At 34.7% G+C, this 70489-nt stretch overlaps 10 protein-coding genes across 13 annotated transcripts; 1 reads left to right on the top strand and 9 right to left on the bottom strand.

Annotated features, from left to right (window-relative positions):
- The first annotated feature begins 10622 nt into the window (after window positions 1–10622).
- Window positions 10623–11977, top strand: LOC116113089. Its single transcript, XM_031399244.1, has 2 exons — window positions 10623–11795; window positions 11888–11977. Exons 1-2 carry the CDS (start codon window positions 10623–10625, stop codon window positions 11975–11977), a joined length of 1263 nt encoding a protein of 420 aa, XP_031255104.1.
- Window positions 11978–13807: 1830 nt separating this feature from the next.
- LOC116113139 (ATP-dependent DNA helicase DDM1) lies at window positions 13808–21213 on the bottom strand. The gene is made up of 16 exons (XM_031399291.1): window positions 21123–21213; window positions 20828–20907; window positions 20077–20346; window positions 19899–19982; window positions 19416–19762; window positions 19134–19323; window positions 18845–19020; window positions 17516–17585; window positions 17243–17432; window positions 16398–16493; window positions 16220–16314; window positions 16020–16139; window positions 15084–15203; window positions 14857–14955; window positions 14655–14765; window positions 13808–14331 (listed from the first exon to the last, which is right to left on the bottom strand). Exons 2-16 carry the CDS (start codon window positions 20897–20899, stop codon window positions 14092–14094), a joined length of 2280 nt encoding a protein of 759 aa, XP_031255151.1. The 5' UTR covers window positions 20900–20907; window positions 21123–21213; the 3' UTR covers window positions 13808–14091.
- A 1876-nt stretch (window positions 21214–23089) lies between these two features.
- LOC116113010 (sulfite exporter TauE/SafE family protein 3-like) lies at window positions 23090–28164 on the bottom strand. The gene is made up of 12 exons (XM_031399141.1): window positions 27766–28164; window positions 27416–27575; window positions 26848–27048; window positions 26687–26751; window positions 26558–26597; window positions 26057–26118; window positions 25878–25964; window positions 25650–25700; window positions 24416–24637; window positions 23820–23913; window positions 23559–23699; window positions 23090–23439 (listed from the first exon to the last, which is right to left on the bottom strand). Exons 1-12 carry the CDS (start codon window positions 27994–27996, stop codon window positions 23357–23359), a joined length of 1437 nt encoding a protein of 478 aa, XP_031255001.1. The 5' UTR covers window positions 27997–28164; the 3' UTR covers window positions 23090–23356.
- An 8288-nt stretch (window positions 28165–36452) lies between these two features.
- LOC116113034 (U1 small nuclear ribonucleoprotein 70 kDa) lies at window positions 36453–41834 on the bottom strand. The gene is given in 11 exon segments (XM_031399170.1): window positions 36453–37383; window positions 37678–37749; window positions 37960–38122; window positions 38212–38293; window positions 39609–39671; window positions 39762–39826; window positions 39932–40007; window positions 40670–40704; window positions 40707–40748; window positions 40865–40979; window positions 41579–41834. Coding segments are annotated over 11 exon segments (1440 nt in total). The 5' UTR covers window positions 41678–41834; the 3' UTR covers window positions 36453–36755.
- A 1016-nt stretch (window positions 41835–42850) lies between these two features.
- On the bottom strand, window positions 42851–46779 carry LOC116113072 (proline-rich receptor-like protein kinase PERK4). Its single transcript, XM_031399227.1, has 10 exons — window positions 46720–46779; window positions 45695–46440; window positions 45052–45591; window positions 44661–44747; window positions 44506–44576; window positions 44289–44365; window positions 43692–43833; window positions 43439–43600; window positions 43173–43347; window positions 42851–42973 (listed from the first exon to the last, which is right to left on the bottom strand). Exons 2-10 carry the CDS (start codon window positions 46365–46367, stop codon window positions 42906–42908), a joined length of 1995 nt encoding a protein of 664 aa, XP_031255087.1. The 5' UTR covers window positions 46368–46440; window positions 46720–46779; the 3' UTR covers window positions 42851–42905.
- A 680-nt stretch (window positions 46780–47459) lies between these two features.
- LOC116113063 (F-box protein At5g49610-like) lies at window positions 47460–50306 on the bottom strand. Of its 2 annotated transcripts, none has more exons than XM_031399218.1 (2): window positions 50119–50234; window positions 47460–49007 (listed from the first exon to the last, which is right to left on the bottom strand). In XM_031399218.1, the coding sequence occupies exon 2, from the start codon at window positions 48994–48996 to the stop codon at window positions 47857–47859; it is 1140 nt and encodes a 379-aa protein (XP_031255078.1). In that variant the 5' UTR covers window positions 48997–49007; window positions 50119–50234; the 3' UTR covers window positions 47460–47856. The 2 variants fall into 2 exon arrangements, 1 of the variants encoding a protein (XP_031255078.1); XR_004125373.1 differs by lacking the exon at window positions 47460–49007 and adding an exon at window positions 49418–49491 and having other exon boundaries at window positions 50119–50306.
- Window positions 50307–52889: 2583 nt separating this feature from the next.
- Window positions 52890–55379, bottom strand: LOC116113049 (F-box protein At5g49610-like). Of its 2 annotated transcripts, none has more exons than XM_031399193.1 (2): window positions 55217–55379; window positions 52890–54152 (listed from the first exon to the last, which is right to left on the bottom strand). In XM_031399193.1, the coding sequence occupies exon 2, from the start codon at window positions 54144–54146 to the stop codon at window positions 53076–53078; it is 1071 nt and encodes a 356-aa protein (XP_031255053.1). In that variant the 5' UTR covers window positions 54147–54152; window positions 55217–55379; the 3' UTR covers window positions 52890–53075. The 2 variants fall into 2 exon arrangements, with proteins under 2 accessions (XP_031255053.1, XP_031255052.1); XM_031399192.1 differs by having other exon boundaries at window positions 52890–54158; window positions 55217–55378.
- Window positions 55380–56075: 696 nt separating this feature from the next.
- On the bottom strand, window positions 56076–56673 carry LOC116113088. Its single transcript, XM_031399243.1, has one exon. The coding sequence runs from the start codon at window positions 56671–56673 to the stop codon at window positions 56104–56106; it is 570 nt and encodes a 189-aa protein (XP_031255103.1). The 3' UTR covers window positions 56076–56103.
- Window positions 56674–57341: 668 nt separating this feature from the next.
- LOC116113023 (acidic leucine-rich nuclear phosphoprotein 32-related protein) lies at window positions 57342–61996 on the bottom strand. The gene is made up of 2 exons (XM_031399158.1): window positions 60387–61996; window positions 57342–58746 (listed from the first exon to the last, which is right to left on the bottom strand). Exons 1-2 carry the CDS (start codon window positions 61530–61532, stop codon window positions 58492–58494), a joined length of 1401 nt encoding a protein of 466 aa, XP_031255018.1. The 5' UTR covers window positions 61533–61996; the 3' UTR covers window positions 57342–58491.
- A 1184-nt stretch (window positions 61997–63180) lies between these two features.
- Window positions 63181–67784, bottom strand: LOC116113078 (plant-specific TFIIB-related protein 1). Of its 2 annotated transcripts, none has more exons than XM_031399232.1 (4): window positions 67024–67784; window positions 66775–66933; window positions 65493–66305; window positions 63181–63656 (listed from the first exon to the last, which is right to left on the bottom strand). In XM_031399232.1, the coding sequence occupies exons 1-3, from the start codon at window positions 67609–67611 to the stop codon at window positions 65520–65522; spliced, it is 1533 nt and encodes a 510-aa protein (XP_031255092.1). In that variant the 5' UTR covers window positions 67612–67784; the 3' UTR covers window positions 63181–63656; window positions 65493–65519. The 2 variants fall into 2 exon arrangements, with proteins under 2 accessions (XP_031255092.1, XP_031255094.1); XM_031399234.1 differs by lacking the exon at window positions 63181–63656 and adding an exon at window positions 64013–65014.
- Between the last annotated feature and the right edge of the window lie 2705 nt (window positions 67785–70489).

Raw genomic sequence — 70489 nt, 5'->3', positions numbered from 1 at the left:
CCAAGCGAATGATGTTTGATTAAGAGTGGCAAAATGGGAAAAATTGACCAGAGGTACCAACTTAGGATTTTCCCAAACTTCGAGTGGGATTATATCGTTTGCTCTTTAATGTTATGTGGATTCTGTGTGACGTTGATGTAGCATGTCATGTGGCATGCCCATTAGTTTGTACAAATAAAGTTTGTAAGTAGGTCTAATTATTTATCCCATGTTCATTTAAGGTTTTTGTCATCTAATTATTACTCCCTCCGTTTCAATATAAATGACGTTTTAAGTTTCTACACAACTTTTAATGAAACAATTTCATCTCTTTCCAATTTGACTTTTTCCTCTGATTTTGCAGGTGGCACACTAGTAAATTATTTAAACAATTTAATATATATTGTCATTTTCTCTCTCCTATTATTGACTTACTTCCATTTCTTTTATTCTGTTCGTCTTCGTCACTTACTATTCTTTTACTATGTTAGTCACTCATTTCCATTTCTTTTATTTTGTTTGTCCCTCACCATGACTATCTTTTTTTATTAACTTTCATCTCTCTGATTCTGTTCGTCACTCACCATGGCCGAACAATGTAATAGTAGAGGTGTGCTTGAGGAAATTGATTTGAATGTTCTTCCAACATTAGAAGCTATGAATGAAGTTGATGATATAACCCAGAAAGTTAATACACATGTGAGTTGAAAAAACCTCACAAATGAACAAAGGCACAAAATAGTGGCGACAATGCAATTAAATGCTATCAAAGCAAGGAAGAAATACCTGCCACTCAACCGTCTTCCGAACTGCTAGATTGAGTAATGCCGGAGTCGCAGCATCAAGGTCTGACAAAATTGTACAAGGGCAGCCACTTCATGTTTGAGAATCTCAATAACCTAAACAAAAATGCAACTTTATCTTTAAAAAGAAAAAGAAAAAAGGAAAGGTTACAGAGTACACAAGAGATCATAGCATACATGCTTTTAATTGAAAGGTGTTTCCTTCCTTTTTGCAGATTCTACAACCTTAGTAGAGATAGAAAGGAGATGAGGGGCGAAATAGAGAAAGAGAGAAAAGGGACGTCGGTGACAGAAAATGTGGAAGAGAGGAGATAAGGAAGAGATAGCAAAAAAGAGAGAGGAGATGTGCGTCATAGAAAAAAGTGGAGAGAGAAGATGGAGGCAGAGTAGAGAAAGAAGATGTGGGTGATGGAAAATGTGGAAGAGAGGAGATGAGGGGAAGAGATAAGATAAAGACAGAGAGAGAAGATGTGGGTCATGGAAAAAAGTGAAGAATGGAGATGTGGGTTAGAGACAAAACAATGTCATTTAATTTGAAAAAAATTTACACCCTCGAAACAACATTTATAAAAAAAAAACAGAGGGAGTATATTTTACACACTTATCTAAGTAAATTATTTTAACCTTAGTCAATTCCAACGGAGTACTAATGTCAATGCAAAAATTGTTATCTTAAATATTTGGACTTACTAATACCCCTATAATTTTCGAAATTGATTTAGTTAGTCCTTATGTTATTCAAATTATCAAACTATGCCCCTTGATGTTAGTTTTTTTTCGTTAAAACTAATTTTGACCGGTTATGACTTATGAAATGACCAAATTACCCCAAAATATAAGTTACTTTGAAATTAAAAAAAAAAAAGTAAACGACATTTTCCCACCCAAGGTTTGGCGAATCTTCAAGTTCGCATCTTTGGTTTCATAAATTGCTGATTTTCACCCTTAAATTAACGCCGTTACTTTTTCTCAAAATAACCCCTACATCTCAAATTTCTCTCAAATAACCCCCATAGGATCCCAGCTAAGCCAAGAATTCGGCCTGATTCTAGCACCATCGGACCTCCTCGACATCACCATCACCATCAGCATCTCCTTATCCACCTCAACAAAACCCTAACTTTTCCACTCGATTGCTGTAAGTAAACGATCTCATATACGCAGCGGAAACAAAACAAAAATAATATAGAGATCGTTTACATGAGCCAAGATCAAGGGTATAATTTTACAATTCATATTAAAATAAAATCTGCAGAAAAATAAATTTGAGTTTAAAGAAAACAAACGTACGTTGGAGGCTCCTCCAAATTTGTCAATGAATGTTTTGCTACCGATCCAAATGTAGGATCGAACCCACGTAGTCCACACAAAGACAATCTCAAAAGAACCAAAGCGGGATTTGCAAGATCCTCTTTGGCTTCAAGATTAAGAAGAAAGCAAATAAATTGAATTGATTTTTAGGCAATATTGTTTCTGCCGTGGGAGTGTATTGAGAGGGGCTGTGTGTGTGTTTTTCTTTTAAAAGAGAAATCAAATTAATTGAATAATCATACACTTTTCTTTTTATAGTAAAATAATCAAGTTGCCCTAATCTTATACGGAATAGGCTTGGGCTCCAACCCAAACGCCCCATGTTGCCAAACACTCTCAATTTAATATTTTTATTTTTTCCATCATTATCTCAATTAAAATCAATTAATATATATTTAAATATATATTAACATTTAACAATAATGATAACGTATTTAAATATGTGCGAACACACATTTAAACGTAATTTCATTTATTTAATTTTTCTAACAAATTAAATAGAGGCTACGACCTCAGTAAATTTAATTGTACTGTGAAATTACCAAAATACAATTTCACCTTAAAAGACGAAAACACCATTCTTTCTTCTTGGATCTTAAATTGTCTTCTATGTGTATGACCCACAGGCTCCTCATCATATCGGCAGTGTATAGTATCGCAATTAACACCAATTAATCGTCTCACTTACATAGACCAAGATTGGCCCCTAGCAAGGCATCATGGTCACCCAATAGATTCAGATTCAGCAAAGTAGCTACCTGTCAACGATATGGTTACTGTGCAATTCGATCATTTCATTATACATTATCTCAACGAGACGAAGGCATAGAAATAGTGTCAACCTTCGGTTACTTTCGATATTATATATTCAGTTTCTGGACCAATGACCCGTATTATAAACTGGATAGAGCAATAACTCAATCCCACTGTGGCAACAGTTTTAGTGTCATTGTCATGTATTGAATTACGCCGTGAGATAACTTTCTCCCATACCCGAGAGTGATGAATCCTCTGTCAATCCACTATAGTCTTGATACACTCCCTGATGCAGCCAATCACGACTGTATTGACAGCTCTGAAAAGAATTATGTTAGGCTAGTGTCAAACTACACCAATCGGTGCACAAGGCGCTCCGGTGATATCAAGTTTAAGGATCACATGCACCACCATTCATTAGAGGATTTGTTCCATAGATACTGGGTTACCATCCATATGGAATCCTTTGGTGGGTTAGTCCAGTGAACTTGCTGCGATGTAATCGCCTACAGCAAGCACCCATGTATTGCACCAGGTTGTCACCAAACAACCTTGACAAGTGAGATTAGTCACTGCCTTTCGACATGGTCATTCAACATTATGATAGCCTTACTGTATTATCTGTGCCCTTACTTCAGAATAATACTGGGGCTACGGACGTTTGTAGAATGGCCACCATATGTGCTCATAGGGTTCTCACTATCAAGATTTAAAACACTTGATACCCTCGTCACGGTTCTACCATTCTAATGACATATATCAATACATATTGCAATAATAATGATTTACGCGATATAGAATAAAATTGCCTTTTATTGATTAATGAACATTATTACAAAGAGTCAATTCCACAATAATTGATTGGCTCTAGGGCACCTACTCCAACAATTGCATCTCGGCGAGGTGCCGGAATTTGGCTGGAAAGGAGCTAAAAAAATGCAAAAACCTATGGGAGAGGCGACGACAATCGGTGGGCAATTGCAGTCGGAAATGTTGGGGCCTTGGGGGTTTTGGCGAGGGCAAACCGACAATGCTATTGGTGGTCTTGGGGGTGGTTTTCGGTGTCGGGACTTGACGAAATTTGGATGAAATGCTGATTGAGACTAAAAGCGACGGTCGACAATTAGAGGGTTCAATTAGGCGGGGAGGTTAGGGGTTTTGATGTGGGGGTTGAGGGGATTGTAATGATGGTGTTAGGAGGGGTCGATTGTGCCGGAAACAGGCCGGAATGGCTTGAAATCACCGGTGGGGTGAATTAGAGAAGTGAAAGATTATTTTGAAATTTTCATATTTGAAATGACCATCTTACCCTTTTAACTATTAGATTAAACAGTTATCTGTTAATTTAAAGGTGAGAATCTACAATTTATGAAATCAGGGGTGGGAACTTGCAGATTCGCCAAATCTTGGGTGGGAAAATGTCGTTTACTCTTAAAAAAAATATCTGAAGTTGTCAGTAAAAATTTAACTTAACATAAAAAATTCAATAAATGTATATAAAACATAAGAAAATTTAAAACAATTAAAGAAAAAAAAGTATAAATTTAAGAAATTCTAAAAAACTGGTAGATTTTCGATTTTTTTTCTTATTTTTCTTATTTTTCTTATTTTTATTTTTTGAAGTATTTAATAGATTTTTAAGGTTTTTTTTTAAGATTTTTTCTTTATATTTTAGGATTTTCTTTTGAATTTTTAGAAAACTTGTTTTTAAGGGCAATACTATCATTTAGTAGTCAAAATGGATCAAAAGTTGGTTTTAACGGAAAAAACTAACGACAGAGGAGGTAGTTCGATAATTCGGATAATATAGGGAGTAATTTAAATTTTGAAAACTATGAAAACTGTAAGGGTGCTGGAGGTATTAGCCCTAGATATTTTAAGGACATTCCAAAATACATAAAATGGTTTGAAATTATTGATTGAATCTCTTGATTTCCTTTTTTAAATATGATTGAATCTCTTGTCTTTTTAATGGTATGTTTGATTCATAATCCAAAAATAATTTTCAAAAATTAAAATACAATTCAAGTTTTTGAATTCTATCTTAATACTTTTAACATTTAAAAATATATTTGATATGATATTTAAAACCTAATAGAAAAATGTGAACTTTTAATAGTTTTCTAATTTTATATTAATTTCCAAGATTGTATCTAAATATTTTATCTCATTTCCATCAAAGACAGTTTCATAAGATTTTTTATATTACTTGTTTTCAAAAATCAGATCTAAATTCTATATCAAAGTATTAAACGTACCACTCTTTTATTTTTTAAGTAACTATTGTGATACAACTTTTTAACGCAAATTTTTGCTTCTTAATTCAAGATAATTTAATGGCTTAAAAGTCACTTATCCCTAACTACTTTTAATTTCTCTTTTTCAACTATAGAATTCTCTTAAATCAATGAATAAAATTTTGTGTTAAAGTAGTCAACACACACACACACACATATATATAATTGAATCTCTCTTCTATTTGTGAGATAGAATAATATTACACTAACAAAATTCTCTCACAAATTTTCTCTCTCAATCCTAACGTGACAGCTCGTAATTGATCAGTTCACAACAAATCCCACATAAGTCTCACTAATTAATTACGAACTGATCAATTACAAACTACCACGTCAGGATTGTGAGAAAAAGTTAATGAAAAAAATTGTTAGTGTAGTTTTACTCCTTCGAGATATCATTTTAAAGATCCATTGAAAATGAAGGAAAGACTTGAAAAACTGACACTTTACATCCCATAACTACAAAAACTACTAAGAACTAGGAGTGAGCGGTTCCGGATACTCTGTACTTTCCAGGGGAACCGGAACTGCACAGTGCAGGTTCCCAAAAAAAGGAACCGGAACCGCACAGTGCAGGTTCTTCAATTCAAGAAATCGGAACCTAAAATGCAGGTTCCGATTCCTTTTCCGGGTACCCTATAAAAAATCAATTACCCCCTATTAGTTTAAAAAATGACAAAAATACTTTAAAAGTTTACAAATACACGCCTAACAAATTTTGATTATTCATTCGTTTGTGTCCAATGTAACTCATAACCTGTAATCTCTAGGCAACACTTGAATTTAATCAATTCATCACAATTCAATAAAATTCGTCAATGAAAACCAAAACACAAACAATTATTCATCACAATTCACATCAAATAACTTTACCAAAATCATTCAAACATTACATTATAATTATTAAATTATAATGTAATGTTATAATTAGTTAAGTGATCATACTATAATATAATGTTATAAATACTTATAATTATTTAAGTAGTTATTTAACAATAATGTAATGTTATAATCAATTAAATTTCTAATAATTTAATTAATTACTTATGTTTAATGTTTATAATATAATGTAATGTTATAATTAATTAAGTGACCATACTACAATGTAAATTGTAATGTTATAATTAATTAAGTAATATACTATTTAATTATAATGTAATATTATAATTAATTAAATTGTTAATCATTTAATTAAGTATTGTAATATTGTTTATAATAGAATGTTATAATTAATTAAGTAATCATACAATAAATTTATGATGTAATGTTATAATTAATAAAATTCTAATCATTTAATTAATTATTGTGTAAATTAGTAAATTACTAATTTTATAGTATAATGTCATAATCACTTAAGTAATCATTTAATATTTTAATTATATAATATTATATTAATTATATGATCATACTACAATAGTAAAATGTAATGTTAATATGCTATAATGAATAAGTAATCATACTATAAATCTATAATTTAATATTATAATTAATTAAATTTCTAATTATTTAATTATTTAATTAATATACTAATGTTTATAATGAAATGTTATAATTGATTAAGAAATCATATTATAAATATATAAGGTAATGTTATAATTAATTAAATTTTTAATGGTTTAATTAAGTAATGTAATAATATAGTAAATTATTAATATTTATAATATAATGTTATAAATTCATAACTAATTGTGTAATCATTTAACTATGTAATGTTATAATTAAGTAAGTGATCATAATATAATGTAATATAATAATATTATAATTTAATTGAGTAATTATTTAACTATAATGTAATGCTTAATTAATGTTTATAATGAAATGTTTATAAGGTAATGTTATAATTAATTAAATTTCTTATCATTTAATTAAGTATTGTGCTAATGTTTATGTAGTAAATTAGTAATTACTAATGTTTAAAACATAATATCATAACTCATAATCAATTAAGTAATCATTTAATTATGTAATGTTATATTAATTATATGATCATACTATAATAGTATAATGTAATGTTATAATGAATTAAGTAATCATACTATAAGTCTTTAATATAATATTATAATTAATTTGTTTATATTATAATATTATAATTAATTAAGTAATCATTTAATTATAATGTAATGTTACAATTAATTAAGTAATCGTACTATAAATTTATAATGTAATGTTATAATTAATTAAATTTCTAATCATTTAATTAAGTATTATGCTAATGTTTATGTAGTAAATTAGTAATTACTAATATTTATAATATAATGTCATAATCAATTAAGTAATCATTTAATTATGTAATGTTATAATTAATTATATAATCATACTATAATGTAATGTTATAGTGAATTAACTATTAAGTAATCATACTATAAATTTTTAATGTAATATTATAATTAATTAAATTTTTAATCATTTAATTAAGTTTGTATTAATGTTTATAATAAAATGTTATAATTGACTAAGTAATTATACTATAAATCTATAATGTAATGCTATAATTAATTAAATTTCTAATTATTTAATTAAGTAATATACTAAATGTTATAACTTATAAGTCAATTAATTAAGTAGTAATCAATTAATGTAATGCTATAATTAATTATACTATAAATCAATTAAGTAATGTTATAAAATTATAATTAATTAAGTAATCATTTAACTATAATGTAATGTTATAAACTTATAATTGATTAAGTATGATATTTAACTAGTAATTAAATTTATTAATGTTTATCAATCTATCATATATAATTAATTAATTGCTAATTTACTATAGATATACTTAGAACTTGATAATTGAAGTAAATAACTAAATATATTATTACTCAATCAAATATACTATTTTATTCAAAAATAGTTCTTTTAATAACATTAAAATTTAAAACACTTTTAATTGCATCATAATTCCAATTATTTACTTAATTAATGAAAACTTTAATATTAATATATTATAATAAATTAAAGTTTTTAATATGGTGTAATTTATATATAATAAGTATAATTGTATTAGTATATTTATTTAATTAGGTTATTCTAAAAATTTAATTTTTTCTATTTTAAATTTTTTTTATATGTAAAATAATAGAAACCCCCCATTATTCACATTTCACAAATATTTCATTACAGTCCAGGTTCTAAAACAGGTTCCAAACCTAGTACCCATTACAAGCTCCAAACAGGGTACCCTTTTTAGGTTCTTTTTCCAGGTTCCGGTTCCTCCACACAAAAGAACCGGAAGCGGAACCGCACAATATCGGTTCCAAAAAATTGGAACCGGAATCTACCCGCACAATGCCGGTTCCAAAAAATTGGAACCGGAACCTACTCGCACAGTGTCGGTTCTGATTCTGATTCTACCCCCAGGTTCCGATTCTACCCGCTACTCGTGCTCACGCCTACTAAGAACCACTGGACCAGACCGGCCGGTCCAACTGGTTGGACCGTGAATTAGCCACGTGTCCGGTTCGAGTCAGTATAAAAACTAGTATTGTGCAATAACCCGTTTTAACCCATCAATGGACTGCATGAATAGTGTTGGACCGCAAGTCCAACCGAACTGCAAGAAAAACCGGCCCAACACTGAAAAGGGAAAAAAATCCCTAATTTCTCACTTTCTCTCATTGCGCAGTTCCTTCTTCCTCAATTCCTCTACGTGCAAAATACTCTGAAAAAATTTGAATGAAATAGCGAAAATCTGAAATCCCACACAAATCAAAACTCAATCTTGTTGAAATCACAACCATTCCTTGTTAAAATCGATCGCAACTTCAGTCTCTGAAATTGCGACGACGCGTTCCTCCCTCGCCTGAAATCGACACATGAAGGCTGATTGGCAAGCATGTCTTGACAATCCAATTTGATTCAACGTGAGTTGCAAACAATAAATTTAGTGGACTGAATATTTTTTATTGATTGGACTTTCTACGCTTCTTTATTCTAATAATTGACATCTCTATAAATTTCATTTTTAAAATAAAGTATTCATAAATCTTGGGGACCTTTGCTGTGAAATCTGAAATGTGTGCTTTTCTCTTTATCCTTTTTTAATGATGAAAAGTTTAGCAGTCCTTATGCTTTCAGCTTTCACAAAACTATCCATAGATGTGAAATATGAATAATCATCAATAGACATGCTACACAACTAAATAATAGTATAGATGCTTATGATTATTTGTCCCTCTTGTCACAATATAATTCTTTTGTTTACTGCAGGGTGGTCTTGTCGCTAAAAAGGCCTGTGAACTGGGTTTGGAGGTTAATTTTTTCTTCTTAAACAGATGCACATTTTCATTTTATTTTTGGTTCCTTTGAGATGAGACAATTTAGTACAAAAGTATCTAGTTGAAAAATAGATTTCTTTGATTGGTGAATTAGGCTTTGGTCATATGGATTTATAACATGTACTTTAAATTATCATACATCAGGTTAAGCCGTGGGTGAAAGCAAGTCTTGCACCAGGCTTTGGTGTTGTTACAAAGTATTTGCTCCATAGGTATGTCATAAATGTTTAGTATTAATTTAATGTTATAGTATATTTCTGTATAGAAGTTACTTATGGTTCATGTTTAGGATTTGATCTGCATGAATGCACATATGTTCAGTAGAAATACGAGTAATTTACAACACCAAGTACTGAAAATGACATAGGCTTTGGATGCTTATTTGGTTATTTTCTAGCTTCATTTTTTGGCTTATTTCTGGTCCTGTTTAGTTCATACATTAGCCAATCTCAAATAATTGGTACTTTATGTACTGTTACGTTGCAATTTACTTATTATTGATAGAATTTAAAAATTAAAGTTAGGGCTATTATCATAAATGAACTAAAGAGAGGCATGAGTTACGAAACCTTCAAAAAAGACACTTAGTTGCTGTAAGATTTAACAAAAAACAAAACAGTGATTCAGATTAATGAAAAGACTTAAATACCTCTAATTGATGATTGACTTTTGTGCATGTGAGAAATCTGGCATAAATACTCCAAAACTTGACCTGAATACCCAAAACTTGTTATTTTAAAAAACCCAAATGAATGGTTAAATATCAAATATGTTTGTCTCCTTAAACAAACATAACCGGTTGGAATAGAAAACTTCCATAGCCATTAACACACCTGTTTTGTAGACACAATTTTGTGGAGCCATGAAAGTAAATTTTAGACACCAAGATATGAAGTTCATCACTTGGTTAATCAAACTCGATGGGCAATTGGCACCATTTTACAATCCATGCCACCACGTTCATGAAAAGTTCATTATTGCAAGTTTCAATTCCCTTTAAATTTAACATTTGTAAAAGTTCATTATTGGCGTTTTGTTGCTTCCATTTATCTCTTTTGTTTGGGCTTGACTTCAATATTTCCTTTAAAGTGTATTAGTCTTTGCATTTATCTTGAGATTACACAGTGGTGAACTTGCAATTGGTTGAGTGATAATTGTTGTTATTTCTTGTGTGATAGGTAGATAAAGATTAAAAATAAACAATGACAACATCTGGCTCTAGGTCTTCTTCACAATTTAGTAGAGGTATGACTGATATAACATTGGCACATGTTATTGAGGGTGTAGATCCAAATGGAAGGAAGACATTAAAATGTCTTCACGGTGGGAAAGTAACTAGAGGAGGACGTATTTTTAGAATGAAACAACATCTAGATAGGACAAAGGGGGATGTTTGTGCTTGTTTAAAAGTTCCTTTTGATCTTCAATACTTGATAAGAGAATCACTAAAAGATATTGGGATAAAGAATAAAGAGAAGGCTGATTCTAGTAAGTATAATACTCCCTACGGTGCTCCCGTACATGGATTTGAGGGAGATATGTTAAATGAAGATAGTGAAGAGTTTCGTCCATCAGAAATTCACATAAATGAAGGTAGGTTTGGTAGTAAAAAACAAAGTACAATGCTAGACAAATCAAAGAGAAAAAAATCTATTGGGTTTGGTGACTATTTTGCTCCTAGGACAATTGGTGGATCTCAACCATCAATTAGGAGTTGTTTAGCTGGAAAAGATGCGACGTGGAGAGCAGACATGGCTTTTGCAAGATTCTTTTATGATGCTTGCATCCCAATTAATGTTGTAAATTCAATTTATCTTCAGTCTTTGGTGGATGCTATAGTTGCACTTGGGCCTAGGTATAAACACTCAAATTATCATGGTTTGCGTGTCAATTTGTTAAGAGATGCTAAGAAGGAAGTGCAACTTCTTGTTGATAGTTACAGAAAGATTTGGGAAAATGTTGGATGTACCTTAATGACTGATGGTTGGACTAATAATTCACATAGGTCATTGATCAATTTTATGGTGTATTGTCCTAAGGGAGTTCGTTTTGTGAAATCAATTGATGCTTCAGATGTTGTGAAGGATGTTGGGACATTGTTGAAGATGTTTGAGGAGGTAGCTTTATGGGTTGGACCAAATAGTATTGTCCATTTTGTCTCAAACAATGGATCCAATTATAAAGCTGCTAGAAGAATGTTGTCTAAGAAATATCTGAGTATTACTTGGTCACCCTGTGTAGCACATAGCATAAATTTGGTGTTAAAAGACATAGTTGAGATGGATCACATAGTTTATCTTGCGAGACGTGCTTCTGAGGTGACAAAGTTTATATATAATCATACATTCTTGATAGCTTGGTTGAGGAAAAGACAGGTAATATACCTTCAGCTCATGTTCTTGTCAAGTCATAACATAATATGCATTTTTTATAATTGACTAACATCTATTATTTATCAATTGAACAGGGTTGGAAAGAAATTGTTTGTCCGGGCGCAACCCGTTTTGCTACAACTTTCATTGCAATGAGAAGCATTCATGAGCACAAGCCATGGTGACAAATAGGTTATTTGTCGATTCTCGATATGCAAAAAGTAATAAAGGCAAATATGTTATTGACATAATTCTAGATAACGATTTTTGGGATGATATGGGTAAGATATCCAAAGTTGTGAGTCCATTGATGCACTTGTTGCGGATTATTGACTCAGATGAGAAGCCAATAATAGGATATGTGTATGATGACATGTACAGAGCGAAAAAGGCAATTAAGAAGTTGTTTAAGAATAAAAAGAGATTGTACAAGCCTTATACACGATCATTAAGCTATGCTAGGATAGGACAAGCCTTATATACGAATCATTAAGCTATGCTAGGATAGGACGTTGCGTCATGATATCCATGCTGCGGCTTATTATTTGAATCCTGCCTTTAAATATGACGAAGAATCTTTTTGTGTCAAGCCATAAGTCATGAGTGGTTTCCTTGATACTATTGACAGTAAAGCAAGTGCTTTCAATTTGAACAAGACAAGGTTAATGGAAGAGAGTGGATTATATTCAAACCAGGAGGAAAGCTTTTCTTGTGGGCTTGCTCTTGAAACTGCCAAAACCACACGTCCTAGTACGTAATAGTTATAAAATTTATGAGTTCTTTTGTTTCTAAGTCTAATTTATTTATTATGTTTAATTTTCAATTAGATGAATGGTGGAGATCATTTGGGTATTGTACTCCAAATTTGCAAAAGTTTGCAATAAAAATTCTTAGTCAAACTTCAAGCTCTTCGGGATGTGAACGAAATTGGAGTGTTTTTTAGCGCATACATACTAAAAAGAGGAATAGATTGGAGCATCAAAGGTTGAATGATCTTGTTTTCGTTCACTATAACTTGCGTTTGCAAAACAGGTATAAAACATTGTCAATTATTCAATTATGCATCACTCTTATTGTTATTATCTATTATTTTCCTTGATATTTTACTTGTCATGCTTTTAATTTTTTATTATGGTATTTTAGGAAGTGTTACAAGAGAATAAGTTTCGATCCTATTGATTATGAAAGTATCAACAAAACTGAAGGTTGGATAGTTGACGATGAAGAGGAGGTCAACGAACTTAATTATGAGGAGTCGGAACAAATGTTATATGGAGAATGATCTATTCCTACTGGAGTTGCTAATCACCTTTCTTTTTATGATTCAACCGATGGTTCAGAAGGTTGGTTTCAATTATTTAAGCAACTTAGTATCTATTTAAATTAAATTACAAGTTTTAACTTATGATTTTTATTTTTTACTGAAATTTACGTAGGTGATGGTGATAAATTTTGATGCTAATATGTGAAGCTCAATCAACATAGAGACGGATCAAAGAAAAAACACTTGCATCAAATGTTTTGTTATTAATTATTATGTATTTTGTCATTTAAAATGTAAATATAACATCATGTTTGGATTTAGACTTTGGATTATTGTTAAATACTTAAATTATGTTGAGATTGTTGTTGAATTTGAACTTTAAATCATGTTAGACAGTAATTAAGTTGTTATTGTCTTATTAAAAAATAGAAATCTAAAAAAAACAGGTTTTTTTAAAAAAATATACTAACATTATCATGATATGTGATAACACCAATGGTTGAACCAATTGAACTATGACTTGAGTAACAGAGCAGATTGCCCTCCGATCCGACTTTTAAAACAATGCTAAGAACATCTCTTACCGTTAAAATTATGGGCAAATATAATTGCAATGGTCAAACTTGGTTTTCCATCCATTTTAAAAGAAAAAACAAACAAGGGGTGTTCTTGATAGTTTTCGTAGTTATAGGATATAAAGTTACTATTTGGAATTTCAGGGTGAAATGCATCATCCGCTGAAAATTGATGAAAATTTGAAGACATGATATGATCCCACTAAGAGAGTATGATACGGCTATTACTAACTGTTCCTAACCATCAAAAGAATCGCCATGTGTCCCTCTAAACCTTTCAAATTTACTCGTATCTAACTTCATTAACAGACATTGAGAAGTTGGCTCCAAAGAATAGAGCTTCACAAAACAGCAGTAATGGATAAAGCTCTTCATTTCTCAGCTCACAAAAATAAATAGAGCTCTTCCCACACTTATCTGCTTCCAAAAATTTGAAAATTGAAGACACGACATGAACCTTTTAGACATTGAGGGTAGAGAGCATGCCTCCAGTTGCTGTTGGTATCACAACCTCCCAACCAGGTCCTTTAAGAGGGAAAAGAGCATTTGCATTGGGCTTTTTCTCTTCATCATCTGATGGAACTCCCATTAGATCATTTCTATCCAACACCTTCTCCAGATCTTCATCACTAATATCTGTCTGAATCATTTTGTCTTCGGCAGTTTCTTCGTCTTTAAGAAGTGCCAGTAGATCCTCTTCCTAAAATTAACAACAAATATATCAATGATAGGGAAAAGCCAACCATTGCCATATGAATGTATAACACACATGATCATTCACATATATCAGATTGCAAAAAAGTAGAGCTATTATAGAATTAAATTTATAAAACCTAAAGCCAAAAGGCACACTGTAATGAAAGAAGATGTGTTCCTAGAGAGCAAAAACATAGTCAAGCTAAGAAACTACATCCATTGGATTCCCTAAAATCCTTGAGTGAATTGCAGCATACTCAATAAAGAACTGTCAGGACAACATACATTAATTAACATAATTGCAAAATAAAGATTTAAAAAACACACCTCCAAGATATCTGTACCATTGCCCATGATCCGTTCTTGATGGAACTGCCCTTTCCCGATCACAACATGCTCAAGCTTCAACTTACTAAAAGCTCTTTTCAAAATCCGACCCTGTTAACACACACATCCTCAACTTATTACAAATACTCAAAATAGCGTTAACTTCTAGAAAGCCAAAAGACAAAGACCATCATTTAATTACCTCAACAGATTGAGCTGTTGCAAGCCTGTAAACATGAACAGGCTTGGTTTGGCCAATCCTATGACATCTATCCATAGCCTGTAAATCCATTTGAGGGTTCTGGATGCAAACGAAACATAATGAATTCATTTAGAGCTTCCTGACTTGATTAAAGAAACTTAAAAGAAAATGAAGTTCAAAAAGAAAGAAAAAAGAAACTGAAGTTCAAGGGTTAAAAAAGGATATACCCAGTCACTGTCATACAGTATACAGGTATCAGCTGCAGTGAGGTTAATACCCAGTCCACCAGCTCTAGTGCTCAGAATAAATATCCTACATTTGGAGTTGACATCATTGAACTCTTCAATCTGTTGGCAAAAGATAATTAGGTAATCCACAAAATTTATTTAAACTTTATCAACATTTATCTAACACAAACAAAGAATACCAAAAGATGATGCGAATATACAGAGAGAGACTTAATCCACCCTGAGCTTTTGGTCTACAAGAGTCAAGATCCTGGCCTTTCAAGCACTAGGAAATACCTCCCTCAAACTAACTGCGGTTAATTAAATCCTAACTCTAAAACAACATTCTTTTATGTAGAAACAAAAATGCCCTTAAGGTGACATTAACCCGAAAAAATATAATATATAAAATATACCTATTCTGCCCTTACATGATTTAAAGTCTTTTAGAATTAGAGGATCTATTCCATTAGTTTAAACTGCAGGATTTAGACCTAGTAGACCTAAACGCCAGGGTGGTAACTGCAATTATCTCAGATATGCTAAAAAATTTAGTGTTGTCACCAAGGAAAAAAGACATCCCCTGTCAACACAAATATGGTAGTAAAAGAAAAAACAAATATTTTTCAAAACCTAACAAATTTACATTTTTCTCAATAAGGAAAAATAACCCCCAACAGAGTGACTATAAACCTATAGACAATAAAAGAACTGATATCAGTGAAAGCTCTACAAACAAATTAATATGTAACCCTCATTATACTTGGCAGCTTTTTGCCGTCATATAATTCCAATGAAATACCAAAAAGTTACATAATTAACAGTTTTTTGAGCTAGTTTGGAAATTTTTGTGCATACCTAAATCCAAGATTTGAAAACAATAAATTTATCATTTATACAAATACATGAAATAAAAAACAGTAAGGTGGAACAAACCTGTCTTTTCCTATCATTTAACTTCATGCTGCCATCAATTCTACAAACTTCAAATCCCTTTTCACTAAAATAATAGTCCATTATATCCAAAACCTTAGTCCATTGAGAGAAGATGAGGACCTGTTTGCAGAGAAAATTGAAGATAAGCAGAGCTATATGTAACAAGAAATACACAAACTTACAATAAATATATGTCATACTTTGTGCTTGCGGGCAAATAGCTGAGCCAGCAACCTATCCAGCAAGCGGAATTTACCACACTGTTCAACAATCTGCTCGACAGGTGGGTAAAATACTGTTGAAAGGTCCAAAAGTTGGAGTGAGTCATGCAGTAGACCAGTCACAGTAGAATCACTGCGTGGATTGTAAAGAAGATACCTGAGTCACTAAATGCAGACTCTAAGAGGTCAGGATGGTTGCAGTTCTTCCGAAGTTGAATCATCAAATTGTTAAGTTTTCTTTTCATGCCTCCTCCTACAACATTACAGATTGTAAATAAGCAGAGACAATTTACACAAAATATTTAAAAAAAAAAAAAAGACAGATAGAAGAAGATTGAAATCAATCATCAGATGTAATAACCATCAAGAGCATCCATGAAATGGAAAAGAATTTCTAAAACTGACATATTCTATGCTCAACCAATATCCCAACTGACCTTTAACTCCATCATAAAACAAAAAACAGAAAAAGAACTCCACGGGACCATTAAATAATTAAACAATAAAAGCATTAAGACATTCTTTAACATTCCAGAACCTATTATTGCAAGATTCGAGTAATTAAGCTATCTGATCCTTTAAGAAAACTATACAGGGCATACCTATAAGACCCTTGGTGGAAAGATGCGAGATGGTTAATCGTAAGGTCATGGTGATACTTTTTTTTTTTCAATCAATCAAGACAAGTATTGATGCAGTGACAAATTTATCCTTTCATGCTTAGAAGTTAAACTATCCTTGCAACTACCCAATTTAAACATTGCCTCATCAGAACATTTTCCTGGAATATGTTTCTTAAATCACCTGAAATTCTTGCCTGTTAATAATAACAACATGAAGTCTTAACATATCAATACATATCAAAGAATTCCGCAAAATAACTCCAATCAGATATACACCAATAGGAAGGTTCATCATGAAAAGTTAGATGACAGGTGGCACCTTCTCTTCTATTAAACTGATATCACAATATGGCTACCAATATCAAGGGAGATCTTATACCTGTGGCCACTTTCTCAAGTAAGTAATTTTCCAATGTCTTATTGACTAAATGATCCTGGAAGTTTCTTTGATGCTCAGTCATGGTAGCATATAATATGATCTCCTTTTTACGAGGGAGCAGCTGCTCAACATCAGACTTCATTCTTCGAAGAAGAAAGGGGCGTAATATAGCATGGAGTTTAGCTACCACCTGTGGGTGATAGAATCCTTGATTTTTATTCATAAAAGGAATGTTTAATAAAAGTAAAGACGCTATGTAACAAGGATTCATACTTGTGCTCTTCTTTTCTCTTCAACCTCTTCTTTTGGAGCTTCAGAGTTGCACTTTCCTGACAAATCAAACCTGAATACATAGATGTCATTAACTAAGAGTTTATCATTCACATGTGTAATCATCATACATATAAAAAACCATCAGTGAGATATCCATAACTGGTAGCAGGATTAAACTTTGACACACACCAGCATAAACAGCAGTTTTATGCGTCCATACTGTGTTCTAAAAATGAAGGAAAGACAATGCTTTTGAGAATTCTTATATACACTAACACTCTCATACCACAACCTATTTCCCATAACCAATTGCATAGGGCTTATTCACTTTTGATGTTCTCTTTAGTTATTTTTCATTTTTTCGGTTTGGTGATTGCATTTACTGAAAATCTAGGTCACAAAGACAAGAATATATATGGAGAGGCTTTTAGTTAGCAGAAACTTATCAAGTGAATTTCAAAAGAAAAGGCCAGGATTACTCAGCCCCTAATCTTTTTAACAAAAGACGTATACATAGATAATGATATTGAATTGATAGCGTCACCCAAGGTAACTCCACTCTGAAAAAGTGGCCAAAACCCAATCCATTACAATATTTAGGAACCATAGAGGACATTTTGGTTCCATTGTATACTTCGAAACACTAAACGCAGTTTTCGAAATAGTGTAAAACCAAAAGCCGAAAACTAAAATATAGAATTTCCCTTTATTTTGTATAACTTGAAAATCCATATGGTGAATTTCAAAAGATGAATATATAGATAATGACAATGAATCAATAAATTGCCCAAGGTAACTCCACTTCAAAAAGGTGGCCAAAATTCAAACCATTGCAACATTATGGAACCATAGATGACATTAATTGGCTCCAAGTATATTTCATTTAATTTATAGATTTGAAAGAAGTAAAGAACAGAAGACCGCATATAGCCCTTTGGATGAATGCACAAAGTCATGCACTCAAATTGAATGTAGGTGGACATAAGGTACACTTCTTTTCTTTTTATTTTACAACCGAAAATCCTTTAATCTTTTCTAGGTATTCACCAAGTCCTAAACTAGTAACTACTTTCAAACCTTACAGCCATAATGGCTAGAAAACTTTTAGAGCATAATATCCCAAGCAGATGGTCAAGAGATTTGAAGCTTCTTGGTCGAAATCAAGGGTTTTTACCACTTAACCCAACTCTTGGGGCTAGTTTCTTTTCTTAATAGAAAGTAAAAGCATTAAGATAAGGTGAATTTACTCAGGTCTCTATGGCCATTATCAACAAAGATCACATGGTTGGAATATAATAAGTAATAGGTTAATAGGAAATGCATACAAACCATGACTGAAATTCTTCAAGGGATGAAAAGATATCGGGCAAAATGAAATGTAACAATGACCAAAGCTCGGACAAATTATTCTGCAGTGGAGTCCCGGTTAATAGAAGCTTATTTCCCATAGGTAAATGTTTCAATTCCTTTAGCAGTTTGCACTTCGAATTTTTCAACCTGTGCCCCTTCATGCAAAGATACAGTTAAGATTGAATAAAGTCAAATTACTCATCCTAAAGGTTCCATTAATATATATTTGGAGAGGCAACCAAATTTGTGAATTACTTATAAGACTTACCTCATCAATAACAACATATTTCCAATTGTAATGCCTTAAAGATTTTCTTGCATCAAATAATGCAACCTCATAAGAAGTGACAACTATAGGGAATTTTGGGCCGATTTCACGAGGCATGTGTTTCCTTCGTAGTTCTTCCCTCTCTTTCTTGCTTCCGTGGTAAACAATTGCATTCATTGAGGGCACAAACCTATCAAAACATTTCCAGAAGAACATAATAACACTCAAAAGATTGTCTTGATCCATATACTGGTATATAGAAAATTGACGATATAAAGTTACCTTGAAATCTCATTCACCCAATTTGAGAGAGTAGAAAGTGGGGCAATTACTAAATAGGGTCCATTTAATCCATTTCCTTTTAAATGTGCAAGGAAACCAATTGTTTGAATTGTCTTTCCAAGGCCCATTTGATCTGCAAGAATTCCATTCAACCCATTTTGCCACAATGAGATCAACCACTTAACACCTTTGATTTGATAAGATTTCAATTTTCCACCAGTCAACAAAGGCACGAGTTCTCTCTGCTCTTTATGAACTCTTTCTTCCTCATTCAGGCTCTCATCTTCAGCTATTCCTCCTTCCTTAGATCTTGTTAGCATTGCTGCAACTGCTCTCTTGGCCTTCCTCTGATGATGTCACATAGTTATCACATAATTTAATAAGATATCAAAACAATCTAAAATGTATCCCATCACTGTTTTAATAGGCCAAAATATAATATCATGCAATATATCCACATGGTAAAAGTAAAGAAAATATTACAGTATTGCATTGGGTTGCTGCTTTTCTTTTTGATCCACGGCCTTTCTTTTTCATCACAGGTTCACTCTCCTGTTCCACTCCATTCTAGCAATGTGATTCACACCAAACTTAATCAGCCATGAGAAAAAATAGTTCTTAACTAAGAAGATTCATCTATAAAGGAAGCTTGAGAGGGTACATTTGTGATGTCTTCCATGTTGTCCAGCAAAAACTCTGTGTACATCTGTGTTTGAGTGAGGAGCTCATCCAACTTGGTAAACTGCATGTCATTCAAACAGGCTTCATTCTTGGGCTCTTTCTCTTGCTCCCCATCTTCTCCCACCCGAGCTTCTAGTAACTTTACCTCCTCCTCTATAATGGATTTAGATATAAGAAAGGCACCTTCAACTTTTGTATTTAAACGTGTTTCTTCATCCAACTTGACTCCAATATTGTCCTTGCATATGTCCTTTGCCCAAAGGAAAAAGGTAACAGAGTCAATCAAAATTTCAGATATGATCTCTACGGCAAAGCTCATTGATACAGATTGAATCAAATGCAAACCCAAACAAGTAGATATCACACATTCACACAACTCTCTGACATAGTACCTAATTCCTACATTTTCCAAAATTTTGAGTAAAAATTAGAGGTGCGACACCACACATTGAGTACAAAGGTGAAAACCCAAACACTTGAGAGAAGTATTAGCCAGCCTTTTTCATTTACAAAAGACAGTAAAATAAAACATAAAGAGAGGATAAAGTACTTGAGCCTTAAAAATGGAAGCTACTTTCAAGTCCTTTTCCTTTCCTTCTCAAGAATCTCAACATTAATTTTTACAGCACAAAAAGAACCTTGAACAAACTTTTCTACTTTCCCACGTTATCCAAAGAACCAAAGGGTAACAAAAAGAATAAATAGATAGATACGGTAAAGCGAAAGCAAACCTCATCTTCAAGGACCGAAGTAGGAGACTCAGCAGAAGCATCAGCGTTATTGATTTCGTCCTCGGCCACCATTTCGAACCCTAAAAATGGGTACAGTAATCAACAAATTCTCCGTGAGAATGAGATTTTCTTTACATAAAACGCATTGAAACAAAAAGTAATTAGAAAAAAAAAAAAAAATCATTTCCAGAACCGTTAAGCCTAGGGCTTCGGCTTATCCCACACATAACACAGTTAAAAATGATATTTCTGAAGAAATCAAAGCACGAAATGTATGAACAACAACCGCACTTACCAGTAGCTTTTACAAGTTAAAATGGCAAAGAAACGGAGCCTCGCCACAACAGAGCAGACCAGACCAAAAGAAATGGGACGTCTGCAAGAAATAACAATGGTAGGACACTAAAAAGGTTTAACTTTTAAGTAAATAAACCACATTATTTATTTTTAATTGGTTCATTGGCCATTGGGTTTGGGCGGGAAAACTAGTGTTTAACTTTACCCTAAAAAATGCAATTAATTACTGTTCCAACCAGCTGAGTGTTGCCAGTTGTCTTGGCAGGATTTTATATTTTTATTTATAAATAAATGCAAATTTCGGTGCCTTATTTGGGTTATATTGGGGTTTTCCATGAGGAGTATAACTGTTTCCCCGAATTAATGGAGCATGCTTAATTGATATGTCCAATGGCTTTGGATTGTGTGAGATCTTCACTATTCAAACCCTGTTCACTGTATATTCTCTTTTATAATAAAATAAACAATTTCATTGGAGCATAATACTATGAAGGGTACTGTACTGGCGCCTTTCTCCCTTTGACAGTACTGACCCATTTTGTGGGGGACATTAACGCATGTATTGAACCCGAACTGCATCTCCAATGGGACACCATTGTCCAAATTTTGCAAGAAGTGCCAAGAACCATATATTAAAAGCTATACCAATTTGGTGTGGATGGTTAGTATCACACCAATTTAATGTAATGCTATTTATCTACATCAATTTGGTGTGATATTAATTTTCTACACTAAACATCTTTTATTTTCTTATTTTTTTCTATTTAATTTTTTTAAAATTTATATTTATGTTAATTTGATTATTATTTATAATAATTATATAATTTAAAAAATGATAAAAAATTAAAAACAAAACTTTATTACAATACAAATATTAAACTTCAATTACTCAAAATAAATTGTCACTAATTTAAAAACACTTAAATTAAAAGAAAATACAATATAAACTATAATAACAATTTAGTATTATGGTGTATTAAAGTACTATCAATATAAAATTTTATTTTTGTGCTTTTTTTTTTTGTGACATTTTATATTAGATTTAATTTTTTTTATATGTTAAATATAATGTTTACTTGATTTAGTAAATATTTAATCTTATTAAATTAGTATAATTTTCAAAGTTATTATTAGTAGTTAACTAATATAATATATAAAAAATAATTACTAAAATAAATTAATTTCTTAGAATTAATAGAAATAAAAAATAGAATATTCTAAAAAATATTCATTTTGATATAATATTTAGTGTAATGAATTGGAGATGTAATAGAAAAATAGTATGAAAGTTGCACTAATTTGGTGTTTGTGGTTGTAGTCTTGGAGATGGTCTAAGGGGTTGGCTTACGGTCAAAGAGGTTTGCTCATTTTTTTGAGTTTTTGGGTTCAAACCTTGAGGTCTCGTCCTTTGGACTTGTAGAGTGTTCAATAGACCAAAAAAATTAGTTGAGACGCGCATAAACTGTTGTGGCTTAACTAATCCTTTGATCTTGTAGGGTGTTTAATAGATTTCGAAGATTAGTTAAAATGTGCATAAACTAATTTGGATACATCGATCACCAAAAAAAATAAAAAATAAAATAAACAGTACGTATGGACTAATGTCCACATTAAAGATATTAAAGTATTTTGATATATATATATATATACACTACATAAAATATATTGAAATTAATAAAATTATTGTCTTCTAATATGAAATTATATACGGCTACAATGATCTTCTGGCGTAGAAGAATTCAGGAATTGCTCCGAATTAAAGAGTTTTCAAGAATAAAATTGTTATATATGATAAATAAATAGAGTGCTCATGTATGCGACCAATTCACCAAACAAGCGCCAATGCCAGTGAGAGACCAATTGACCGAAAACAATGGATTTTCTGACAAGAATAGGAAATAAGTATAGCAAGAGCACAATTTAATACAGTACTTTTATTGTCATTTTTCCAATTATAAGATTTACTGAAAAATTTAAAGTCTCAGACTTCTTACATTAATTTCCCAAAGATTTTCTTACAATGACCTTTTTGATAAGAGGCCTTTGACACAAATTTCTTTTGAGAATCCATTACAAATACTGTGCTGGGAGAAAGAAGAAATAAACATAATGAAACTTTGCTGGAGAAGTTTTAGCAGAATGTCTACTAACATTTGTAAATGGACAAAATAGGTTACAATGAAACTGAATGCAGTTGAGGGTAGTCTGCTCACACTACTATACCAATAGAATTCAGGATTGGTGACACAGATTTTCGAATCCCATGTATTCTCTATTCTCCAACTTCTCAACCATGTTTTCGATGCCCACTCCACCTGCAATATATGATTAGAAAATCGATAATTTTGTGCTATCCTCCAGAAATTTGAAATTAAACATCTTTGATTGAAGTTGCGCTTTCAAATTAAATCAAAGAAGCTGAAGAACCTCTTACCTAAACTGATGGCACTCACAAAGATTGTCAAAGCTAGTATAAAAATGATTATTGACGTCCTGCCAAGGAATGCAATTAACTTTCTCACTACATGCTGACCAGTGAAGGCAGCTATTGTCGCAACCAAAACAAAATAAGCAGCTGCAGCCAAGTAGATATAGAGCCAGATTAATCTTGATATATTATATAATAGAAATAGTTAAATATGAGTTTCACTTCTGGCAAATGATTCTACTTCTATGTTTCACTGCTATCACTTACCATACGGGACAGGGAAACGGTTGAGAAGATAATATTGCACAACTGACATTGAGGATGAAAATGCCATTGCAAATGTTGATGTGGCACTTGCTACCTGCCAAAAAATGTACAAATTTTATGAGTTGGTGTTCATATCCTTTTGCAAAAAGGTGTACACTATGCCCCTCCACCACTTGCCCGTCCCTGTTTCAGGCGGGTTGGGATGAGGTGCGGTGTAGCATGTAGCAGATTGAAAGGGTTGAACATGTCCTCTAAACTGTGGCCATTTGAGTTGATTTGGACGATGGCAAGGTACTAAACTGTTACTTATTAGTTTGTTGTGTGTTTCATATGAATAACAAAGTTGAATATCAGATTTTGTTGTAAGTGTAATAATCTAAATTCACCCTTCTACTAAAGCGCCATATGGTTATGGCAATAGATTGAGTGATATTCAAAACTGGGGGTGGGGATAGGAAACATATGTTTGACTATTGGAAATGATATGAAACTTATTGCAAGTATAAAATGTTTATCTTTCTATGTCTTCTGGTGACCATTTCCTTCCATCACCTTTTTTCGTTTATTGAAGAAGCTTGACAATAGTAGATGCATACCTGAGGGGGAATTCCCAATTCAAGAAAAAGTGGTCCCAAGATAAAACCTCCTCCTAGCCCAAGTAATCCACCCACCATACCAGCTACTATCCCACAGGAACAGTAAAACAAAACCTGATGTATCTTCCAATTTGTACTTTCTTTTCCCTTTGATGCAATCACCCTCTTTCCTTTGTACAAGTATATAGCTTCGAAGAGTGTAACAGAGGCAGCAATAGGTACCTACAAATGCAGGATTTGTGATGAATGGATCTAATCAATGAGAAAACATAACTTTTCAAATTGTTGATGCATTCTCTACATCATAAGTGAAGGCATCCTGGATGAGCTTCTTAGTGAAAATTGGCTATAGAAAGTTTATTTTTATCATATTCATGCATGACAACCATGCGCAGGCCAGTGCCTAGAGGCTAAGAATTGAAAGGTGCTTCTAGTATTATGAATTACTTGTTTCGGCTGGATGGACATACCATGTCCACAAATACTGGGTTTTAACCCATTAAAGCTTGATTGTAACTTTTTATATAATCAAACAACCCACACCATCCCTCTCTTTGCTTAAAAAACAAGTTCATTTATATCCCTCTCCAAGGTTGTATAAAGGGGATTGATTCCTATACCTCTTACTCCACTGCAAGAGAGATCCAACCAGATTGAACTATTTGTTTAATGCTTTACTAAATATTTCCAACTCATTGGTAAATTAATTTAAAGAGGCTAAATTAGGAACAACAATGCATCATATTATAATCTGCTTATTTGCAATATTCACCCTAGCTTACGATTATTTGATGATGAGAATTACTAGAAACTAGAAAACCATATAGGCGCCACTCTAGGTTAGCCAATTCCTATTAAATCAAGGTAGGAAAGGAAAATTTTCTTTAGGGAGGAGAGTTTTAAGATCTCATACTTAGGATCAAAAGGTTATCTGCTCAGTGGAGGAATGTTTTTCCAGAATGCAAATTCTATCTCCCCTGAAGTCCTGCTGTCACTCACATTTAAAATATAAGATGTTCGTTTTTGAAATTGTAAGAGCTTAATAGGATATAACATATAAAAAATAGGATGAGATTCTAGTGAACAGTTTTCTCATCCAATCTTAAGTAAGTTTCTTCATCTTCCCCTCTCTCCTTATATTTTTAAGTTCCAAATATTAAGCGGCCTTGCTTTCATGCGTATTGTATAGGTAAATTCGTTGAAGGAGTATTACAATTGAGGTGGTAGAACTTACCTGCAAGGAGTTCAGAATCCAGTATGCAATGGAGCAGGTTTCAACGTATTCCTGCATAGAGATTCATAAATGCCATAAGAGTAAAAAACTAAACATAAGGCAAAATAATGGTGATTTGCAATTGCAGATAACTCTTACTAAAACTGATTAGAAAGAGAGGAGGAACTTTTTGGCATTTGGTTGCCAAATCTAAAGGAAGTTTATTCATTGTAAAGAAAAATTGATTACCTTAGCGATTTGAACAACAAGAAAACCTATCCACACATACACAAGCAATGATAACTCCTTCCAGTAAATGTTTTGGATCAGGGAAACCTGGATCAAAACAATAAGAAATTGACCTGTTTTAAAGAATTTTTTGAACAGATACTGCTACTGTATAAAATGATAAAATTTATTGTACTCACCTCTTCATCGTGTAAGTCAGCCGGACCACTCGGTAGTCGTTTGTAATCTTGTTCTTGACCATCTGCAGTTGAGATTTTTATCAATGACATTTAACGAAACCCCATATATGATCAGTTTCTTTGGCTTGGCATCTATCACAAGACATTCAAGTAAATGGTTTATCCTCTTTGATCATATATGTGGGTCTCTAAGCAGATTGGGGTAAATTAAATAACCCTTCCAGAATGTAGTTTGAGTCTATATTGGATATCTGAACTCAACATTTGCTCTAGTAATATCAGCAATTTTACCAACAAAAAGAAAATTAACGTATAATAATTTATTCATATTTCTATTTTTCTTAGCAGTAGAAGGTACCCAAATGTCAAATGAAAGTTTTATTAACAGGATTGTTGATCACTGCTCTTTTCATATTGGATTTTTAAATGGGTCTGATCCATGACAAAGCTCCAAAAATACTATACGCTTATGGCAGGACTGTGTATGGGAAGGACACTCACCAACGGGTTTGGACTCAGATTCCAACGCCTTGGCTGCTTCCTGTTAGTCCAACAGAATCTCAAATTCATCATTAATAAGTTGCAAATAATTCATAAAAGCTCTAGATTTGTAAGTAGAAAATTTAATACCTGCTTCATTAATGTCTCTCTTTTCCATGTTTCTATGCCTTTCATCAACGCTTTTGTTGATGTACCTGCAGCCATATATAGCTGGCGTTAGTTTCTTTATTGAGAAATTAATTGAAACAGGATAAAGGGTAATTATATGGTTGGAGATTAATTGAAATTACCCAAGAAGAGGATGATGAGTAGAACAGTGACCATCCAATCTGCAAACATGACATTGAAGGCAACTCCAATGCTGATTCCTAACATTAGCATAGGCTGAAATAGCAGTGCCAGGTCATAATCAATGAGAGGCATCTCCAGAGTTGGGTGCCTCAGTCTCAGGTTGTAGTAAACTGTTGATCCAGCTGCTCCCATGATCATGCCTACAAAAACAATTCACAATTATATATTAATTATAGCACAAACTATAATCACACATTTTTTTTTTTTCAATATTTAGACCACTCCAAAAATTAGATGCACCTCACAGCATCAAATCTATCAATTTAAAAAACCATACTCTGTTAGCTCTGTATACATGTATGAGCATGAATCCTTTATCAGTGTTCTTATAATTTCTGGGAAGAAACTTAAATTATACATGCTTGAATGCACCAAATTGAGTTTTCGTGATCTTCTGAGTGAAAAACTAGTTGGACGTACATATATATAGTTTATATCTCTACGAATTGATCTGTACAAATTGACAATGATATTAATTAAAATTGAAGAAAGCTTTTAGGTACTGACATTTAGAGATGGCGGTGGCAGACTTGGGGTCAAAACCAATGATCAATGTGAGCATAGGAACAAAAATTCCGCCACCTCCAACTCCTCCAACGCTACCCAATGCCGCACCAAAGAATCCAACTATTGATCCTACGACAATTTTCCACCCAAACTTCATCTCCTGATCAACCAGTACTCAATGTGATTCACTTACTTTAAAACACTAAAACAGAAAAGTAGTACACAAACTAGCTGAAGCTAGCTGCAATAAGCTTTCCTCTTGTTAGGATGTTATTGCTCTACAACCAGAAATATAACTTATAAAACACCATTAAAATTGTAGGAAAATAGAAAACGAGTGAAAAGCTCACCGGCCAAACAGGTTCATAAGAGGACTTGCCACCCTGCCAAAAGAAATGTACTACTCTAAGTAAAAGTGCTGGTCTCATTTCTCTCTGATCAGCAAAAACTTGATCCGGATCTTTATCCTTCAGTAATCTCTCTGCACCCACCATTTGTTCCGTCATCACTAAACCCAGAAACACCATCCCTGCAGCAGCTGCTGCTGCTAAAGCTCTGCGATTCATCCGAGTTTGAGCCATGTAGATAGCTTCCAACTTTTAAGCAAGAGTGAGTGAACGTACAACGAGGGACGAGTCTCACTATGAGATTTATTTCTAGATTTTTAATTTATATGCCCTCAGAGTTACGACCACAGTTGCACAAAAGTGGAGAAAATATGCAGAAATGAGAAGTGCACTTCTTTAGTACGTGCCTAGCTCTACATTTATAAACTCTCTCTTTATCTCAATGACACGGAATACATCACCCTGTGGTCCATTCAGAAGGACACTTTTTTTATTTTCAAATTACAGAATCTCCTTCACCTATGAACTGTTTCTTTCTTTATTTTTTTCTTCTTTGGGTGAAAGCAACTGCTTTTATCATTAGTAGAAATAAAAAAATAAGTAAAAATTGATGTAAAAACTCTAAATGTTTGAGTTGTGCTAGTGCAATTATCAAAATTTTCTATTGAAAATGCCTAATATTTTCATCATTTCTGTTAACTCATTGGCCAACCCTTGCTAATTATTGGTTTTACATATGCTGTTTATGTTGCCTCTTAAAGTTCCTCGTTCTAATTTTTACTGATCAAAATTGAAAGCTGGTTCAGAATTTGAATTCTAATGTCACCCCTGATCAGGTTCTTGGTAGTATAGCATATGATGGAGGAAATACTAGAACCATTCAAGCCCAGTAAGGATTTAGTAAGACAGAAGATATTTCGTGGTTATTAGAAGTTTTGTTATCTTTTATAACCATGAGAATTAAGTATCCTCAAAACTCATACTACCACTGTCTTTCATTACATATATAGATTCTCACTTTCAGTTAATGCCTCCAAATGCTGAATCTTGCGTCAATTATTCACATTCTTCAACTACTGAATGCTTTTCATTGCATCGTGATTCTCTAAGACAAGGCAGGAGGGTAATCAAAAGCACAATAACAGGGTTTTGTTTTGCCTGCATTCTTTCCACTTTTACTGCGTCTCGAAGTAGTTTCACTTTTACTGAACACCAATAAACATAGAGAATACGACCCTTGATGCATATAAAACCATAGCCAATAAGTTGTCCCCACCATACAACAGTGACGTTTCGATTCTCTCTTTCTAAATCCTATGGTTTGTAAATCAAATCCAGCCTTCTAAACTTTATACACCATGGAAGTTTCATAGCTGTTTCCTCTTCTTGGCATTACTAACCTTGTGATTTTATTGATCTCAACTAAGAGAAGCTGTTTAAATGGTTTACATGATTACACAAACTAAGCCAATAAAAGTAAGTAGCTTGGTGGTTTAAAAGATTTTGCGTGTAATTAATAGAATCAGCAGATATATATACTGCAACTGTTATTTATGCGATTTCAACGCTTCAGTAATTAATCCTAACGTAGATAGGTAATTCATGAGTGAGCTAAAGTACAAATGGCAAAAGCAGATGAAGGTAAGTTAGTGATTTGAAATATAAAAAAAGAAGGAAAATTTCCTTCTTGTTATTATGTCTTTTGTTTTTAGTATTTCTCTTTTTCGAGACAAGTTGACAAGTAAAATCAAAATCAAGCAACCTAAAACGAACAAGGTTATCAGTCGAGGAAATTTCCGAGAAGCAACATTAGGTTTAGAAACAAAGCAGTACAAAAATGTTCAAAATTTGACTTTCGGGGCAAGGGCATGCATGTCAACTTAATGATATCAGTACTGCTATTACGCCGATTAATAGCAGCCATGAAGCTTCATGGCTGCTTCTGTTGGTCTTGGCTTCTTGATCACCGTTTTATAATTTCCACTTCCAGACAAAACTCTTCCTAAATTGTTGTCTTCCATTCAGTTCTATCTTCACTGTGTTCATTTTATGTCACTGTGTGGTTAGTACTTAGTATCTACTCTGAGACACTAAAAGCTATCAATTTTTAAAGTTTTCTAAATAGTCATATTATTGATTGGGTAATTAGGATAATGAAGTATTATATATCTTTAAAAATTATACTATATTCCCAAAAACCTGAAATTCTTGCAAACAAACCCAACACTTCTTCTTCCTCCCACCATTACGCATCTCCACCTTGGTTGCTGTTTCTTCTCAGCTTTGTCTACATCTTCTTCTTCGTCTGCATCTTCTTCTTCATCTACATCTTTTCTTACTCCTTCCTCTACATCTTCTTCTTCCTCATTCCTCTATATCTTCTTATTCCTCCGCCATTAACACTTTCTTCTTCCTCCCCATTAATATCTTCACCGCCAAGATCCCCCTCCTCCTGACATTTCGTGTAAATATGTGTATCTTCTCTTACATTTTATATTTAGATTTACAAAGTTTAATAATGGATGGGGTTTAGGTTATGATTTGATTTAGTTGTTTAGGTGTTGGGTTGTATTTGATGTAATGCAAGTTGAAAGGAGTGAAATTTGTTGAAAATTTGTTCTGGGTAGTGTTTCTGGGTATGATGGATCGTGCAGGTGGAGATGGCTGAAAATGTATTTTGGATCTGATGGATCGCTTAAGCGTCTGGTATATGACAGAAATCGCTTAAGCGATCTGGTTAAGTCTGGTTATTGGTACCAGATTGCTTAAGCGATCTGGTATATGATAGAAGATCGCTTAAGCGACTGGTATAAGTCTAGTATATGGCAACGATCGCTTAAGCGATCAGATATATAGCAGCAGATCGCTTAACGATCAGGCTTATTTGTACTAGGTCGCTTAAGCAATATACTGGATCGCTAAGCATGCAGTAAGCAATTTAAGCGATGCAGTAAGCAATCTTCGGTAAGAAATTATATTCCATAATGTTTATTTAATATTTAGTCCTTTTTCATTAATTATTAATTATTAATTATTTTTTTCATTTCAATAGAATGTGAAAAGAACACTTCGTTCTTTGTCAATCAGCAACATATAAACTGAAAAATCTATTGTTATCTATTATTTTGTTAGTTCTTGGCAAGAAGTAATATAAAAAAATATAATATTGATATAAAATTGAACTCTGCAACCATCTACTCTGCACTCTGTAGACCAAGGCTAAATAGACGAGATCGCTTAAACGATTAGGTAATTTACTTAATATTTATTTTCCATATTTATGGACATATTTTAATATGACGTAAAAGAACTAATTTAATTAAAATATAATAACGGTCATGGTCCACTGAATGAATCGTACACCTGATATATTTAATATAGACGTAAACATTATATATCATATATGTTTAATATAGCCGTAAAAAGAACTAATTTAATTAAAATATAATAACGGTCATGGCCACTGAACAAACCGTACACCTGATATGTTTATATAGACTAAACATTCTACCCATATATGTTTAATATAGCCGTAAAAGAACTAATTTAATTAAAATATAATACGATCTGATCCACTGAACAAACCATACACCTGATCTGTTTAATATACACGTAACATTCTCCATCATATATGTTTTAATATAGCTGTAAAAGAATTAATTTAATCAAAATTAATAACGGTCATGGTCCACTGGACGAACGTACACCTGATATGTTTAATATGACATAACATTCTATACCATATATTTTAATATAGTCGTAAAAGAACTAATTTAATTAAAATATATACGGTCATGGTCTACTGACGAATCGTACATCTGATATGTTTAATATAGACGTAAACATTCTACACCTATATGTTTTTAAGCCGTAAAAGAACTAACTTAATTAAATATAATATCGGTTATGGTCCACTGAATGAATCGTACACCTGATATATTTAATTAGACATAAACATTTTACACCATATATGTTTAATATAGCCGTAAAAGAACTAATTTAATTAAATATAATATCGATCATGATCCACTGAATGAATCGTACACTTGATATGTTTAATATAGACGTAACATTATACACCTATATGTTTAATATAGCCGTAAAAGAACTAATTTAATTAAAATATAATACGGTTATGGTCTACTGAACGAATCGTACACCTGAATGTTTTAATATAGATGTAAACATTCTACACCATATGTGTTTAAATAGCCTTAAAAACTAATTTATTAAAATATAAACGATCATAGTCTATTGAACAAATCGTATACCTGATATGTTTAATATAGATGTAAACATTCTACACCATATATGTTTAACATAGCCGTAAAAGAACTAATTTAATTAAATATAATAACGGTCATGGTCTACTGAACGAATTGTACACCTGATATGTTTAATATAGACTAACATTATACACCATATATATTAATATAGCCGTAAAAGAACTAATTTAATTAAAATATAATAACGGTCATGGTCCACTGAACGAATCGTACACCTGATATGTTTAATATAGACGTAAACATTCTACACCATATATGTTTAATATAGCCGTAAAAGAACTAATTTAATTAAATATAATAACGGTCATGATCCACTAAACAAACCGACACCTGATGTTAATATAGACGTAAACATTCTCCATCATATAGTTTAATATAGCCGTAAAAGAACTAATTTAATCAAAATATAATAACGGTAATGGTCCACTGAATGAATCGTACACCTTATATGTCTAAGATAGCGTTAATCGTTTAACCAATCAGTGAAGTACAATAAAATAATCCATACACTGGATCGCTTAAGAGATTTCATTTCGCTTAAGCGATCCTGTGTATTAGACTTAGTCAGCTAAGCGATCTGGTTGTATTTATGTTATCGCTTAAGCGATTCTATGCTTTTACATTTGTTGCTTAAGCGATCAAGATCGCTAACGATCACGAACAAGACAGAATCAATAAGTGTCCGACGCACGATCGCTTAAGCGATTTATTCTATCGCTTAAGCGATCCTTTGCTTTTAACCTTGTCGCTTAAGCGATTACAAATCGCTTAAGCGATCATGTCCGAGACAGAATAAACTTCTGCTAGATGCACAATCGCTTAAGCGATTAAGTGTATCGCTTAAGCGATTCTTCGTTTTACTATTAGTCGCTTAAGCGATCTACTTAAGCAATCATGAACAAGACAATAAAGAAATGCCGGACGCAGGATCGCTTAAGTATCGCTTAAGCGATTCTTCGTTTTTATTATTGGTCGCTTAAGCGATCATGAACAAGACAATAAATAAGTGCCCAGACGCATGGATCGCTTAAGCGATCCTTGCTTTTAACGTTGGTCGCTTAAGCGATTTATAATCGCTTAAGCGATCATGTCCGAGGCAGAATCAACTTTTGTCCAGATGCATGATGCTTAAGCGATCTAAAACGCTTATACTAGATCGCTTAGCGATCTCTGTCATATACCAGATCGCTTAAGCGATCCTTTGTTTTACTCTTGGTCGCTTAAGCGATTTAGATCGCTTAAGCGATCATGTCTGACGCTTAGATTTGCGTCGGCATCCTCCTCTTCAGTTTCAATTCAACTCTTGCCCTCCCTTGTTTCACCAATAATATCTTCCGTCGACGCGTCTCCTCTCCTAGTGGAGCAACTTCAGTCATCGGAAGTTACTCCACCACAACTTCTTCTTCCATTTTTGGTAGAACCATCATGCCTAAAATTTGGGGAGTATATGGGTTTTTTCTGTTTCTTTAAGGACTCAGCCATTATAACTTAATCGGAATGGCAAGAATGAATAAAATGCAAAGAGCAAAGAAATTGAGAAATTGCAGAAAATTGGAAGAAAAAACGAGAGAGAGAGAAAGAACATGAGAGAAAGTATTCTGCCTTTCAAATTTTAAATCAACTTCTCTTTATTATACTCTAACCCATAAATTTTTAAATCTTTTCACCCTAATCTTTTTTACTGCTTTAATTACTTAAGTATCCCCGTCATATCTTTAACCTAAAAAAAAATCAAAAAGATTTTTATACCATTTTGTTAAATAGAAACTTGGGATGGGCCGGACAGTTAAATTTCCTCGTTCATTTTATGCCACATGTTCTGTAATATTGAAGATTCGATTCTTTACCGTGTAGGCGTTATGATACGTGTGGTTAGTATTTATCTGAGACATTAAAAGCTTACTTTTGGGCGTTTGGTTGGGATTATATAGGTATGGTAATGTCATCTATATTACTTGATTATCATATTTGTTTGTCAAGTATATAAGATACCGGTAATCTCAAATACCAATAGTGGTTACATTGGTAATAGTGAGGTAATCTGATTATCTCAATTTTCTTAAATATTCTGAAATTACCAAGGTTATCTTTTTTGTACAATTTTATCTTTTATTAATAAAAATTTTGGACAATAATCATCTACTTTAAAAACAATTTACATTAATATCTTATTTTAATTTTACCCTTGATTATTAAAATTTTGGACAATAATGCCCTTATATTTAAAATAATTTACGACCATCACTACCACCCAACCACCACCACCACTGCACACCAGTCACAACCGCCGACAGCGGCCAACCACCATGGCCGCCGCCGGAAAATCACCGAAGTCCCTAAAAAAGAACGAGACTCAGTGGGAGACTCTGGGAGGCTTCGATATGGCCGATAATGGCCAAGGATCTGACCGATATGGCCGAAAACGCCATAGCAAGCCTCTTGGTCACGGTCAGCTGCTGATGGGACTTTCAAGACTTCCGGCGGTGGTCTGCGGTGGCGGCAAGCGGCCCCAGTGGTGGGGGTGATTTCGTAATATTAAAGTTTTATATAAGCGGGGGTGTTTTAACTAATCTGAAATATTGGGTTATGAAATTATTCAAAAATTAATAATAAAATAATATTATATAATATTTGAAAAGGGGACAATTTGGTAATTAAATAACATACCCACCAATTTATTTCCCATAACCAAACATATTAATATAACATACCCATCACTAACCAAACACATTTTTCTAAAATTCTCAGTATCTAACATTCCTGAACCAAACGCCCCTTTTGGACATCATTGCATGGATGTCGATGGGCATTCCCTTGTCTAAGAGCAAAGTAAAACATGCCCTCTTAAGTTTCGTCGAGTGCGTTTGGTTTATTATTTTGGATAAGATTTTTGGGGAATAATATTGGGTAGTTGAATAGGGGAGTATTACGAGGTAAAATTTAAAAATTTATAAAAAAAGCCCCTAGGTTTACTAATTTAATTAAACACCCCAACATATAAAATGACAAAAACACCCCCACCACCCTACCGAAAAATTGCGTTACGACATAGACCGATCGGGTCTGTGTCGTAACATGTCGTTATGGCCTTTTTCGGCAAAATTCACCACGAATCTGGCCGGAAAAGGCTAGATCTATTGCCTGTTGTGGCCGTCGACTGTCGAAAAAGGCCAAAACGACGGCCAAAGATATGGTTGTCGTTTTCAGTCAACGATGACCATAAGACCAGATCTGGCCGGAAAAGACCAGATCGGTGAACTACCGGCCAGTGACCGTTGTGGTATAGGCCGTTGTAGTATAGGCCGTTATACATATTCCGGCTACCACCGACGGTGGTTGCCGAAATCTGGCAAGTATGGCTTGATGGGGGTATTTTTGTTAATTTTTAAACTTTTTTTTGGGGGTATTTAATGAAATTAATAAACTTAAGGGGTCTAAAAGTAATTAAAAAATATATAGTAATATTTATGGAATAATGTGCTAAACAATATTTGGAGAATAGGATTGAGAATATAGATAGAAATATTGAACCAAACGTACCAATCTTTTTTTCTCAAGAGAAACGCAAACATACATAACTTATGGGCTAACACGTTATAGTTAACTCAATGTGCGAGAAAACCCAAAATTGGTTATTAGACCTTAGAATAAACCCAGATATTGGGAAAGGTAATGTTATTTGTAAAAACTTTTATATAAAGAGGATTTGTACAAATTGATATGGCATACCACAAAGCATGCCATGTGGCTTTAAGACCCATATAACTTAATTTCACATTAATGTTATATGAGTCCTCATATTATATAACACTGTCACGTCAATTTATACAAAATCTCTTTGTACACGGAGTTTGTATAAACAGCTTTGCCGTAATGAGAATCTTATGGGTTGTTAGGAATGATATGGGTTAGCGGTGAAACAATCAATTGATGTTGATGGCCGGGCAATCAATGGTAAGTGTTGGGTTGGCGTTATTCAATCACTCCGGCATTGATTTTTAAGTGAATAGCGGCTGGCTATACAGGATTCCTCAATTGATTCAACAGAAGATTGTGCCTCATTTTTGCAAGTTATAGTTGCACCGGCTACAGTACTAAGAAATGATTAATGTCATTGATTATTTGACTAAAGTAATGATTATGGTATTAAAGCATATAATTCCTCTCCTAGTAAGGATAAGTAATTAACAAAATTGAGAAATCCACTGCCAAGGAAATCATGGAATGGTGAATGGAGGATGGCCAAATAGAGTTGTTCTAAGTTCTAACCAAGTTAATCATGTAGTTGTAAAATCTGTTCAAGAACTTCAATTTTTGTGTGCTGCAAATTCAATGCTTCTGCATTGGATTGTACAGATTTTTGTTGACGACAAAAAATTATTAAAGCAATCCATATCAAACGTCAAAAAAGATCTCCTCAAAAGACGTGCGTCAGAAGTTCTAGACACATAATAAGGGTACTTGAACACAATACAAATCTGACGGCCGGCCATGCCCAAACAACAATTCTGGCTCACATCTTAATCAAACAACAAACTCAACTCCTTAATACTAGAAAGCAAATTGAGGATAAACATAACACATCAGGGTCATAAAATAGCAACAATTAAGCTCCTAGAAATCTTTCCTACACACATTGCAAGTTCAGAGTTTCAGTGAACTAGCTTTCTAGCTACCATTCTCCTGGGAAAGTGACCTTTCTGAAATTCAGTATTCACGATCAAGATCTCGAGTACGCTCCCTGTCACGTGACTCAGACACTGCACGGTCATAACGGTAATCATCCTCCTCCATTTGATCATATCGATCATGATCACTATCATGATATTGATTATAACGATCATGGTCACCGTGACCATAACTGCGATGACGTTCATAATGGTCAGGGTGTTCATACCACTCACCATCATCTTCATCACCATGATCATAGTCCCTTTCCCCATGTCGATCCCGATCATGTTTTGATTCAATACGATCATAGTCATCCCTATCGCGGGAATATCCACGGTCCTGGTCAATGTCACCAAGTTCATAATCTTTGCTCCTTTCCCTTTCACGAAGGCGATCACGATCACGCTCATGATCACGTCCACGGTCTCTTTCTTTGCCCCGCTCATGATCACGTCCACGGTCTCGACCATGATCACGATCACGAGTTCGGTCGCGTTCTCTGTCACGGTCCCGACCCCGGTCTCTCTCCCTTTCTCTGTTCCTGTCACGATCTCTATGGTGTCGATCATCTCTGTGATCACGCTCCCTCGGCCTGTCATGGGAGCGCTCGCGGGACTTCTCTCGCTCCTTCTCTTTGTCCCTTCCTCTTTCACGAGATTTTTCTCTATACAAGTCATTATACAGTATCAATCAGAAATACATGACACCCAAACCTTAGGCATCTAAAAATCTTCGAACAACTTTAACGGTATAAAGATGCCATGACAAAGGCCTTAAGATGAGAATTTATCCTAAAATTTTCACAGTAGTTTTCAGTAAACAGAAAAAACCTTAACCAAAAAATTAAATGATTTGGACTAAATAAGCCTTTGGTCAAACATATTATTTTACAAACAAAATATATGGTAATGCCTAAAATATAAAATAAGATAAACAGAAAAATTTAGGTAAATCCTACCGGTCACCATGCCGATCCTCTCGTATCCTCGGCTCCTCAGACCGAGATGGTGGTCTTGACTGTTCTTGTTCCCTGACAAGTTAAAGATGATTAAGGGAAACATGTTACATTTCACCCAAAAACAGATTAAGAAAATCTTTTCAAAACACATTCTGATAAAATGACATTGGACAAGACAATTAGAAGTGATCAAGCCCTGCATCATAATACTTGATATATAGCTTAGCAGGTAGAGAATCAATTTTCCCAGAGTTCATCATATGATGCATGGTTGCAGTTTACCTTCCAGAAAACCTCTGATTAACTTCTTCACCTCCAACCCTGGTTGTTCCAAGTCCACCACCTAGTCTGCGAGGACGCCAATTTGGAACTGTTCTACCACGCTCAACATCTACAAGCACCCTTCTGCCATCAAGCTTCCTCCCATCAGCTTGTTTGTACGCAGCTGTGAGATGTAAAGGAGTTGTGCTTTTTTAGAAAACAGTTCAAAAGCATATCAGACCGAAACTAACAAGTGCATAATACAGAAGCAACCTTTCATATCCCGCGTATGCATGTATTCGATGAACGCATATCCTTTGGGTTTATTTGTCTCTTTATCAGTAACCAAACGGACCTGAGAAGCTCAAAGCAAAAGAGAAAAAAAAATATGAACCACAGTTACAGGAGAAAACTAGACCTCAGAGGGATCAGAAATTCATGACAAACACTTTGTACTTTCTGTAACCAAGTGACAACCCTACACAGAGGTAGAAATAGTAAATCCTAAATGGCACGGCAGACAGGCACTATGCCTCATTAGCCGTGCTCACCTTTTTATCATAGGAATTGCCTCGCGAGATGCATCACCACCATTGCTAGAGTTGCAGATTAACTGATGTATTGTAGCAAATTTACCAATTGTTGAACAGACTAGACCTCCCCTTACCAGGGAATAAATGTTTTAAATGACAAAACTGTTGTAGATAATATAGATAATACAGAAAATACCGGTACATCTTCTCAACTGCTGATAGGTTTTTGATAGCCTTTAAAGCCAAAAGTAAAATTTAGTAGCAAGTAATGCATACTATAAATTCAAATAAAAGAGAAAGAGATGCTAATACTCCCTACATATTTTACCCACTGCAGGAAAAACAACAGATGATGGTCTCCTTTTGTAGCTCGAAAATAAAGGCCAAAAGGCACAATGCATCACTGCTCTGGTCAACTTAAAATTTCAGCTTTACTGTGCAGGATGAAGCACCATCTTTGGAATGGAATTGTAGGAAATGGGAACAAAAATTCATTTGCAGAACAGAGTAATAAGCCCCCTTACCAGAGGTTGACTTAATACTACAAAAGAATATCTAAAGAGTGGAAGAATGCCTTTTCTCTCTTTATTTCCCCCCCAAAAAAATTGAAGAAAGCCCCTGTCCCATAATGATTCCTAAATCAAACTATACCAAAAGAAAGTTAAGGATTAATTGAACAAAATACCGTACACTGTAACCGAAAAAGCGGCAAGTAACACCTTAGCTATTATTCCAACTTGCACACTCCATTCGATGGTATATAATTGAACAGGGAGATGTCAACATTCTCTCTCTCACGATTACTATAGATGTTGAAGAGAACATACCCTTGTAATCACTAACTACACTTACCATCCACGAATTCTTGCAACTGTCATCTATTACTATAATCAATGTAATTGAGAGTGGATTTCAGAACCACTTTAAAGACATGGCAAGAATACAGGCAAAATTGAACAAGCTTAAATTTATAGTACAAAAAGAATTTAAGTTTTGTCACAAAAAATTGCAAACACAAATCATAAAAGTCTCAAATCTTGATTTTATAAAAATAAACCATTTTGGAAAGTAAACAGAAAGAAAAAAGTGGCACATAACCTCTTACCAAACCCATTGGGGATGCTCAAAAATACCTACCCGTTTAATTGGTCCATAAGACTCAAACTCCCTTTTGATTCTACTCTCGGTGGTCTCGTAACTCTGCAAGCATACAAAATAACTAATAAATCATAGAGGAAAAACTAAGGAAAAAAAAAAAGAAAGATAACAAGTAGGATATTTATCGCTTACAAGCCTAGCGACAAACAATGTCTTGTATGGATCTCCTGAAATATTTGGGTCACTACTGGGGTCATCTGCAGAAACAGGGAATATATTGTATCAGAGAAACAAAACTTTTAAGACTTTGAAAACATCAAATCCACCTTTATATGAACTTTATAGAAGAAAGGTGGCATTACATTTCTGAAGTTCTTCAGCAGCCTTTTCTGCACCCTTCTCTAGCCGTAACTTATGGATTCTAGCTCTTCTTTGTGCCTGAAGCCAGAAAAACGATTTAAGAGGGGAAAAAAAAAAAAAAAGAAGAAGAAGAAAGAAAGAGCAGTTCTCTCTTGAGATGAACAAGCAACTCAAATGATAAATATGTCTAAATTAAACGAGGTCAATAACCAAGCAAGTTTTATTGTTTCAGATATATCCATTAGCTCCACTAACCAATAATACCAACTGTTAGGAGAAGCATCTTTAGAGATGACAGCCTTATGCAGAATACCCAAAGTTACAATAAATTTCCAAACCAAAATGTCGGTAAATATATCCAAAGATAGGTGAATCTATAATAATACTTTGAATTTGAAAAGACATTTCAATCCGTAGAAAAGATAAAACTTGTCATCTAATCACCATTTATACCTTCAAGAAGCATTAATAGCCTTAACTACTTGAAATACTTTGGAAAAAAAGCAGAAGTTATTACAGATAAACAACGAAATGCTTTAATTATATGAATCCTGTTCAAATAGAAGTTATATACAGATAAACAATGAATGCTTTAATATATGGATATGCTCAAAAAGATAACTAACAGGCATTAGCTTTGATATATAAAACAAGAAACATAAATAGGAGCGATCATGATGTCACCTAAAATGCAGATTAGAAATTGAATAAGTTTTAATAAAAAGAAGGAATCTTATTACAGGAGTTTCAGCCTCTGGTACAGGTGGAGCATACTCGGATCTCCTGGCTCAGCAAAGTTACTCACAAACTGCGCCATTCCTAAAAAAAAAAAAAAAAAAAAAAAAAAAAATTAATACAGCACCTCAACAGAATCAATAGTTGCTAATCAATATCAAAAGAATACCCATCATGGTGGTATTGTAATTTTGTAGGACCTGTAAGTGATGGGCATTTTCTTTTCTCAATAGCCGGCTTATACTCCAGTGGGGGTCGAGGCTCAAATAACTTCAGAAGATTTGCTGTTAAGCCAGTAGGATGACTTTGCCCAATCTGCACAAAATAAAATAGACAAAAGTCTTGATCACATCCATGCAAGAAAAAAGTTAAAAGAAAACGGAAAAACAGAATTTAGGTTGTGTGCTTGTTTAGAAAGGGGGGTTTCAAATAGCAAAATCATATTTCTTTGCTCAAGTAAAATCAATAAAGAAACACAAATAACTCAATTGCACTATCTTGCAATCAGGAGCAGAACTTGAACTTGTATATCCTCTAGGTAGAAAGAAAAGCAATTTAAAAACGCTTACCAAACGGATATTGAATCAAAATTAGTCTAAAAACTTTCAATTCCTCATTCCTGTCACCTAATTTCCTCCAATATTTTCATTATTGTTTTATAACCTATATACTAACACATGGGTCTACAGGACCGATTAAAACCTAATAACTTGGTTAAAAAACCAAATAATATCAAATAATATTATATATAGCACAAAATCCTTTAGAACTACTAATGATTACATAATAAAACATGTAAATCCACATTAATCTATACAAAAGATCAAATGACCTAAAATCATCAGATATTAACATCAAAACAAAGAACCTCAAAATTTTCATGAAACAAAAACGAGGTGTAATAAAACACTAACCAGCTTAAGCTGAAGGACATTGGCGCGGTTCTGAGCCTTGGTACGAGCCTGAACGGCGGCGTTTTGGTTGCGCATGAAGGGATCGTTGTAGTCTCCCATGTTGTAAGAGATCGGGGCTAAACTAGGGTTTTAGAAGCAATCGAGGGTTGATGATGAGATTATTAAGAAGATAACATGAAACAGTTCGATATCTGTTTATTAGGGTCGGGTTGGGTGAGTTCGGGTAAAAAGTGAAAATGGAGCCTGCGAGCGGCAGCCAAAAGGTAGAGGAAAGTGTCGAGAAGGTATTTATAGACTGACTGACTGACTGTACTTAAAAATTCAGCAAGTAGTTTCTCAGCTCATAGATATGAGTTGATACGACGCCGTTTAGCACATTAGTTTAATGCATTAATAACATTAAAATTTAAATCACATTGAAGTATTTTTCTATTATACAAATCTTTAAAAAGAGAGAGACAGAAACTACATAAACATCAGCGAGTGGGCTGCGCCTTTTGTTTGATTCAGTATTTTATGGAAAATAAGAATAAAAGCTGGTTATATTAAAAAAACCCATCTCATAAGGGGTTTAGAAATCGACCATTATAGTTTTTATTTGGTCTTAGTTCTAAGGTATATAGAGATTAATTGAGACTGATATATAATAATAAAAAAAAAAAATTGTAAAGGTTGGTTATGTTCATGATTATGAAAACACCCTTTTTTTTTCGTTGGAGTACGACATAAACATAGTAGTAATCTTCCTCTATCAAATATCTGTCTTTGAAAAAAAAATTAATTGATTTATCATATTTTTACCCTTATCAATTATCATTGTTATTTTCTTTTAAGTCCTTTTTAGTAGTCCTTATTTATATATTTTTTTAATTTTCAAAATAATTATAAAAATTAAAAAGAAAATTAAAAGTAGGACCAGAAAAGCAAAACTTTTTAACATTATTAGTAACTATCAAATGTAGAACCTTGCAGTTGCAGGCCACTCACAACATTAACATACTTGAAATAATACTTTTTTTTTTTTTTTTTTTTAATGATTGAGAGCGTTCGTATCAACTTACGAGCACCTCAACATGACCATTTTAAGTGTGTAATACAATAAATATAAACAATATATACGCATCATATAAACTAATGAATAGAATACATGAAAAAAATCCTAACTCAAAAGTTAAACAAAGAAATTAACCACCACATAGAGAAAAGTGTGTTATTAAAAAGATTCAAACGTTTAATTTTGTTGATTATAATGTATATTAATGGAAGGTAGTAGTGTAAAAATACATCTGATAGAAAAAATTAAGTCAGTTAATTTAATTAAAGAAGGTCACCATTTACATGTTACAACCCAATCAATGACTTCAATCTGACCTAAATTCAACCCCCCAGATATAACTAAAAAGAATGACAATGAAAAACAAGAAGCGCATACTTAAGGTAATAATCGTTGTGATCTCAAATACATGATCACAGAAATGGCCGTAGTTACTAGTTAGTAAATTCAAGCTCATCCATTCTTGTAGTTAGGGTGCTCATGTATTGTGCTTTTGTTGGACGGGCGTACCAAGTTCACGGGACTCAGCCCCATACTCACTGCTAAATTCTTGGCTCCCCAAAGCCACCTGTCTGAACTTCTTCATGTCAGCAGAATATGAAGATGAACTATATTCAGTGCTTCCCATTGAGGCACCAAAGACGGAGCTCTGTCCAGGCTTTACACCATCATGTAAGTCTTCTAGCGAAGAATCTCCTTCCAGAGCACGAACTATCTGCTTTCCATTATTAATGTATTATTATGTGTTTAATTATGCGTCTAATTAATAATCAATCACCCATCTCATTCCCATTCCCATTCCATACCTGGCTCATTTTTGGGCGCTTTCTACCAGAGTGTCGCACGCTAGCAACAGCACAGGCTACCATGCGTGCCATTTCATGAGGTTCATAGTTATTCTCCAAGCGAGGATCCACCAACCGATCATAATTTCCACTCTCCAGTGCTTCATTTGCAACTGATCTAGCCTGTATGTTATGATGTCTTACCTTAGTAAATTTTGCTCAAAATAATTTCATTCTATATTGCAAGATACTTAATTCAGAAGAGAGGACTCACCCAGTCTACTAAACTATCTTCCATCATAGTTATATCAACAGGTTTCCTTCCAGTTATGAGCTCCAGAAGCATGACACCATATGAGAAAACATCAGATTTTTCTGTTAATTTACCACTTGATGCATATTCTGGAGCCAAATACCTGCATTTGCACATTGTCAGCTTCCCAACTTAGTGGTCTCAAAATTCAGATCACCATATTCTCTAAATTGCATACAAGGGACTGTTTAAAGCAGATTCTACCCTTCTGCTACCCAAATTTCATCCTCGCTTCAGTTGGTCCTGCTATGCTATTATAAACCGACTCTTGTCCTACCTCATTTTAATTATCTTCTATTCTGTAAGTGAAATTCTCTCTATCTCCTTGTTTAAGATGAATATATATATATATAACTGATGCCTGATGACTGATTCAAAGATACAGAACTGGTTGCTGATGTTGTTACATTATAACATTGTTATAATTCAAATGTATGGACACAAAATTCAGAGTATAACACATATTTTGTAAATCAAAAGTGAATGCTACACATTCATCTTTCTTGAGAATGCTCTAAACTATAACCTTAATCAGAAACTTGAAATGGTATTATTTACCCGAAAGTCCCCATGACACGAGTAGAGACATGAGTGTGGTTGTCAGAAGACAGTTTTGCCAATCCAAAGTCTGCCACCTGTGTGAGAAGTATTGCAGCATGATTAATTAGCTTCGTGTGCTTAATTAAGTATCATAGCGGATATTAAGGCATCATTATGGCTCCTTTTAGTCTACATCTCTTTAAAAGAACATACAAATTGTTAAGGAAACAGATACCATGGCCTCAAAGTTGTTGTCAAGGAGAATATTAGCAGCCTTGATGTCTCGATGGATAATCCGCGGATGGCCTGCAAGCAACATTCCACAAAATAATGAGACTAGAACATGCAGAAGAACATGAAGAGAGACAGAGATAGGCTATGTTGTCTTACAATCTTCGTGAAGGTAAGCAAGTCCTTTTGCAGACCCTAGTGCAATACGAAGCCTAGTAGGCCAATCCATGACTGGTCGATCCTTTCCTGCGACCAAAAATTGTAAGAGGACGAGGCTGTAGCATAATCAACTTTTAGTAACTGCTTATTTTTCTGGGTGACAACACCAGAAACCTAAAGCTCAATGTTCTTCAATCAAAGATTATATATTTCCCACTTTATTTATCTTTCACGGCTGTGAAATTTCCATTTAAGGTTTCTTCTTGCAATTCACAGTGTATATGTACCTGAACTTTGGTGGGGTAGAAGACTATCATGTCAAAAATGAAGTGTAAAATTAACTTGATGATGGAGGTAAACAGAGGAAATTTATATTAAAAATGAAAATTACCATGAAGATGAAATTCCATAGTCTTGTTGGGAAGAAATTCATAGACCAGAAGGCGTTGCCCTCCAGTAATACAATATCCAACAAGTGATACAAGATGGCGATGATGGACACGGCTAATGATTTCAACTTCAGCTTGGAATTCTCGCTCTCCTTGACCACTACCTATCTTCAGGCTTTTAACTGCAATCTCCTTTCCATTAGGCAACACACCCTTGTGAACATAACCAAATCCACCTTGACCCAACAGATTGGATTGCGCAAATCCCCCTGTTGCAGCTGCTAGCTCTTCATAAGTAAAAGTACTTTGGTTAAATCCAAGAGCAATATTTGGGGATGGAGGAGGCAAGGGGGGACGCACTGGGCCAGAGTATTGGGAGCTCATTTCTCCACTGCTTATCATATGTGGAGGTGCTGGAGAAGAATGCCAGCCACCACCTCCTGGTGGTGGGGGCATCTTTCCACCATCTCCTCCTTGGGGATGCCAGTTCGGATTTCCTCCCTGCCAGTTTGGATGTGGTGAACTGTTGTAATATGGGTCAACTGCTTGCAAATCATACAAACATAATTAATTTTAATTACCATGAGCTTCCTTTCCATTCATATGTTAAAAAAAAAAAAAAATTATTGCTACACAAGGAAGGACCTTTATATCGGTTGGACTGATGATCATAATATGGCATTGGTTGTTGATGGTGTTGTAGATGGCGCTTTTTCTTCTTCCTCCTATTCTTTATAGCACAAAGGGCGATCAAAGCAACGAGAAGTAACCCCAAACCAAGTGCTCCTGCTACAGTATATATGAGGTAATTGTCAGACGATGAAGATGAGGAAGATGATGATGATCTTGGAGGCGGTGGTGGTGAAACTTTCTTTGCTGGTGGTGGCGGGGAATGATGAGGCGGTGGAGGTGGAGTAAATGTAGTGGGCGGTGTACGTGGAGTATTAGTATTACCAGTAGGAGAAGGAGGTGAATGAGGGGGACTCTGTGGAGGTGGTGGTGACGATGAGGACGATGAACCTGGAGGTGAGTTTCCAGCATCTGGAGGTGAGTTTCCAGAATCTGGTGGTGGTGATGAAGAAGGTGGAGGCGATGAAGGAGGGGGAGAGGAAGGAGGGGGAGAGGAAGGTGGAGGAGACGAAGGTGGAGGAGATGATGGCGGGGGAGAAGAAGGAGGAGGAGAGGAAGACGATGAAGAATTACTATTGCCACTATTATTGTTATTATTATTATTATCATTACTAGTATTATTGGAAGAAGAAGAATTATTGTCTGATGGCGGTGGAGTATCTGGAGCTGGGGCACTGCTGTTGCTCATTGTATCAGCTAAAGAACTGCCGCCCAGGAAACTCCACCTCTCCCAGAACTTCCCGTCTCAGGTTTTGAGGACCCTGAAGACGAATGAAACAAATATTATTGCAGGAATTGAATAAATGAAAATGCACAATGTAATGTGTAGAATGTTTCAAGTCTGTTACCACTATAATGGGATGATCTAATGTTCTTCCTCCAACACCATGAACAACACAAAAAACAATTAAATATTCACATGCAACACTAGTTTCAAGGAATTTCAAGTAAAAACATTTGCTATAAACACCTAGTCTTGACAATTAAAAATTCAATATAGATATGCAATAACCATATCTAATGGGTAGAGAAAGATTTACCTGAATGAAGAAGATACAAAGGGTCTCAAAAGGGAAGAGAGAGAAAGGTTTTGCTTGGTGAAATTCCTATTCTAGATAGGGAAACATGTCAATCCAATGTAGCTTGCGTCTCTCTCTCTTTCTTCTGTATTAGCCAATCTTAGTTTAGTTTGAGTTGGTTATTGCTTTTACCATTTCCTGCCTGCAGTTTTTGCTTAAGCTATCACAACCTTTAATTTCCTTCTAACATGGCCTAATTCTTTCAAATATAGACTTATCTCCACCATTTACGCTCGGCTTTACGTAACAAAGACAACCTCGTATTAACTAATTAGTCAACTACTTTTTACCATACTAACTACAACATTGAGCTCTTTATTTACATTCATTCTATCCAACTGGAAACAACCACCTTCCACGAACGGGACTCCTTTTTTTATGAGGATATTGGATGGATACAGTTTTGTTGATGCTTTTAGTTTCTGTCAAGACAACAAGAAGATAGGCTATTGGGTAACATCATAATATGATTTTATCTTCAATCAAATCCCAACACAGCATATATATATATAACCAAAAACCCAATACTATTACTATATAACTTGAAGAAAAATCAACTTGCCGTGACTGCAATTGCACTCGGGAAGAAACCATGTACATGATTCCATTACGATACAGGAAGACCATCAAGATTGAAGCTTCTAGACCTTTCTCAAATTTGAACAGATTATATTCAATATGCAAATATGCAATAATGCAAACTTCGAAAACTAACCACAGTTATCACAATGAACAAGAAACCATTTATAACATCTCACAACTATAGTCACAGCAATTGATCTGAACAGAACCTAAAAATTGAAGAAGATTCCATTTCTCAATGTTTCAAAGATATAGAAACAACATAGCTCAATATCACAAGATTTAGAAACATCATAGTTCAATATCACAAGATTTATAAACATCATGGTTCAACATCACTGGGCTCAAACAAAGTAAAGACGACATCAAAATTAAAGCTTCATCTAGTCCTAAACTTTGAATAGTAGTTCATGATCTAAATTCCACAACTAATCTGGAGTTTCTAGTTGGAATTTCCAAAAATCATCGTCCAAAACTTCCAGAGAGTGGAACTCGCAATGAAATCTGGTTACGCAGCTACCTGTGCACAGTCACAAGGCTATTTATATAAGGCAGAAAAGTCTCAAAATCTTCAGTCCTCTCCTCACTTAACAATTCCACCTTCTGTTCTCTCACATGATAAGCAATAACCCTCCTTGGGAGCAAAATTATCAACATGTCATCATTAACACATGTCAAAACACGGCAATTGGAAACTGTTTCCCCCACAACTTCAGATTTAAGAGGAATTACACACTTCAGGCTCATAGCCATATTGCCATAAACATTTAACATGCATTTTCCATCTTGTATTTGAGGAAGGATGTAACACAATTCCCCATACATCTGCATCATAGCACCATGTGATTCAATGCTAGAAAGGAGTGGCAAAATCCCATAGAGCTCGTTCTTCAAATCAAAAGCTAGAACTGGACCAGTTAATGTCTTCCAATAGACAACGTTCTTCATGTAGAACCCATTACGACTCAGATTCAAGGCAATGGGTTCACCGCATATTGTATCAGCAACCCTCCAAGAGTTTGAGCTCTTTGAGTAAATCTCAAAAAACAAAACTGAGAAACCATTTAAAGTAACAGGGACAGCACACACAATCCAATAATTTGCAGAAAAGTTCAGTGCAGTAGGGTCAAATGCAAGTGCTATTGCTGTTTCAGGAGTATGGCACAAATTTGGCTCAGGAAGCACTTCCCAGTCCTCAGTCACAGGGTTGCACATGTAGTAGACAAACTCATCATTACGGCTTTGGCAGCATACCAATCCGTTGCATGCGGCTCTGATACAAACACGTTCAGGCAAGAACTCCAGGGAGGGACTGGGAATGCTGTAAGCATCTCGATTGAATGAGATGAAGGAGGGGTCTGAATAAGGAGACTGACAAAGAAGGCCAGAAATATCTTTAAAGTGGGTAGTTTGCATGTGAGCCAGAAAAGGACTACTTATCCACCGGTTCCACTCTTTAGAAACAGCTCTGAACCTGCAAAGCGATTTTGCTGGTAGGAAGGGAAGAGCATGCTGCTTTATGACCTCTTCCAGGGGTGGACAATCCTTCGGCTCAAGGTAGAACCTTGTTTTCATAGGTTGATGATATTCAAAATCAGACTTATATTCGTGATGAAAGACTTCTTCCACTGTCTTGTTATTCTGTATAATCTCCATTACACCTACAACTAAAGATGAATAGATTAGTCAGAGTAAAACACAATTTGATTTACTTGCTAAATAGCCTAGCAATGTGAGACGCTTAAGTACATAGCAAAAAATAAAATAAAAAATTCATCCATCAAACTGGCCATAACGTAGTAAAAATCAAGCATGACACCAACTTAAGAAAAAATTAGCACTAATCAGAACCAGCAGACCTATTAGCATATAAATTAAAAACAAAAACGTATTCAACTTCACTATACATGAGTACTGGCCACAAGCATATATATTAACAGAAATCAATGGTCAGTTCATGTTATCCGGCAATGAGAAAAACCCATTTACCAAGAACAATTAAAGATTCTAATCCCTCTCAATCGACTAACAGACATGAAAAGAAAGATGATAGCAAAGAAAAGCTAAAAGAAAAACTCACCAATGCTGAATGAAGTTAATGAAATCACTTCAAAATGGATCTCCACAGACACTTAATTTCTCAACCCTCACCTGTTTACAGAATAATTTTCTTTTGAGTTGTGAAGAGAAGTTTGGAACGAAAATCTTTTTATATATATGTATATATATACAGTGTCACCTAATGCTCACAAAAGCGACTCATTCCAAAGATTAGTAGGCACACAAGGACCAAACAAATTAACGCAAGTAAATAAATCTTGATCTTCAAGCAAAGATTACTTGCTACGCAAGGCACCAAAAAAAGAAGGTAATCAAATTAATTTAGTGTACTAGCTATACTCAAAAAAATTCGGTTAATTTTTTTTTTTTTTTTTTTTTAAATTCCCTAATCTTTTTCCCCAGTTAACAAATATATATAACCCGAATTGACCCAAACAAAAGTCAAGCAAACCAATTACCTAAACAAGAAAATTCACAGACTTCAGAAAGAAACAGAGGATGCAGCAATTTTACATCAAACTATGAGAATCCAGAAGAAAAACTTAAACAAAAACACGAACCAAGACATATCAAGAAGGCAAAAAAGATTTAACACCCAGAAATGAAGTACCAAGATCGACTCTTTTTTTATTTTTATTTTTTTTAAACGGAAACAAAAAAAAATAGGTAAAAAAAAAAAACCCACAAAAAGAAGCATTCAAAGAGTGAGAACACTACCTGTGAAAGCGAAGAGATGAAGACTGAAAAACGTCGCAAGCGAAGAGAGAAACAGAGAGTATTTATGGTGAGAAAATTTCAGCGTGTTATGCAAGTCGCTGTCTCCTGGTTTTGAAAGTGTAACTTACTAACTATTGACACAACATTACTCACGAGTTATATGAGAGAAGTCAGCACAGGTGGCTTCGTTTAATTGGATAAAATGGCGTCAAGTCGTCCATTTAAGGTCAACAGTGCCCGTATTACAAGTTGGGATTTTGCAAAGATCGCGTACAATTTAATTCACCAAGTCCTTGAGGGCAAAGCAAAAGGATTTACTGTAGTACTTTTTATGAATAAAAGATTCCTTTTATGTGGACGATATTTTTGAATATTTTTGCTATTAATTTTAGTATTTTAATGAGTTCATCGGACGACGTTAAAACAAATTATTTATGTTTAAAATGTTATTTTATTAAGCAATAATAAATTTACCACTTGAGGAATGTAATTTTATAAATTTTTTATATAAATTGCTGTTTATTATTTTGAATATTTTATACGTATAAATTTTTTATTTACACGAGGAAAACTATATTAACTGAATTAATTAATTATTAGATATTCTAACGCCAAGAATCTGCCAAAGATTTTAGACATACGCGCTGGTGATGTCATCTGCTTTGCAAAGGCTCTTTTCTGGTGACATCACTACATTATTGGAAATATAATTTTATTTATTTGTTTTTATAATTTTTTTCAGTCTCTATTAATTCTATTAATTATTGTGGTGGAATGATGAATATTCCTACTACCATGATGGACGAAAATATCCTTCATTGCTACCAAAATAGAGAAATTTGCATATGGGCAAAATCAGGAGATAAATGTAAATATAATGGTTTAGGAGGTACCCAAATTAGGAGATTTATGATAGGACTCAAGAGAAACTAGAAAATTACTCCTTTTCGACTATAATAAATGCCACTGTTACTCTTCCACGATATCTCAATTTGTATCTCTATATTTATCACTAGGTAGGATTAATTACTAAATTACCATCACAACTCCAATCTCTTCACATTCATGGGAAGTCATTATCAATTTTTTTTTTTTTTTTTTCATTCAAGGGTGTCCGACCAACTTACACGCATCTTAACTAGTCACTTGGGGACCTGCAGTTAACGACCTTCAACTAATCTCACAAAGACTTGAAGTTAACGGCCAAATAAATCTCTAATGATTACCCCTTATTAGTAATAGTAGAAATTCGAACTTATAACCTCTTAGAGTAATACACCTAAGAGTTTTAAGAGCATCTCCAAATGATTATTTATATGACTTAAATTCTTTATTATAAAGAATCTATCCATAAAAACAAGAGTCTAACATATTCTTTATCTTTAAAATATAAATTAAAGAGTGAATTTGAGAGTCAAATTTCACTCTCTATCCTAATTTTAATTAATAAATTACAAGTTCCTATGCATTTTATTTATTAATTCTCTCTCTTATTAAGTCTTTTTCTTAAAAATAAAGAACATCTTCATTAAATATAAAGAGTCTATTGGATTTAAATAAAAATTGTGTTATTTATATTTAAAATTAATGAAGATGCTCTTTATTTATCTGAAATATGCTCTTCAAAATAAAGAACACCATTGGAGATTTTCTTAAAAACAAAGAGCATCTTCATTAAATATAACGAGTCTATTGAATTTGAATAAAAATTGTGTTATTTATATTTAAAATTAATGAAGATGCTCTTTATTTATCTGTAAGAGCATCTTCAAAATAAAGAGCATTATTGGAGATGCTCTAAGCAAGCGTCAAACTAACTAGATAGTTATCAAGTCTTAAACAGCAACGAATTTAGGCTTCGTTTGACTCACATTTGGGAATACTATTATTAGTATTCCTAATAAAGTTAAACAGTAAAATTGCAAAAACTCACAATAGTATTCAACTTTTTTTAAACTCCTTAAATTTGTTAATTTAATTAAATACCCTTAAATATTTTTTTAGAAATTACAAAAAAACCCCAACAACCATATTTACCAGATTCCAGGCACCACCGCCGAAAAATGGCCAGAATCTAGTATAATGGCACACTACCAACTGAATCTGGCTGGTAGTGCGCCGATCTAGCTTTTTTCGGTCAAATCCACGACGGATCTGGCCAGAAAAGACTAGATCTAAGGCCAAAGTTCTGGCCGTTGACGACCAAATCTTTGATTGTAGTCAGTCGTCAACGACGACCGACGGTGGTGGCCGACTATCCATATTTAATGAGTAGATTGAGGATGTTTTTGTTAACTTTTAATATTTTATTATAAGAGTTTTTAGTAAATGAACAAACATAGGAAAGGTGTTTAGTAAATAAACAAATATAGAAGGTATTTTTATTTATTTTTAAATCCTACGTCATAATACTCACCGAATTCAACTTTTTAAACTTTTTTCCATAAACTTTTCTAAAAAATATAAAAAAGTGAACCAACCAAAGCCTTGGTCTTTTACTTGTTTTTCCCTATTTTGTCAGGCTGTTAATCACTTCTTTAAGAAGTATTCCAATTCTATTTAAACAAAGTCATGAATACAGTAGCAGTGCGGATATAATTTAATAAAGTTACTAACCCACTTTCCCCGTCTGACGTTACCAATTTATGTTCCTAGGTGGCAGAAAAATGCCGTACCACATTCTTTGCTCAAAGCATTAACAAAACAGAAGACAACAGGTTGGTTATCCATGTAAGTTCACACCAATATAAAATCCAAAATCATAATAGTGATATTATATTTCTCTGAAAAGCCCATCTAAAGATAAGAGTTTAATCAGTAAACGAAAGGAGCAATGTTGCTACAAACATAAAAGCTCTAAATAAACATAACCAAAACACACAACTATTAAGTTCCAAACCATGACGGCCTCTAAAGTTAATTTTAGGGCTGTGCAGCAGTGCAAGAAGAGAGATTAACTAGATATCAACGAGGCTATTCACGTAAGAAACGATCTTACCACTGATGATAGAAGATTCATTCATAAGGATTTTGGCTTCTCTTGTCTTCATGTCATATGAATAAAGTGTTTTCCCTGACTGAAGGACCAAATTATCATCTTGTGCATACAACACACCATCTGGATTAAAAACAGCCCCGCCAGGAGCAGAATCGTCTAAAGTGATAAAGTGTGTTTCCCATGTCTTGATATTACTATGCATTTGCATTGTATTTGTGTATGTATTAGATAACACTTTAACATACAGCTTCTGATGAGATACCGACAACCCGCAAAGTTTACCATTGATCACGCCCAAGGTCCCACCACCATAGTAGAGTTGTGACCGCTCGATTGTGAGATCAAAAGCAAGAATTTTAGTATTCCTTGCTGTCCAATAAATAATACCATTTGCATGAACACCTGAATTTGGCTGGATCTTGCAACTCCCAAGGAAAATCTCACCAGAAGTTCTCCAGGATCCTTCAGCAGAGGAATATATCTCAAATTCGTATCCATCAAGTTCTGATGGAAAGGCACAAACAAGCTTGTACTCAGCCGTAAATTTCAATACTGATGGTTCAAAAATGAGCACAACAGCAGGTTCAGGGCCATGATAATTTTCTGGTTTAGGAAGCTTTTGCCATTGTTTGGTAGCAGGATTGCAAATGTAGTAAGCATTGTAGTCAGTGAGACCCTGGCAGCAAAGTAATCCATTAGAAGAACTCTTAATGTCAACAGCTTCAGGCAAAAACTTCAAAGAAGGGTCCGGAACACCATAGGCCATTGGGTTGAGCGAAAGAAAGGATTGATCACCAGGTGAGGACTGAAAAAAGAAGCCTGAGATCTTACGGAAACTGTTTGACTGGTTGTGTGCAAAGAAAGGAGTCGAGATCAGGAACCTCCAGTCTCGACAAACTCCTGTAAACCGAAAAAGTGATTTAGCTGGAAGGAATTGAAGGGCATGCTCCCGTATAATATCCTTGAGATCCAAGTAGATCTTGTTATTGCTGCTTCCGATGATGGAGCTTTGTTTTTTCCCCTGATCCATATTTAACTGCAACTGGACCTCAAAGTTTATCAGAATGACCATTAGGAATATATAAATTAAAGAAAAAAGTGGGAAGCAGCCCGTGAATCTGATTAGTTATGATGAGAATTTGAGAAGTGCCAGATAATTATTTAATCCAGGGTAAAGTTTTGGTTTTAAGTTCTTTATTTATTTCCAAATGTTGCAGTTATGACCTTTCTGATAACAATTCATTATTACTATATAGAAACCAAACAAATAACTCTACTTCATCGGGGAAAAAAAAAAAAAAAAACACTGAATAATCTTTAGTTGAATATTCAAGAGAAGTCAATAAGTTTGTAAAATAAGTACTCATGCTAGTACCTTAAACTAACCGATTTACTATCAGATTCCTGTATTGCAAGTCATCTTAAACCTTATTGCTTAAATATAACTAAATACCAAACAACTTTTAATGCAACCAAATTAAAATATTTCCAGCCATATAGCTGTCAAGAGACGGAAAGTTCAATCAGTTTCACCAATGGTGTACATGTTTCCCCAAGGTAAAAAGGCACTATATCAATTGGAATATAAGATTCTTTTGAGGTATCAAGCATCTTTTTCCTTCTTTCTGTTCCTACTTCGAATCCTTTCTAACAGAAAATACAACTCCAACAGCCAATTTATCCATGTTAACAGAAGAAAAAACATTAATAGTTGGACTTACAGTCACTCACATGATCAGAAGAAGTAACATTCAATTTTCCAGAAACAGACAACACTTGCTTTTTCCAACTAAAAGTAAAATGAAGTGAAACACGGACACCTAATTTATATTTATTTTAAAGGCTTACAGAATATATATATGTATATTGGTTTTAATCACTTTTTAAACTTGTTTTCTTTTCGGTTTTCTCGGCAACCAAACACAACCAACTGAAAACCTAAAACAAACACATCAATTTCAGACGATCAACGGTTGAAAAAAGATAACCAGAAGACACGTAAACAACACAATGATTAAGTCAATAATAATGATTAACAAAAGGATTAAAGGTAAATCAAAATAACGAAGTTTAGAGTAATGATCAGGTAAAAAGCCATACCTGATGGTGATAATCGTGAAAAACAAAGGCGGGGGATGATGCGACTCGTTGAAGAAGAGCCAAAAATATGTAGTGATAACAAGAGGACCAAGAAATTGTGAGCAGATGGACGTATTTGATTCGCTCTGCTCTCCTAAAGATTTAATTTCAAGTCTTGGTACTTAAGCGATGACTTGAAGCTTGACTTCGACTCCCAAAGAAAACCGTTTTACGAGCTTGTTTGGATACATTGATTATTTGTTCTAGTACGGAATAGCTCTATTCTATATTCACTTTAGAATTTTTAATGGTTTTAAAAAAAATTATTTTTTAAAAAATAAATATAATATAATAAATTAACCTGTGGGATAAGATGTAAGATTTTAGATAAAGATAAACAGATTTTTTTAAAATGATTTTAGGATAAACTTTTATTTTATTTTATTTTTGGAAATTGAGGTGTTTAGGTCAGCTTGCTCATTTCAGAGTCTATTGAATACTTTACAAGCTCAAAAAATCAGTTAAACCACAATGTTATTGTGGTAAATTGACCCTAAGGTTTAAACCCATAAACATAAGTGAGGGAGCAAACATTTTTTACCATCAGACCAACCCTTTGGGGTTTAAATCTAATGTAATCACTATTAGATTGCCTAGAAGGAAAAACCCCCAATTTTTAAAATTGGAAGTTGAATTACTTTACCTAAATATATGAAGTCTTATTTCTCAACTGGGACATAATTCTATTCTATTTCAGACGATTTGAAAATTTGTAACATTCAATGAATTTTCAATTACATTATAATTTAGGCATATCAACTATAGCTTTATTACTAAATACACTCAGTTTGGAATGAAGTAACACCACATACAGAAGATAGAATTTTAATGGCTGATATCACATTATCTCAACCAAAGCATTGGTCAGTTGGGAGAGGTCCTGGAATGGAGCCTTGCTCAAGAAATTGTAAACCAAAGACGACTAGAATGGCAAGCAATGATAAGTATGACAAACCCTCAACGGCTCCCAACAATCCGAAAGGACCATTAGGGAGACCAGAGCCAGTTTTGGTTTTGGTATACAAGGACCAACCCACAATTCCCACAACCGCTAGGTAGCTGACTCCTTCTAGAGCACCAATTGAACCTCCGGGACCGGGGGGTAGGCCGCACCCAGTGGTTTTGAGAGTGTAAAGAGACCACCCAATCACTGGAGTTGAGACTAATCCACCACCTATTGCTGCTTTTTCTAAAACTCCATTGCCACTTTCACTGCTCTCCTTGGTCATGCTTAATACCTTGAGTGGGGTGTGAAAGTGCAACCTTGATCTTCTCTTGTGTTGTGGTGATGATAGTGAGGCGGACGTGGAGATAACAGCAACACTTTGAGACTCATGTTGTCTAGGGTGTGAAGTGTGGCTGTGTAGCCAACTACAAACACTTTTGAGGGAGGTGAGACTATTTAGCGCCTTATCCATGCTTGTGTGATAACTGTGGGTAGGTAGGTCCAATCTTAATTAAAAAAAAAAATCTCAAATACTTATAAAAGCATTAGCAATGTTTTATTGGACAAATTACCTTGGTCAATCGAATAGTTCGATAGAAATTCTTGGATGTATTTTCAAGAAGGTTTAATAGGGATAGTCTTAAGCCTTACCTAGCCGGTAGTTTCAGGATCTCACGAGATTAGTTGAGGTGTACGTAAACTGGCGGACATACCTAATCATCGAAAAAAAATGTTTATTGATGGACAAGTATTTCACATAACTTTTTCTCCTAAATTTGTTCCAAGTTTTTATATAATTTTTTATTCATTAAAGTGATTAACAATGTGTTATTTTAAATATAAACCGTGTAGGTTTAATTTAAACTTATCATACAAAAAAAATTGATCCACCAAGTCAAAAATTGTATTATAATTTGTTCAAAAAAAAAAAAAGGGTGATGCAATTGAAATTTATATAAAAGGGTTTTAAATACTCACGAGAATAAATAACTTGATTTTTTTTATTATTTCCTTTCATTATATGATTGAGAGGTACAAATGAAATGACTTAATTATTAATTCAATAAGTTGGAATTTGAAAATGATTAGATGGACTAAAATAAATGAATCAATTTCATTAACCCTGCTGTAATAGAAAGATAAATTTCAATATTATAGTCAAATATATACGCTATAATGTAACAACTTAATATTGAAGATCATACATATGGAGCCTGAATAAAATGAAAAAAATGATGACTTGAAGAGCACGTGCCAGCAGAGTGACAGTTTGTCAAGCGAGAATAAGTGAATAACCGAGTGGCTCCTCAAACTTGGATCCTTCTAATTACCAGTGATTAATGAACTCGCTGCTACAGTTTTAACAGAGAAAATGTAGGCTTCAGCTGCGAGCTTGAATGAAGCTGTGGACCTTGAGCTGGGCTGGGCCGGGCCGAGAGAGTCGAACAATGAGATTCGCTGCACCGATATTTAAATAGCCGTGCACAAGCGCCGAGCAAATAAATACTTGTATCCGAAAAGAGGCAATTAATCTACCAAAGAACTCAGGAGCACCACCATACAAAGCATCAGATGATAAATTAAGTGGATCATGGCTACTCAACCGTTAGATGATCACTGAATACCCATCAAGCTAACAGGCCCCATATATCACATGACTTCAGAAACCTTGGAAGGGGAATAATTCGGGACCAGGTTAAAACTAATGAAACCCCTTCGCTATCTACATAGAATTAAAATGCCACCTGTCCAACAGCCCTGCAACTCATAAATAAAGCAGGCTACCAATCACAGCTTGACAAATTATATAATGATAAAAGGTATTGAACACGTCAAACGCCCACTTGAAATTGATTGAAAATTGAAAACTATCTACATAGCGATGCGTTTTACAAGCCCCTTTTTAAAACCCCCGCTTGGACAAACAGAAGGAAAAAAACAAAAGATTTTTGAGAATATTTAGTTTCCCTCCATTTAGAACCCCCTTTTGAAACAAAAGCACTGATGGGTTTGGGCGGTGAGAGTGAGTTCTCTCCCTACATAACTGCCATTTGAAAATATCATAGCAACGGCTATGTAAGAGAGGGCAAGCGGGAAAGAACTACTAACAACCTTTTGAACTAAAGGTTCCACCCAAGATAAAAGTTTCTTTCTCTATCTATCTATCTATCTTCTTCCTAAACATTGTCATTGTCCAAGAAGACATAGCCAAAATCACTACCAACCAATCTATCCAACTGTTTTTTTCCAGACATTAACTAAACATCTACGAATGAGAGATGGAAAACAGCTAATGGTGCTTCTTTGATGATGATTCAACAACATCCTCATCATCCTCACCACTGTCATCTTCATCAACATCATCACCTCTCTTTCTCTTCAGCTGTGACGGAGCTGCTGGCAAATCTTGAACTTCTTCATCATCTTGTACTTCTTCTTCTTCAACTTCCTCTTCATTCCCTGCCTCCATATCACTGCCTCCACCATCATCTTCTTCAGCCTGCTCCACTGGCTGAACTAGGTACCCTGCACCACAGTCTTCCTCCTGCCATTCCAGAGAACTTCCCACAGTTAGAATCAGAGAACAACCAAATAATATATATATATATATAACCACAACTGAACAAAAATTCTGAAATACAAAAAGCACTTAAAGGAAAAACTGCAAAACCGATATTACACAAAAGAGATAACACATACTTAAAAAGCAAATCAAAACCATGGTTAAATCCAAAATCATGCAAAGACTATTGGACAATAAAACTCAATTAAAAGAGAGATGAAAAATAATCAATCAAGCATGTAAAGCACAAGAGTTGATCAGGTTACTAGTTTAACTAATATTTAGAGTAAAATAATGCTGCAGTCACAAAATAATAACCGCATAACAAGCATATATCTGTGCATAAATCAGTAAAAGAATATAAAACTAGCATAGACAACCAAAATAAAAATCACATTCATGGTTCAGGTCATTGAAACAGCAACAAGGGCACATCTGACTGGTTAGATACAAAAGTAACTTGATGTATTTAACTGCATCCGACGAGATAATATCACATGTAACGACCAAGTACCCTCACCAATAATCTCAAATACAAAATTCCCACTAAATGCCAAGCTCCATGTTAATGAACAATTAAAGACATTCCCCCTAAAACCTGGACAATATGATTAACAAATAAGAAGTCAAAAAGTTCCCTAAAAACATGAAAAAACAGAAATGACATCATGTCACATCTTATAATGCAATACTGAATGTTGAGTATAAAAAAAAAATCCTGGGAGCTAAATTTTGAAAATGCAATTACCAAATCATTCGACAACCATTTTCAAAACTTACATAAAAAATCTCATGTGCAAAAAAAATAAGTGTTCACTCTGNTGAACAATATGATTAAGAAATAAGAAGTCAAAAAGTTCCCTAAAAACATGAAAACACAGAAATGACATCATGTCACATCTTATAATGCAATACTGAATGTTGAGTATAAAAAAAATAAAAAAAAAATATCCTGGGAGCTCAATTTTGAAAATGCAATTACCAAATCATTCGACAACCATTTTCAAAACTTACATAAAAAATCTCATGTCCAAAAGAAATAAGTGTTCACTCTGTTCTTAACAGACACAGTGTATGCCATAGCTTCAAAGAAAAAGTCAATGAATCGAATTTTCAATCCTCTGAGGTTGATCATTTTTAAGGCTTTAGACAAAGGAAACACCAAATAAGCAAACAACAATAAGATAATAGAAACATATAATCTTTTTCCTAGTACATCTATAAACTACAAAGAGCGCTTTTCAAAATTCACAAGTCATGAATAAATAACTGTTTAATAGAAGTGGGAACATCATGTTTAATTGAATGACCCAAAAGCATTTATTTGCTCTACAGCAACACGCTTTCAGTCACAAAACGGAAGCTATGACATCAAAAAAATTGCGAAGGTCTAATTTCGCTGCCGAATTTGTGTTAAAAAAGATATAAAAGTTAACTGCAACAAAAACATATACAATAATGCAAGAAATTAAACAGCATTAGCACATATGCAACTTAATAGCAGACAAGTAGGCTTCTCATCTGAAAACACAACCAGCAAAAGATCCATTAACCCAACAAACATCCTCAGAAATTAAAATTTTAATAAAGAAAGCACAAATAAGATTGTATATCATTCTCACCTCCTCTTCATCTTCAATTTCAAACTCCCCATCATCCTCAACAGCTTGCTCCTCCTCCCCAGTCTCCCCATCATCGTCACCATCTTCCTCCCCCTGCTCATGACCATCAATCTCTCCTTCCGTGCTTGTCAACCTCCCTGTACTCTCAGGGTCAGCAAAATACCCATCTATCTCATCATTATCCACCTCCTCTTCTTCATCTTCATCATCGTTATCATTATCGTTATCGTTATCATTATCATCATCATCGTTATCATTATCATCCTCATCATCATCCTCAACTCCATCTTCCTCATCATCACTTTCCCCAACGGCAGCCACATCTTCTTCCTCAAAAATTTCCTCTCCGGATTCAATTTCATCATAATCGTAACCCTCATCTTCAAAATCTACATATTCCCCATTCACATTTTCATGTCCATTTGTCTGATGGCTCGTCTCATTGGGCTGTCGGGCAGTCTCAGTCTCTTCTTCATCTGCATCACTCTCTTCATCCTCTTCAGCATCTACAATCCCTTCTATATTCTCGCTGTGCCCATTATCCCTCCTAAACAGCCTATCCTCACCATCGACTTCTCCACTCCCAGGATCATCCTCATCATCTTCATCGTCATCATCCTCCTCATCATCGGATTCAGGCCTCTCGTTCTCCTCTGCATCCATCTTATCCAAGTACTTCAAGGACTTGATCATTGCAAAAACCCTAGATCGATAATCTTTCACTCTGGTGACAGGACACTCATACAGATCGAGAGAAATGAGCTTAAGTTGAGCCAAGGGCGCTAGATCTTCAATGAACTGGATCCGGTTGTTTGACAAATCAAGGTCGCGAAGGGAGTCCAAGCCCGCTTGAACCAGAAATTCTAGGCCTCCTGCGATGCGGTTGTCAGAGAGGATAAGTTTCTCAAGGTTTTTGAGTCGTGGAAACTGCTCTAGCGATGAAACTCCTATATTCGCAATCGAAAGAAGCTCAAGGTTGTCAAATCTCTCTAGAAGACTCGGCGGTGGCAACCGCCCTTGTACACACTTCACCGCGCCGTCTAGAGTTAACGTTCGAGCCGCTTTGTGGTCCTTTTGACCGTCTAAAGCTGTTTCCACCGCTCTCTCCCAGATCTCATCCATCAAATACGAAACCCTATATCTCATACAACCAACTATTTCTATAACCTACAATTTGTTTATATACTCAACTTATTTACCTTTCCTTTTTTATGGAGAAATTGATTAAAAGCATACAGAACAGTGATTACTGATTTTAGGGCCAAGCTAAGAGCACTAGGATATAAGAAAAAATAGTAATTTCATGGTGAAAAGGAAATAAACTTTTGAACCAAACAGTAGCCTTAACAGTATGACTAGATTTCAAAGATCTATGGCGGACTTGATAGGTTTTATCAAATTTAAAATTCTTCAAAACCCTAATCCTAAATTTTCTGGTGTACGGTACCTCTTCTTCGATTGCTTCAAGAGAAACACACAAATGTAATTAAACCTAATTTTGTTTTTCTCTCTCTGTTTCTCTCACTTTCTCTCTCTTGTTTTTATTGGCTAAAAGGAGGCGAGTCGGGATAAGCCTGCGGGCGCGCGGTTCGCGGCTAGGGTTTGGAAGTGGCCAGACTAAGTGGTGTATATATTTGCGCGTTTGAATTATTGCTGAGATGTGAGACGTTGGATTCAAGAGGACGCGGATCGATGACTTGGAAGAATGGACGGCAGAGATTGGGGATATATGTGTTTGTTTTCGAGAAGGATGTAGACAGGCGAGAAAGGATATGAAAGAAGAGGGGACTGGGGATCTTGAGTTTAAACACGTCACATTTCTGTGTAAATATCGGGGCGGCTAAAGAAATGCCATAGAGATTTCGATAAATTACGCGTGTGCCATGAGCATGCAACGTTCGGATTAGCTAAGCGTTATGTGACCCGTGGATCGTTACAAAGACTATCGTGTAATACAGACGCATGATTACTAAGGTGTTACTGACCGCTTTAGCCTTTAGATCTAAACGGTTGAAAAAAAATATCTAGGAGCTCTCACAAGTCACAACTTTGGTACCGTTGTAAATCTCTAATATAGCGATGTATATCAGATGTTTTTTAATTTATATAAACAATTGGTAAGATATGTATCATTCATGATTAAATAAATGTTATTTGAAAATAACAATTTCTGTACGAAGAATTGGTCTTCCCATAGAGCAATTATTCCATTCTCTCAAACATTTTTTTTCTGTTAGTTTTAACATTACTCACTCCTTCCTCATAAACACCGTTTCTCCGTCACAAAATTTCAAATCCCATCAAATGCTTGTTGAAGTTACAGCTTGTAGGCAAAAAATAATACCAGAGACACAAATCACACAATCCATTCTCGTAACCTTTTTTTCACGATCTTTGACATGACAGTTTCTTAGTAGTTAACTAGCCATTAGTCAGTTCGCAAAATAGATCCCACTTACTTTACGAGCTAACCAATAATGAACAAACAAATATTGAATGCAAAAACCTACCGAATTCCAAAATAAACTGTACACAGCTCAAGCCTAAAATATAACAACAAAACTACCTCTCAGCGTATCAGATACACGAGTACCAATTGTACTACACATCTGAAGGATAAAATATAAGAACAGAATATATCAAAAATCAAACAAACAAATATTTTGAGGTGCCCAATCCATCCATGGGCAATTCTGTGACAGTTCAACAGACTGGATATTTATTCTAACATAATGAAATATGTTGCATGATGCATGAAGTGACACAAAAACTAAAAATAATTAAGAACTAAGAATTCAGAACAATCTTATATAATTTTTATGGTTATGGTAATATATACCAGAACGCAGGACTCATTTCTCTAGAATCACTTGGTGTTTGCATATTGTTTGGCTTTTTTACGTTCATTTTGAACCCCAGTTCCCTTAAGCTCAATTTTATCTGGGAGGAACTTCGATGGATATACTTGAACACTAACAGTAGACCCACAAGAAGATGGGGGCCTAAATGGCCACATGATTGAACTCACATTTGAAGCTGAAGTAATCGAAAACTGGCTAGGCCTTACAGAATAAATAGTAGCCTTTGTGTTCTCATCTACCTTCTAGTATAACTCTTGATAATTAGACTGCATATCGATGTTGTCCCCTCAAGGAACTCTCTGAGTTTTCTCTCCAGCTGTCTGAACATTAGAAGCTGCAAATGGAAGCCAATGCTGCGTGTAGGACAGGCAAATTCAACATAGTGGCATTCGCAACACGAGCACCACCCCTGAGATTTCAAAAACTGCAACTTAGATGCTAAGTTTGGGGTTATTATACAAAAACCACCTTTTATTTAGGAAATTAGTCATATATCACCCTTCCCTCAACTTCCATTATAAAAAAAATATGTATATATATATATATAGAAAATAAGAATTTTACCCATAGGATTTAACTTATCCTATATCTCTTACTAAGTTAAAAAATTAAAACTAATTTTTCCCTTTTTCTTTTAAAAAACTAAAACTAATTATTTTTCTTTTTTTCTTCCCTTTTTTTTCCTCTTATTTTCCTTTCCTTTTCTTTTCTTCTTCTCATTCCATCCCCTCCCATCTCTCCCTCCTTTCGATTCATTTTAAACAAAAAAAATCAGCCTAAATGTGAAAACTAAACAACCAAAGTGGCAGCACCAATGGTGGAGATTCAGCCCATCAAGGCCACCTGCGACCTAACGCCACAGCCCAGCAATGCCGAGAAGCTAGTCGTAGCAGGTAGCCTGCGGCGCTGCTGCTGCTGTCGCAAAGCTGAAGGTGGCCTGCAGCTACCAACTCACGGCCTGGCACTGCATCCCAATGGCCACGCTCGCAGCCTCCAACACTCATCAGCTCAGCCTATCTCTTCCTGCCTCCTGCCTCCTACCATCACAACACAACTCAACATTGCCCAGCTCCCACACCTCTCACCTTCACAGAACAAGCTGAAGAAACATAACCTAAAGACTAATCAAATTAACCAATCAACAGACCCAATATTGCCTCGCACCTCCCACCATCACAGAACAAGGCAAGAATTTAACCTTCAGACTATTTAATTTAGTGGTGTGGGTTTTAGCTTATATTGTTTGTTTGTAATGATTATGTCTTATGTGTTGATTTTTTATTTCTGGTAAAGGGTTCGATTCACTTCGTTAAATTTATGTTTATCTTTATTTATTTTAAATATATCTGGATTGAATTTTAATATTTGGTAAAGGGCGGACTTCACTTAGGTATTCAAGTAGAATTTTTAATAGAAACTGGATGTAAAGACGTATTACCCCTGTTCATCCACATCTAACTGTCACTCTTTGAAACATCAGGGATAGTTGTTGCAATTAACTCTAAATATTTATATCATAACATGTACATATGTAATAAAAAAATTGAAGAGATTAAGCAATTGTAGTAACAGTTAAAAATGCGATTTTTACGTTAATATAAAATAACAATGTCTGCACAAAGAGTTGGTCTTCCCATATAGGAAAGTGGTTCAAAAATATAAAACTTTAAAAAAAATTCTTCCATTCTCTCTGACTTATCTGTTAGTTTTAACACTAATCACTCCTACCTCATAATCCCCCTTTCTCCATCTTCTTTAGTTGGATTCCTCTAAGGCAACTCCAAATTTCAAATCCAATGGCATTTCAATTTGAAGTTAAAGCTTCTAGTTCAACACAAAAACCTACCAAATTCACAAATTACCATACACATCTCAAGCCTAAAATATAAGAACAAACTACTTGTCGCCCACCAAATACACAATATCAATTGTATACATCTAAATGGTTAAAACATAAGAAGAAAACTAGCTCTAGCTCATCAAATGCACAATATCAATTGTACACATCTAAAGGTTAAAATATAAGAACAGATTTATCAAAAATCAAACAAACAAATATTTTGTTGTTCCCAATCCATCCATGGGCAATTCTGTGACTGTTCAACAGAATGGATATCTATTCTAACATGAAGAAATATGTTGCATGATGCATGATATGACACAAAAACTGTCAAAATAATTAAGAACTAAGAATTCAGAATTCAGAATAATCTAATATAGTTTTTATGGTTTCAGTGATATTTACCAGAATGCAGGACCCATTTCTCTAGAATCACTTGGTGTCTGCATATTGATTGGCATTTTTACGTTCATTTTGAACACCAGTTCCCTGAAGCTCAGTGTGATCTGGAAGGAACTTCGATGGATACACTTGAACAGTCACAGGAGATCCGGAAGAGGATGGAGGCCTAAATGGCCACATAATTGAACTCACGCTTGAAGCTGGAGTATTCAAAAACTGGCAAGGTCTTACAGTAGTAATAGAAGCCTTTGTGTCCTCATCTACCTTCTGGTCTAACTCTTGATAATTAGACTGCATATCAATGGTGTCCCCTCGAGGAACACTCTGAGTTTTCTCTCCAGCTGTCTTAACATTAGAAGCTGCAAATTGAAGCCAGGGCTGTGTGAAGGACTGTGGCAGGTTCAACATAGAGGCATTTGCAACACGAGCATCAACACTACTTTCAGCTTCTAAGAGCTCATTTGGCTTAGTCTCTGGCTGCTTATCTTTGTCCAAAGAAGTCACTTCACCTGAATCAACTTTAACTGTTGATGTACGGCCAGAAGCAATTGTAGTAGTGGGAAATGCTTTCTCCGGAGGGACAGCTGGAATATAATTAGATGGGAGCAGGTCATCCCAGTTCTCCAATAACTCCTTGTATACTTTTCTTAGTGTAACCTCAGTCAGACCTGTCACTTTACAAATCTCAGCCTGAGTTTTGCGTTTGTCTTCTAACTGGCAGGCCAGATATATAGCAGCTGCAGAGATGCTAATGGGGTTCCTTCGAGTACAAAAGCATTTGTTAATTACAACTTCTCCAATGTGAGTTGCCAGCTCCTGAGAAAGTTACAAGGAGTCAATTATGCCCAAGGTTTGAACAGAAAGTATAACACCTTAATCTTCCAACAGAACGATATAATGCCATCAAATAATACTACAGGTAGATGTATCTATCAGAATTTCTTTTAAGTCCAGTTGGTAGCCAATATAATCAGGATAGAAATCAAATTTGGAATTTTGCAGCAGTATCTTTCACTGATGTTGGTTCACATATTCCTCTAAATTCCAATCCATTTCGATATATAACACAATTTCTCATGATAAGAATCCCTTACTCCCTTTCAGTTTTAAAATATTTCAACAGTTTTCTTGAGATGCATAACCAATACCGTTTCGCAATTTAGTTACAAACATAAACACACAAACAAAGGATTTTCCTCTCCCTATTTAGTTGTTAAACTTACTGCTACAAGTTTCATAACTGCCACAAGATTCAGCCAAAACGAGAACACGGAGAAGAAGTTACCTGAGCAGATTTGTTGAGTTGAAGAAGAGTACAAAATCTGGGCATATGAACTGATATGGAGTTGCTATTAATAGGCTGGCTCAGTTGCAAAGCCTCTCCAAGTATCTTTATGTACTTCCCAATCTCCTTCTGAGGCACATTAGCCGCAATCGAAATCTCCTATTGTTTTAAAGCAGATATCAAACATAGAGACATCATAGACCTTCACCTAAATAAAATTAAAACTAAAGAAATAAAAATAAAAATTACCTGGAGTGTTCTGGGCTCTTGGGCCTCCCTAATGGCCTGAACAAGAGCAGCAGTGGCAAGAGCCTCAACGCTCCGGTTCCTTAAACAAGTTGCTGAACAACAATCTCTAAACAACTGAAATGCGTGATCAGATATATCATAATCCAAATCTAAAATTGACGCCACGTCAATGATCTGCATATATGCTCTTAAATTATCAACCACAACCGTTGATGACGTGGAGGTTGAAGAAGAGGATATAACTTCGAAGGTTCGTTCAAGCTCAGCGAGGTGGCCAAAGAAGGAGTGAGAGGAGCGGAGGAAGAGTGGGCTGGGCTCCAGGGACCAGGTGGAGAAGGCCGTGATGAAGCCCGTCGGCTCGAAAGGGTCGTCGTCGTTGTTCTTGTTTTGAAGAGCGGGGTTGATGGTGGGGAGATCGGAGGTCACGAGGCAGAGTGGGTTGTCTTGTGCCCGGAGATGGTATAGGTGGTGGTTTTGGGACTGTCGCTCTTCGACGACTCTGTCGCATGAGGTGCACTCCGTGATTGAGCGGCCAGTGGTAGTGGTGGCGCAACGTCCCTGCGCCGCTGAGCAGTAGGGACACTTCATCTAGGCTCCGGTTGTCTCGTTAATTAGCCTCGATCATTTGTGTTGATCAACTTCTTTTGTTTATTATTCTCTACTTTTCAGTGAAGAAATGAGTGAAGCCACGAAACGAGTAACCAAACACAGGGTCTCATGAACCCCCAATTCTGTTGATAACGACATTCAAGAACGTTAAACTTTGCATAAAAAATTAGGGCAACTATGTAACTAATAAAAATTGAAACATGTAATTAAATGAGTTTAAATCAATCATTCATCAATTAAAACATTATTCGCTCATTCGTTAAACACAATGTATTATGAAATAACGAGATTGATTAAGAAGAAAAAAATATCATTTTAAAAATGGAGTTATTTTTGTGATTAACGTCATTATTTTTCTTCTTTTAGTTTATGTTGGCAAACCCGTAAGCTTATGATATATACATGTAATGAGGAGAAAATTTAGCTGACCGGCCATTCCAAGTTTGGATTTAAAAAAATGACCTTGAAACTGTTTATCATTTTTTTTTTATTTAGAGAAGCTAACGTGGCACAGTTAGGATCTATTAAACATGTAAATTGGGTTAAAATGAAAAGATTAAAACATATAAGGACAAAAATAATTAATGAAAGTTTTTAAAATTCAAAAATTGAAAAAAGAGCCCCAAATATTCAAATCGCTTAATCGAAACCAATTAAGGCAAAAATCGATATCTTCAATCCCTAAACGCATCCGTGCAATTTTCGACGATAATAGTCCACGTTCCGGCAAATTTTCACACCCAAATTCAATCCTAAAGCTTCTTCCTTTCTTAAAACTATGGCAAACATTAACAATGAGGAGGAAAACCCAACGCCTCTTTGAATCGTAGAGTCCGGCCGCGCAAGCAGTTCAATGGCTGCTTCGGTGGATCCTCCGATCAGTGAAGGTGTTCCAACAGCGGAGACGACGGCGGCACAACAAGAGAGAGAACAGGAGCAAAACGGTTCTGAAGAGGAAGAGGAGGCCGGGCAGAATTCAGGCCAGGAAGAGGAGTCCGGCGAGAGTTCAGCGGAGGAGAAGGAGGTCGCGGAGGAGGAGGCGCCAAAGAAAAGGTATTTGTACTTGCCGAGACCTAAGATCGCTTAAGGATCCTTTGTGTCGATTAAGTGATGATGACTTTTACTCTGGTCGCTTAAGCTATTGGATTGCTTAAGAGTAAAAGCGATGAATCGCTTAAGCGATATAAACGATGCTTAAGCAAACTTAGATCTGGCAGATGTTGATTCTGCCTCGTACAAGATCTCTTAAGCGATCTGTAATTGCTTAAGCGACCAAGAGTAAAAGTGAATGAATCGTTTTTACTCTTGGTCGCTTAAGCGATTTAAGATCGCTTAAGCGATCTCTTCCGAGGCAAAATCAAATCTGCCCAGATCTATAATCTCTTAAGCGATCCTTTGTATCGCTAAGCGATTTTAGATTGCTTAAGAGATCTTTATAAGGAGAATCATCTGCCCATCGCTTAAGCGATTCTTCCGGACGTATTTCGTTATATAGATTTGGTTTAATTTTTTTGCTGATATTTTGTTATATCGATTGTACAGATTTTCGGAGCGTCGAGCGTAAACTATAGAGAGTACAGATTGGAGGTTGTAAGTGTATGGTATCATACTTCCTATGAGGGTGACAGTGAGGTCAAGTTAGGATGTTTTAACGAGAATAATGGGGATTGGGGCAGTGAGGAATGGTGAAAGGAGATTCAAAGAAACATTGTTTCAGTCATTTTTTGGATATGGACACAAAAAGGAAAAGACATTTAGGGGTCGGGAGTGCATTATATGTTGCTGCACTCAATAAAAAGCAACAAAAAGTACGAAATGTGGTTCATGGTGGATGGAAAGCCAATACGTTTCGGGACGATGGAATATGCGTTGGTGACTGGCTTAAGATGTGGGGAATTGCCAGGTGAGGTTGAGGAAAAAAAAAGATAACGGACAGTACGGGAGCCCAAAGGTTGGTTAACAAGGTTTTGCGGGGAACAAGTCTATTAAGGCACAGGAATTAGAGGACAAGTTAAAAGATGGTGAGTTTAACGATTCAGAGGCGTTCAAACTGTGCTTGTATTGTTCTTACATTCGATCCTAATGGCTAGTGACTCAACAAAAGCCATTGATATTGATTGGGTGAGTTTGTAAAACTTGAACTTTTTTAATGCTTATCCGTGGGGACGGGTATCATTTAAGCGAACGATGGGTCCCTGCAAGCAAAAGACCTGGGTAAGCACTCCCAATGGGACGAAGAAGAAAGACCGATGACGTACAATTGTTTGGCTTCCATGGGCATGCAAGGTAATATTAATAGCTTTTTGTTATATTTTTTTTAATATATGTGTTGAATTATGATATGGACTGTTTTTTTTCAATGTAGGCTTGGATGTATGAGGCAATCCCTGTCCTGGCTAAGGCAGGGGGGAGGATTAGGGCTTCGATTGTGCAACAAACATTTCCTAGGATGTTGCGGTGGCAGACCAGAAGTGTACCCATTCGGATTATGAGCAAATAGAGATTGAAATTCATCAGTCGAGGAGATTAAAGGATTAAGCTTGAACATGCACTTGCTTTAAAATGTCGATTAAATCTGATTGATTTTTGTTCTTATGTAGGGGGTTGTCCACCCTTCTCACGCTACTGGGGGTGAAGGTAACAGCACTATGTCACATATTTCCAAGCACTGGAGGATCAAAGAGATGAAGGGATAGACCGCTGATGCGGGACCTACAAGGGGTCACACATGTGAGGGCAGTTGCAGGCCACTGCTTGAGATGTGGTTGATGCCGAGGAGGATGAAGCCGCAATTGGTGGGAGGGAGGAGGAGGGAAGGCAGGAAGAGGTTCGTATGCCTCAGAAACCGGTACAACAA

Source organism: Pistacia vera, unplaced genomic scaffold (genome assembly GCF_008641045.1).
Source record: "Pistacia vera cultivar Batoury unplaced genomic scaffold, PisVer_v2 Contig673, whole genome shotgun sequence".
NCBI lineage: Eukaryota > Viridiplantae > Streptophyta > Magnoliopsida > Sapindales > Anacardiaceae > Pistacia > Pistacia vera.
The sequence above is the reverse complement of the archived record's forward strand: the minus strand, read 5'-3'. Positions and strand labels throughout refer to the sequence as shown.

Bases quoted from the DNA above. Each gene is read 5' to 3' on its own strand.
- LOC116113072 (XM_031399227.1), bottom strand. From the start codon at position 46,367: ATGAGCAACAGCAGTGCCCCAGCTCCAGATACTCCACCGCCATCAGAC. The intron at 44,366-44,505 runs GTATCTGTTTCC...CTTCTCACACAG, and splicing joins ACAACAACTTTGAGGCCATG to GTGGCAGACTTTGGATTGGC. The intron at 43,601-43,691 runs GTGAGTCCTCTC...CATAACATACAG, and splicing joins AAGATAGTTTAGTAGACTGG to GCTAGATCAGTTGCAAATGA.
- LOC116113049 (XM_031399193.1), bottom strand. From the start codon at position 54,146: ATGGATCAGGGGAAAAAACAAAGCTCCATCATCGGAAGCAGCAATAAC.
- LOC116113063 (XM_031399218.1), bottom strand. From the start codon at position 48,996: ATGGAGATTATACAGAATAACAAGACAGTGGAAGAAGTCTTTCATCAC.
- LOC116113078 (XM_031399232.1), bottom strand. From the start codon at position 67,611: ATGAAGTGTCCCTACTGCTCAGCGGCGCAGGGACGTTGCGCCACCACT. The intron at 66,934-67,023 runs GTAATTTTTATT...TTAAAACAATAG, and splicing joins AAGAGCCCAGAACACTCCAG to GAGATTTCGATTGCGGCTAA. The intron at 66,306-66,774 runs GTAACTTCTTCT...TAACTTTCTCAG, and splicing joins AACTCAACAAATCTGCTCAG to GAGCTGGCAACTCACATTGG.
- LOC116113089 (XM_031399244.1), top strand. From the start codon at position 10,623: ATGACAACATCTGGCTCTAGGTCTTCTTCACAATTTAGTAGAGGTATG. The intron at 11,796-11,887 runs GTAATATACCTT...TCAATTGAACAG, and splicing joins CTTGGTTGAGGAAAAGACAG to GGTTGGAAAGAAATTGTTTG.
- LOC116113023 (XM_031399158.1), bottom strand. From the start codon at position 61,532: ATGAGATATAGGGTTTCGTATTTGATGGATGAGATCTGGGAGAGAGCG. The intron at 58,747-60,386 runs GTGAGAATGATA...CTGGAATGGCAG, and splicing joins AAATTGAAGATGAAGAGGAG to GAGGAAGACTGTGGTGCAGG.
- LOC116113088 (XM_031399243.1), bottom strand. From the start codon at position 56,673: ATGGATAAGGCGCTAAATAGTCTCACCTCCCTCAAAAGTGTTTGTAGT.
- LOC116113010 (XM_031399141.1), bottom strand. From the start codon at position 27,996: ATGGCTCAAACTCGGATGAATCGCAGAGCTTTAGCAGCAGCAGCTGCT. The intron at 27,049-27,415 runs GTCAGTACCTAA...TTGTTTTTGTAG, and splicing joins TGCCACCGCCATCTCTAAAT to GCATGATCATGGGAGCAGCT. The intron at 25,701-25,877 runs GTAATCAATTTT...ATCTCTATGCAG, and splicing joins TTGTTGTTCAAATCGCTAAG to GAATACGTTGAAACCTGCTC.
- LOC116113139 (XM_031399291.1), bottom strand. From the start codon at position 20,899: ATGGTGGCCGAGGACGAAATCAATAACGCTGATGCTTCTGCTGAGTCT. The intron at 20,347-20,827 runs GTTTGCTTTCGC...CTTTGGGCAAAG, and splicing joins CTTCGGTCCTTGAAGATGAG to GACATATGCAAGGACAATAT. The intron at 19,021-19,133 runs GTAAGTCTTATA...CTTTGCATGAAG, and splicing joins AATATGTTGTTATTGATGAG to GGGCACAGGTTGAAAAATTC.